Source organism: Eurytemora carolleeae, unplaced genomic scaffold (genome assembly GCF_000591075.1).
Source record: "Eurytemora carolleeae unplaced genomic scaffold, Eaff_2.0 scaffold234, whole genome shotgun sequence".
Taxonomy (NCBI): Eukaryota; Metazoa; Arthropoda; class Copepoda; order Calanoida; family Temoridae; genus Eurytemora; species Eurytemora carolleeae.
The window spans coordinates 2,694-74,782 of NW_019396124.1; the positions used below are offsets into that span (position 1 = coordinate 2,694).

Consider the following 72,089-nt stretch of genomic DNA (forward strand, 5'->3'; position numbering starts at 1 on the left):
TTTCTAATAATGGAATGTTGCAGATATTTATAGTTTTTTAATTAAATGATTATATGGAACTCTTTAAAACTGTTCCCGCATCTTCATGGCTATTTATTTATTTTCGCAAATACTGAAATTTACGAAAAATAGTATAAAACTCATTAAAAATTTTCAAGACGACATTTGATAAATTCCTCCGATGTATTCGTTATTAAGGGTTTCACTGTATGAGCGAATAGCTTTATTATATAGATAAATAAATGATTATTCTAAAATACGGATAAAATAATTAATCGCTTAATATCAAGTTGACAATTCCTTTAATTTTAAATCCAAAAAAAATTATTTGCTTTTTACGGCTGAGTTTAATATAAGAAGGATTGTTGGAACTATGTTCTTTATGCCATGGTCATATAAAATGTGAAGTTTCCCAGATATATTGCCTGCTCGGGAACATAAAAAAGATTTCTGGTTTCATTTAGTACTACATTTATACCTTTTATTAGGATTGTTTAGGGGGCCACGTACAGGGCCGTATACACTGTACACTGTACATGGTGTTTATGGGGGTTTATCAGAAATTTCTTAATATTAAACATTTTTTGTATTTAGGTTTCTCTAACTTTCCCAACCTTACTGATTCCTAAACTAGGAAGCTTCACCTTCCTTCCCTTCGCAGTCCTGCTCTTCCTCTTCTTTATCTTCGTGTTCCTTTTCCTACCGGAGACTAAAGGAAGACAGGTCGGAGAAACAACAGCTTTACTCCAGACCAAAGGATGGAAGGCTGGTCAAGCAAGAAGATCATAGTACAGAACCAGATTTTTTTACATTTTTTACAGCGAGAAATTGCAACAAAATAGTGATAAATGATGCCATGTACAGGTAGTCCCATTAAACATTGGAATAAAGGACTATTCTTTACTGAACAATGGAGATATGTTTTTAATATACATTGAAGAAATTTATCTCCAGAGTAGATACTATAAACGAAAATTGATAATATTTAAAATCCATAATTTATATGTCAGGAAATTTTTCATTGGTAAGTTTTATTTTGTAAATGTTATTATGTTACACTTAGCTCAATGTTTTTGTTAATTTTTATTTGTTTTCCAAAATATTTAATAGTGTCTTTTTTAGACTACTCGTTTAAATAAATAAAGAAGATTGATCATTTTTTACGATGTCATAGATTTCTTTTAATTAGCGTTGCATTCAATAGAATATATTTATATTGTCATGTTATGTTTCCTGTATAGGGAATCCTGTATCCATCGGGAAACAAAAAAGATTCAAAATAAATTTTCTTTTTTTACACTAAAGTGCAACATGTACGATGTTAGGTATTTTCCTCAAGGGTGACTTCCCAAGTGAACTTTGCAAAGGTAAGGAAAGGAAAGCTGAGAAGCCAAAGGCTGTAATGGAGGTCGAGCGCTTCGCCTAGGATGAGCTAGGATAAAAACGCGAGGCAAGCCACATTGTGGTTTCTGATTTCATGATCTAATATTTTAAATGCACCAGAACATGAGATTTTTGTTTGGTTTCGACTTAGATCAAGTAATTTTTAAATTAGAGAGGTCAATTTATCCAACTAACAGATTTTCTATCAAGCTGTGTTTTCTTTAAAGGCAGCTGAATATCTAAGGAGACTTGAGCAGTAGTGAATGGTTTATTCTTGCTGGTTTCTGCTGAGATATCTGGAAGAACTCGTTAAAGGAACTCTAAGCATAACCTCAAGGGACCCTCTTGAAACCTTAATTTGATCAATAATGTGGAAGATATTGTCGTTTTTCGAGATTAAGTGTTTAAATCTGATAATTACTAAATCTTTTCCTGCAGCAGTAACTTTTGTAGAGAAACCAAAATTGAAAAAAATCAGTTTTCTAAAATATAAACATTGATGTCAAACTCGAACTTACTTGGACAAAGTTGTGAATTATACATTTTCGCTTTGCGTACAGGGTTTCTTGAAATTAAGCTTCGAGTAAGGGAGGTGGTGCAGGGGTGCCATGAGCCCCACGTAATGACCTCCCGAGCCTCCTCGTGCAAAGAATGACCTCCAAGCCCACGAAACCGTCTCTACGTCTCCAAGCCTCCGCATATCCGTCTCCACGCCCCGCATTTTGGTTTCAAGACATTTGTTCTACTCTTTAAATAATCTTAAGATGGTAAAACAGTTTTAATGATACATTAACAAGTAGTATTGAAAAGTTTTAACTACTGCAGTTTTATATTAAGATAGAGAAATATTTTTCTGCTTATTATGTGAATATTAAGATATTTTAGTTTGGTTGTTTAAGCCATGAAAGGCAAATAAAAATTAAATACAGCACGCGGAGATTAAAATACAGGGCGCAGAGATATGGTGACGCAGCGATATGCGGGAGACGGTTATAGGGGGCTTGAAGGTGATTCTGCAACCCCTCACTCTTACAGTCCTTTTAAAGTTTTTTTTTGCAAAACTCAAAAAAAGCTCTGTTTAAAATGTTAAAAAATTCAATCTTGCATTTTCATCTTGAAAATTAAATTGAAATTATTTGTAAAAAATAAGAAATTCAATATAATGATTACAAAGAAATAATTAATTCTAGCATTGGTTTATTGACAAATTTTTAGTAAGTTTACTGTAGAATTTCTGATTCATTTTTCGTCTTCTTTGTTTGATAATTTAAAAAAATCGATTCTCAAAACGTAAACACTCAAATGGATGATTTTGAGCATCTACTTTCGTGCTAAAATTCAGTAATTATACATCATTAAAACGTTTACTATGTCTCAAATCAATACTAAAATATTTCTCCACAAAACTATATTCTTAGTTCAAATACAATACAATGTCGGTCACTCCCTTTAATATTTAGTTAGTTATATATTTCAAGATTGACATGCCCGCATCACAACTGTACTGTTAGAAAAACTGATTAAAAACCTTTTTAAGAGTAAGGTAAAATAATACGGTTGCTTTACTTTATAAAAGATAACATTCTGCCAATTCCATTGTTACTTATTTAGAAACCACAACAAATGGGTTAGATACTTAAATATTCATAATTTCAGATGAGACAAGGGAATACTTTAGTGAATCAGGCATGCAACTTTAAAATAAAGGTCACTTGAAATTACATCGACGATGATCCCTTTCGAAGAGCCCATACTTTAACAAACATCATTTAAATTCTTATAGTATCTATACATAAATTTGGCTTGTCTGTCTGTTTGTTTGTTTGTTTGTATCCAATAAACGTCAAAACGGCTGAACCGCTCGGGCCCAATTTTTTTGTGCGACATCACGTGACCACAAGGAAGGTTTATGAATGATAAAAAAATGTGTTTAAGGTTTTTAATTTGTAAAAAAATTTAAATTCTTGAAAATCCGCAAATTTTTTTTAAAATCCGCAAAATTTTTTCTTCTTTGTTTTGAAATGTAAACAAAAAGAATATGTTCAGAATTTATATAGAAGATGGACGCGAAGCGCCCTAAAAGCCTAGAAAGAAGAGCGCGAAGCGCCTTGAATTTCTGGTATTGTATACTTATTGTACCTATTGTACTTATTTCTTGCATAAAAAAAAGAAAAGAAAGTGCTTTAATTATTTATATTTTAAGTCAGATTACAAAAACTGAGTAGAAATACAATGGTCCATCTTTAGAAAAGAAATTTTGATATTTATAATTTTTATCCGCCTAATAAATTCTAATATCACAGTTTATCAATAAGCCATAGAAAACAAAAACTTTTGACGGGGTTCATTTATTTTAGGAACAAAATTAATGAATCATTGAATCTAGTAATATCACTAAAAGAGTTCAGGTAGAAAATGTATTAGTGTTTAAAAAATATCATAATTCGGTTAATTTGTGTTATTTAAAATAAGGTGTTTTTGAATATAACAGATATAATTATAAGCGTGAATCTAATAGATAAATAATATTCTGTGTATGTAGTTAAAAGTTATACATCTAAACATGTTGAATATTTGAAGTCTCCATATTGTCCTGACTGGATTGGCTGGTCAACCGACGAATATGCATGGTTCTTCTGACAGATTTGAAGAATCCAGTTTTACTTGATTTCTTCGAGGATTTAAAGGTAGGTTTAGAAGTTAATTTACATAAACCTCTGCAAAAAAAAAAAAATATTTTAGTTTAAAAAAAAAGTAAAATAAGAGAAAGGAAAGAAACAAATTTCAAAATACAACCCTCTCTTAGTTATTACAAAATTGAATAATCTAAAACTTTAAAATTAAAGGTTCATTTATGAAATGCTTTGAAGAATGAAAAATTAAGTTTAGAAACACTTTTATGGCCTCATCGTTTAAATTTTTTAACTCATCTCAAAAACATTTTTAAATTGGAACTTTTTTTGGAAATCCTAGATAATGCAGTGATATAGAACTGAGCGATGACAGAAGGGAAAAAAACGAGGAAAGTATGTGAGTGAATTAAAACTTTAAGAAAATGTATCCCAATAGAGGCAAACTTCCTTTATTACCTACAGTTCCAGGATCGATTGTTAAGACGAGGATTCTTTCTTCTCCGATCCTCCAGGTTCTCCTCACATCGAAACACGGAGCAATGCAAATAAAACCTATACACTGAGAAGATAAAACCTGTACATGGATAGGAAAAAATATGTACATGTAGAAGATAAACCCTTTACAGTTACACGGAGGAAATCAAACATGTAGAGATAAACCCTGTACAAATAAGGTAAAACTTGTACACAGGGAAAATAAAACCTGTACACAGAGAAAATAAAACCTGTACACAGGGAAGATAAAACCTGTACACAGAGAAAATAGAACCTGTACACAGAGAAGATAAAACATTGACACGAAGAAATCAAAATAAAACCTGGACACGAAAAAAATCGAAATTTAACCTTGACGCTTAGAAATCAAGTAAAATCCTCTACACAGAGAAGATAAAACATACAGGGTGAGTCAAAAAAAAGTGTGATTTGCGGCGCAAGGTGCAAAAGTGATTCTGTGATTTAATCTTAATAATATTTTAGATTTAGGGAGAAATAATATGAATACACATTTTTGCTTTTCTGAACGTTTGATTTTGAGAGAAAAAAAGATTCGCGGATTTTCCTTTGGGCCATTAGAGTACCAAAAAAAATTACAAATTTTCAAAAAACATTGAAAAAACACCATGCAGGAGAGTTGCACAAAAAAAGGCACAATTTTGCACCAGGCGCCGCAAATTACACCTTTTTTTGACTCACCCTGTATACCTAGAGAAAATAAAACCTGTACACGGAAAAGATAAATGCTGTAAACAAAGAAGTTTAAACTTCACAGAGAAGATAAAACCTGTACACAGAGAAGATACAATCTGTACACAGAGAAGATAAAATCTGTACACAGAGAAGATAAAATCTGTACACAGAGCAGATAAAACCTTGACACACAAAAATCAAAATAAAACCTGGACACAAAGAAATCAAAATATAAGCTTTACACGGAGAACTGATTGCGGATAAATCAAAATAAAACCAATTAGGCTTTGAAAAATCATGTCTAAATAATTTCTTTGCGCTATAAACTCATAAATATAATTTGAAAAAGATAATCAAGTTACCTAGCAATTGATTCCAGGATAAATTTAGAATCCGTTTCTTCTTTCAAGAACAACCGATGTTTGTCTGAAAAAAGTTCCTGATCGTCCAGTAACTCGTCTGATTCATCATCATCCTCGTCCTCCTCTTCATCTTGATCCTGAATTAGATTAAAATTATGATAAATTTGTTAAATCTTTAGGCTGGTTCAGAAACAGACCAAGGCAATCTTTTCATGGAGAATTTACCAAGTTTTATATTCTATACCTAAATCACTATGACAAAAATAATGCAACATTAAAATTGTCTTATATCCCGCTTGGGTCTAGCAGTAATTCCACAGAAAGGAAATGCGTCTTTGTCAAAAACTCTAATTTTTTAATCCTTATATATTTGCAACATAATGTAGCAGACCTTATCTATTTCAAATTATTAATTATATTGGATCAGTTAAACTAAGTTTGAAATATCAAAGGTTTACACCATGAGGTTGCAAAGATACGGTAATAAGAAAATTTCGGTTTGTTATACAGGCTCAATTCTTTTCACTTTGTTTCTTATATCTAAAATGGAGTAGAAAAATGGGAATACATTTTTGAAAAATGTGCCAGTACCTGTATTCTGAGTAGGAGTAGAGGATAGAACCCAGACCAGTACTCACGTATATACGACATTACTCCCTCATCCTGGTAATATAGAAACTTGTTGCTACAGTGAGACCCAATAAACTGTGGAAAAGGAAGACGACGTTTAATTACTGTAAATTTAATATTGCAAATAATTTACCAGTAGATATAAAATAAATTTATTGAGTAAAACTGATCTGGGTATACATGTGCACTGTACAATTGCTTTGTTTCATAATCATTGTACAATCAAACTCACGACCTTCAGTCTAACAATCGTCTAACTAATGTATGGTTCTCACTGTAGTTTTATAAATAAATTAAAATGGTCAATCATATTTCCATGCAGATTTAGGTTATGTATGCGTAAATGGCCCATTATCATATTTTTGTGCAAAAGAATATATTCGCAAGAATCATAATGCAAGTTAATATTTAAACCATACCTTACTGATAATTGATTGTAGATCCTTTGGTTTACTGTACACAACAACAACAAGATGTATACTGGGAACATCAACTCTACAATAATTTAATGATAAATTATTACGGTGAGAACCAGAATACTGTGGAATTTTTATCGTCTTCAAATTTCCTATAAGAATTATTATATTTTTTTATTTTCACATATTTTTGGAACATCCAAAACTTTCATCACATTTTTATTACATGCATAAAATAGTCAAGATATTAGGTAAGCAAAACCAAATTTAACGTTATAAAAACTTTAAACCTTGTTTTAACATTCAAGATTTCTGTATTTATAGTCTTCAATAGAATATATTGAGGATATATGGAAGTTTGAAGATAGAGAAATAATATATTAGTTCAAAACTATCAAAAATATAGGTTTGATAAATTCAACCAAAAACCTTCAACCCAGATCATAAAAAAATATTTCTTGGTAGGAAAGTAGAACAAACATTTTCATATTTTACATGCTCAAAATGTTCAAAATGTAAAAAAAATCACGGTTTTTTCCTGCAGCATAGCTGTGGCGTATATAGGCATTTACTAAGGGGGATAAATCATGAAGGTGATTATTTCTTCACCCCCCCCCCTCCTCTACATAGATTTATTTTCTGAAAACTACCAACATTTTATTATGTTGTTGAACGGTGCCTACTTCTTGAATCGCAACAATTATTTGTAAAGGGATACAAGTTTTGGACAGAAACATTTCAAGATTTGACTTTTCATCCCTTTTCCAGTGCACGATAAGCATAGGTCACAATGTTTTCCCTTGTTTCTGTACATACCCTGCACGTAGTACAGACTCCATTCAAGACGAAAGGAAAAGGTGAAATTTTTGCCGAAAGTACTTGTGCGTCATTGTGATCTTTTATACCTTCTACTTTGGATTTTAGAACGAGAAAGCTAATTTTTTTGGTTGCTTATTAAAAATTCAGAACAAAATTATTCTTCTCAACACCCCTTCAATAAGCGAAGCTATAATGTTGAAAACATGTCAAGTTTCAATCTAAAATTATATTTTCTTTAATTTGACGTGTGCACTGTGCATAATATAAATAAATATTTACCCTGTTATTGATTTCAGCAGTTTCTTAGTTCCGCCAAGCTTTTTTTCCTGCTCCAAATATCAATATTTAAATTTTATTCAAAATATTTCTAATTTAGGAATTGAAGTTTAAAAATTCAAAATGAAATTGAATTCTTATAAAAAGAAAAGGCTTGACAAATTACATTACTGCAGAATACAGCTTAAAAACTGATTTTTCTAAACAAATATTTGATTTAATGATTATTTCCTTGTAAAAGTTTAACTGAAGGTTTTGTTCCTCAACCTAAATTACATAAATAAATTAGATTAACACCAACCATATTTTGTATTAAAGAATAAAATTATGCTTTATCTTGCTTTTTGTATAATACTTGGGGAGTCTAACGTAAGTGGATTTTACTTGCGCACAATACGAGAACAGTTGCGCTCAATTCCGCACAGTTGCGTGCAATTCCGCGCAACGGAATTCTAATTGGAAACCCAAATGATACTTTAATACTTATGATTTGCCTTTGATTAAAATATTCAAACAAACATCTTTTAAAATATTAAAATTTTCCATTTGTTTGTTCTTTCATAAAATAAGTACTTAAAAGAGTATCCGGGGAATTTTTCAAATAAATTAGAAATCCTGCAAACTCAAAACTTTTAACAAGTTTATTGAAGAAAATTTGAAAGAATTTTCCAAGATGAAGCAATCGGTATTCAATATTCAAGAAAAATACCATTATAATCCCATTTTTTAAACTTTTAAAACATAGCTTATATGCATTTATGATAGTATTTTTTAATTCATTGAAATGGATAAAATATTTAATATTTATCATGTTACGAAAGTGTAGTTGACCTTCACTTTAAGGTTTCCAGTTTTCCGAGGGAACCAGGTTGTATCGTAAGTATTCCTAAAATAGCTGGTTGATTGCTGCCATTACATTATATTATACAATTATTAGATAGTAAGACAACGGATATACAGTAAAAACTGCAATGATTAGGAGGCTGTCATACTTTTATTGCTTAACTAAAGAAATTTCTTTTATTAGCGTCTACATTCTTTTAACCTTTTTTCAAACCTTTGACCTATACAAAAAGGCCCAATAATCTGTTAAAATTTCACCAACATATAGTTTTTAATTTTAGAAGGGGTCATTTAATTAACATGTTGTTGTTCGATGCTTCCGTTTGGCGTAAAACTGTGTCGAATTTTCGAAAACCTTTCTGTTTACATTACTGTTTACTTTAAACAACTAATAATTTGTATTAATCTATACAAATCTATATTGCAGAGAGAAAACAACAATGCTTTGGAATTATAATAATGGATACTTAATAAGGTCACTTTAATGTTTTTATATCAATATTTTATAAAGAAGCCTCAATTTGATACCATGCAAAAAAATGCCTAATTCCAAGGTCCATCAAAGCTGTTCCAACCATGGCCTTGGGGGCAAGGATTGCTGCAACATCTCTTTTTTAGGTTATTCTTCATAAAGTTCTGGAATCTGGGTTTATAACTACGTATTTACCTTGGATTTCAGATAGCCCAGAAGAATAAGCTCAGGGGGTTCAGACATATTTAAACGATTTTTTTGTTTCTTAGACAATATTGGATAGTTAAATTTAAGAAAGAGATTTTCGGATATTTGACATAGTTTTACATCAAATGGAAGGATTGGACAACAAAAACCTACTTAAACAATCCCTTCTAAAATTAAAAAATAATTGATAGGGCACATTTTCGAGCATTTTTAACGATTAAGGGGGCTGAAAATCCTAATCCTTTATTTTGGGTCACCCTGTAGAGGTTTCGTTATTTTAATGGTGTTTTTTTTTGTACTGAAGACATCTTAAATGTTTAAATTTTTCGAAATAAAATAACATGCAGACAAGATGTAAAAAACAGTAAAAGTGTACTAAACGTTACTCCAATAACCATATATTTCATATTTAATTAAACAGACAAAAGTACACTACAGTCAAGGGCTTATTCAGGAAATTGTCCAAGGGGGGGGGGGGCTCAGCACATGTTGGGGCCTGAAAACCCCCTGAAATCAATAGATATCACTGGTCCAGAGGGGGCTTAGCCCTCATAGCCCCCTCCCCTGAATACGCCTCTGACTACAGTACACTCAAATGATATATTTGATAAAAAGACACAGAAGAGTGTAGAATGTAGATGATTATTGTACTCTTAAATTTTTCATCAATTAGCTATTTCGTTTTTTTTGTTATTTAAGATTTTAGAAGTTTCTGATTATACAATCCATACAGTGTCTTGAAGCGCAACAATCTATTTTTGAACTATTTCCACAAACTATTTAACAACAATTTTTTTTTACTTTTTTAAAGAATCAATGTTTTAAGAATATCCAACCTTAGAACCTTATCTCTATCACAGATCTGGAAATATTTCAAAAATCAAGTATTGAAGAAAAACAAACACAATATGTAATTATGAGTCGGTGCTCACAGGCACTGTTGATGTAATTTCAAGTAACCTTTCATATACAGAGTGACATGTACATTGTACAGTACACTTGAAGTCTTTGTGTGATTATCGACGACGATAAAAAAGCCGCATTTTCTTGCTAAATATTTACTAACAGAACTCAAGTGCACAGTGTGGAATAACGTTACAAATTTCCCGTTCTTAAATTCCTAAAATTCGGAATATTATTTGTACAATGCCGTTACCAAATTTTAATTCTCTGCAAATAAATAAAAAATAACTTTAAAAGATAGAACAGCGTGCATACAAAGATATCAACAATTTCAAGCGTTTCTGCGGATTAAATACCAATAAGAGTTTAAAGGGAACCGTCGTCAATTAGGTTATTAGGTTTTTAAGAGAAAAAAATAATTTCAGGCCCATGCATCAGACTAATTCAAAAGTAAAAAGATGTCATGGGTTACATCATTTTCAGGAAAACATTAAGTTAAAATAATACCGTCTGAAGTCAATCCATCAAAAATAAATGGATATTGCACATATTATAAATATAATCCCATCTTATTCAGAACTAATTTTTTAAAAGTTGTTCAATTTGAAATATTCCTGATTATTTTTGTTTCTGTCGCTCATCAAGGCAACTTCTACCTCCTTCTCTTCTTCTTTGTCCTCACCGTCGTCCTCGGGTTGGATTTCGCCGAACATATTGTTCATAAGACGACCAGAAACTCTACTCAAATCACAATTTTTTTTTTGAAAAATTGAAATAAGAATTAAAAAGTTGGCCATATCAAAGCTTAGATGAATCAATTAAAAAAGTTGTAATAACATACTTTTTCTTCGCGTTTTCCAGAGAACCTTTGAAAAGATAAGTTGAAAGAACTAATATTAGGTCATTTGTCGAAGTTTTATCGGCCATACGTTTTCATTTTTGAACCCATTTACGCACATTTGGGGTAGATTTGTCCTTTGTGTGTACTTGCATAAATACCTAATCATATTTAAACAATAAATAATAATAATAAATAATTAATGAATGATTTCCTCGAAGTTTGAAGAGACCAGTTTTTCAAAACGTTTCTCTAAAAAAAACCGTGTTATAAGATAAAAAAAATACTAAGCATGTCTGTTCATTCTCGAGTAAAGCCTGTAATTGGGAATATGTATTATAGGATTCAAATATTCATCTTTATTTAAAAGAAAAAAAATTGTAAAATCTGTTCACTGTGCCTTGAATAGAATTAAAAATCGTTAATTTCTTAAACTTTTTAAAGGCTTCATAATACTAATGATATTATGCCTTTGCTTGTTTGATTCTATAAATTTTTTTTTTAAATATTCGACAAATATTGTCAAGATTGAACAACATAGTATTATGGTGTATTTAATGAAAAGCATGCTACCGCATGAAAAGTTTAATAACGAAAAATACTAAATCAAGAATACTTTAAAATCTAAAATTACTTAGTTTAAAAATCAAATCAAAATGCCAATGTTAACACAAAATTTAAAATTCGCATTCCTGTAATTAAAAATGTATGCCTTATTGTTTTCTACCTGAGTTGATGCCTCTTTGGTGGTTTGGTTTGGAAGAGAATATTGAAAACCAGAACTAGTTTCGAGTTTAGAATCACATAGTTGAGTTTTAGAGTTGTCTTCAAATCCATCCACTTGATCCGTCCCTCCCAGTTCCAATCCTTCAGATTGAATACATTGGTCAACATCATGATCATTTATGCACGAACCGGAAATTCTATTATTATCTCCGGAAATATCACAGTTGAGAAAAGATACACCACATGTTGCATTCACTATCTCTGGTTTAACACGTGTCTCAATTTCAGAGTCGAGACTATCTGCAGCGCTGAAATATCGGGTTGAACCCGAAGTTAGACTTTCCGCAGCGCTCCAATAATTTTTTGAACCGGAACTCAGGCTTTCTTGCGCACTGAAGTATTTTCCGGAACCCGAAGTCAGACTTCCTGAATAAAAGCGTTGGAAGCATTACAATTAAACCTAAGAACGTAAAACTAATTCTAATTAGGGGGGTTGTTATTTATAAGTCGTTCTTCTATCTAAACTGAACTTGAACTTGAACTAATTGTAAAATGACGCGAAATCATTTTATTTTCTTAAATACCTGGGTTTGAAAGAAATCTTGTCGAACTGGAAGAAATACTACCACCAGCTGTATGGTAGGGTGGCTTCTCACCATCTAAAAAAATAAAAGATGATAAAAACTATATTGATTATTTTAGTATAATAAAAAGGCCTAATAAATAATAACTAAATCTTAGTCAGAAACCAAGCATTTAATTAAGAATAGCAAAAACAACTGTCACCGTAAATTATAACAAATTTAGAAGTTTATCTCTCTTTGAAGCCTGAGAGTGTAAATTTTTTATATTTCGTGCTTGAACGGTTTTATCTAGCAGAGTTTTGTTTAAATATTAAAGGTCTTTAACGTCTGATTATAAAGATAAAACTATAAGAAAATTAATAATTGAAGTCCCGCGGCACAAATTCCTGTAAACGCCCCTGCTGGTCGGAGATATTCTTTTTATAAATTAGAATAACGTTTTAATCCTAGAATTTAAATAGGACTGAATATTTTTTTTTTCGATTTATTTTTTATTTTGTCTCTTCATGTTCATCTAATCTTATTTGTTTTCTCTATAAACATGCCTATATAAATCTATTTTATTTGTTTTCTATACTGCAATTGAGTTTACATGAATATATCCATCACGACGCTGTACTTTCTGCAAACAAACATGAAACTGAGTGAGCTCCGAGCATCTTTTAAAGAGAATTTATCTAATTTTTAATCCCTTTTTAATTAGTCTATTTGAAAACTAAATTCGCGAACATCTTTTAGAATTACTTTAAATGGTTGATGCAAATGCTAATCTAGTATTAAGTAAGGCTATTTTAAAATCCATTTTATCCATTATTGTCGCTTATAATGTTAGGTGATCTTCCATTTAATGAATCGGATGTCCGATTCATTCAATGGTACCATTAATTAATCTTGTGGAAGATAACGTCGTTTTTCTAGCTTAACAAGCGTTAAATATAGTTTTTCTACATTGTTTCTGAAGGAAAAAATGCACTTTCATAGAAAAACCACGAATCCAAATAATCAGTTTTCAAAAACATGGATATCTAATTCACACTTATTCTGCAAACCTCTGCGCGTTCTCACCCCTTCACAAATTGTCGCATTGATATTAAGAAGGTTAAAGAGTGAAGGGTGCACATTTTCCTTATTATTGTAAGTTAGAATATAGATGAGACATTATCTATTTATTAGAAAATTAATCAGGGAAATTTTTACAAGTTCATCAAGATTAAATAATTTTGAATTTAAATGAAATCAAAAAAAAATTCCAGTTGCTTTGTAAAAAATATGTTTCTCTGAATACTCAGGGGAGACCCCAGAGTTGTCAATCTCAGCTGAAAGCTTTTACATTAGATTAATTTAGAATAGAAAGATCTTTTCAGACATCTGAATAGTCAGTTTTATCCTAGAAATCTAAAATTGTGCTAAGCTGCAACTTTTTAACAATTTTTGTAGAAGAACTGAACTCATTGAACACTCGCCAAAAATTTTTATTTTCTACTACAGTGAAACCCTTAATAACAAATACATCGGAAGATTTCATCAAATGTCGTATTCTTCACTTTCTGATAATGAAATGAAGCAGATATTTAGTTTTTTAATTAAATGATTATATGGAACTCTTTAAAACTGTTCCCGCATATTCATGGCTATTTATTTATTTTCGCAAATACTGAAATTTACGTAATATAGTATAAAACTCATTGAAAAATTGTCAAGACGACATTTGATAAATTCTTCCGATGTATTCGCTATTAAGGGTTTCACTGTACATCTTTTAAGCCGAATGTTGTAGACCTTAAATTCTTAAAAACCAGAGGTTTACAATTCAATTAGATTGCAAAGATTAGGGACTAGAAAATTTGAGTTTGTTGAAAGTGTTCAGTTCCTTTACATATAACAGTGTATAGTGTATGCATATTACTATATCTCAAAAATAATTATGCATAATATAAAAGAAGAACTTGACAGTTATTTATGAATTTTAAAGTCTACAAAGGAATTGAGTCTTTGCCACAAACTATGATTTTCTGATCCCAATATCTTTGCAACCCAATGTCGTAGACCCTTGATATTTCAAACTATGAATCATGTTAGACCAAACAATCCTAAGTTTGAAATATAAAAAGGTGTATACCTTTAGGTTGCAAATCTATAAAGACTAGAAAATTTTAACTTGTGGCAAAAACTCAATTTCTTTTTTCATGATGTTACAATTATCTATGTATTGTGTATATCTTTATATTTATATTTTTGTATACATACATATATGGTTGATACAATAATTAGGACTGCATAGACTGGAGTGTACTTTAAGTAAATGAATATCCTGGAAAGAATATAAGTAATATGTATGCATTGCATACTGTGTAGTCAGTAACTTTAATAGTGTCTATATTGGAATAGTAATGTACTAAACATATTTGATGTTTATTTTAAATTATATTTTTACCAATCATTAGTGCACAATTTGGTATGTAAACTTTGATCTTTATTTTGTATTTCATTATTAAATGTATTCAGTATTTGATATTTCTAAGATTTTATTTTTCAGTGTATAAAAAACAGAATCAATCATTGGTTCCAGCGCATCTGTGAGATTAGACTATGATTCCTACATATGATTTTTGGGGTTTACCCCCAATTATTGTTTCGAAAGATATGTTTTGTTTCTAGCTTAAATTACATATGATATTTTTAGGCTATAACAAGTGTCTTTATGTTTTTCTATCCCCTATTAATCCAAATATTTGAAAATCAGTTTTATTGACTTTTAAATCTATATTTTTTTTGCTACGGCAATAAGTTTGTATCTATCTAACAAAATTAGTATTTCGGGATTTTGAAAAATTCCCAAACTTCCTTTAAAACTCCAAATCAACCCAAAAAGCTTCGCCTCACCTTTTACCTTACTTGTAATGTTTGATGTTGGTAAACTGTAGAACCGGATCTCTGAGGCAAGATCACGATCTCCGTTAGTTAGAGGAGATCCAGGGACTGACGCAGCCAAGGATTCTAATAAATCATCTTTTTTTTCTGTTGTATTTTAGCAATTTCTTCAAATATATTGATCTTTTTCTTTTTCCAGGCTTTGAATAAAAGTTTCAAGTTTTATACAATGAAAAATAAAAACTGCACAATATAAACTTGCAAATTTCAAAAAATGTCATGGAGAAAAGTTGAGAGCAAGTAGAAATGTGATATTTTTCCAGGAAACAATATTAGATTCAAGAGTGGAGAATTTTCAGTGCCTGAGTATAAAATTTGGAAATAGAGAATTCCCTTAAATTATAGATTTTTAAATTTCACTAAATGGTACAAGTGAATAAAGCATAGATAAATAAATAAACATAGATAGCTTATGTACGCAAAATCACCAAGAATTGTACAGTCCGCGAACTCATACTTCTAGGGGTCAACGTGTACTTCAATGATAAGCGGGGTGGTTTGGTGTTTTAATAGATTTCATAATAGAGTGTAAAATAACTCCGAGAATGGAACTATTTGAAAAACAATATTTCATTAAGCAATATATCATATTGACAAGAACTGAAGAAGGACATGAGAAGGACTAAACTAACTTAAATTTCTCTCTACAGAACTCATGTACACCACAAATACTCAATGCCATAAGAACAGCCAATGTTCACAACCGACCTAGTTAATCTATATAATAGGAATATCTTTAAAACATCTCTGTACATTTATATCTTTCAAGATGAAAACTGTCGTCCTATGCGCAATCTATCTTTATCTATGGAATAAAGTGGAAGTGAGTTAAATATCTAGATGAAGTGAATTAAGTGAGGGAATTGGATAACATTAATTAGATGAACGAAAATAAGTATAGTCGATGAAGTGATTAACGATGCGAAAAAAGTGAATAAAGACGAAAAGAATAAATTGATTAAAATGATAGAAAATGATTCCCTGAGCTGAAGAATGTATCACTCTCTCTATCACTGATAACAAATATTTATAGTTTCATTCAATAAATAACAATAAAATGGACTTAAGTTGTCATTTTAAGTGACTCCCCAAAAAAGATGGCATACCGAATTCACAACGGTACCCTTAAAAGCTTTGTCTGATCAAGAAAGAATTCTTTTTTTATCTCTTTAATTCGTTGTTTTTAATTGCGATTTCTCTAAATAGGTAAATTGCGCATATCAAAAAAAATGGGAAGAAATTATCAGAATTAAATACTTTGAAGATAGAAAAACGACACTGTCTTTTACATTATTGATCAAAAAAGCTTTAAGTGTACCGCCGTAAATCAGTAATTCCCCTTGCTAAAAACTAATGACTAAAAATATTCCTAAGCGGGAGATTCAGCTGTGATGGAATATTTTGAGGTTTGCTTTCTCGTCGTAGCACCACAGGGGAATCCTGAAAATGGTTTTCATTAACAAACAAAAAAGTTTGTGTTCTTTGTGATTCCTTAAAATAAAGTAAGACAGAACTACGAATTCCATATTTTTCGATAAATGTATTGGCCTAGGCCTAGGTTGGTTTAACAAATATTTAGATACTGAGTGTACAGTGTTTATTTTAATTTCCAAGTTTCTCTTGACTAAGGAATTGAGTCTTTGTCCCAAACTCTGATTAATTCTGTTAGAGCAAATAATCTAAGTTTGAATTATCAAAGGCTTACACCATATCAGGCTGCAAAGATATAGGGATTATGAAAATTGGGTTTGTGGCCAAGACTCCACTCCTTTAAGGCCAAAAAAATATGAAGTTTATAACCGAAGTAAGTTATGTTTTTATTTCAGTTCAGGACGCTTTTTTAAACCATTTGTTTGAGTTTATACAAACTAAAGTTCCAATTCAAAATTGTGTTAATACAAAATTCAGATATCAAAATCTGATTGGTTCTTTTCGACAACTTTGATCTATTTTGAACAAAAAAGACAAGTAAATTCTTGGATGAATTTCGTTTAGAGCGTGTGAATTTCTGTAAAAGAAACGTAGGCAACATTAAATAAAAATCCATTTCGTGGAAAGAAATTTATTGAAAAATATATCAGAAATAGGTGGGTTAAACAAAAAGAGGTAATTTCCTAGTATACGATTTTTGGACTCCCCCCCTCCTATCAATTCTTAAGTGTAAGTCATGTGGCCGCAGCGCTCGGCCCTCTAGCCTGTCCTAGCCACAGCGCTCGGCCCAGAAAGTGTCTTAACCTAACCTAGCCCTAAATAATAAAATAATAATAAATTTGCTGAAAAATAAGTGGTCATGTACAAAATTGATAGGAGGGGGGGGGGGGTCCAAAAATCGTATACTAGGACGGACCCCAAAAAGAAACTAATCAGATCCTAGAAAATCTGAATTGACAGCAAGCAAGGGATATTTTTTACATAAATCCTGCTGTCTACCCTAAAAGATACGTACTGTTTCTGAATCACAGATACTCTGATATTCCTCGGTGATGGCGGACAAAATGGCGGAGGTCCTTTGTGGAACATCTCCCTGTGCGCTAACAGCTAGGGATGCCGCAACCCGTTGCATAGTCTCTCGGTTTTGAATTCTTCTGGGATTTGGTGCAACATCTAGGTAATAATTTATTTACAAACAGTGCCTCGAATGATGACAAGTTTGTTGCAAAATAACAATAATATTTCCACTCAAATTAAATTACTTGCAATTAATGAAAATTGTTATGATTTTTTTCTACCTTTGCTTCCTGAGCAGGGATGAAAACCAGGAGCTCTTTCAATCTCGTCTAAAACCTTAATAAATTTACGTTTATCGTGGGCATTCACATTTGGATCTTTCGTACAGATACCATGTTTTTCGGAGTCTTTTCATTGCTTAATATTGTTGTACAATGTGCAATGTACAATGTACAATGTACAATGTACAATGTACAATGTACAATGTACAATGGACAATGTACATGGTATGAAAATAGAAAAAACGGGTCAAAAGGAACTGTGAAGTGAAAACTTTCCTCATGACTGTAATATCTATGGTAACCGGATTCAGTAGATTAAATATCATTGGTTTACACCATCAGGTTGCTATGATAATTGGATTTAAAAATTTGAGTTTGAGACGAGTAAACAGTTCCTTATAAAATTGGGATTGATCGAGTGAATGAGAAGGCTTTGATAATGCGAATAAAATACATAAACTCTATTACTTGTAATGCGTTCATAATGGTAGATTTGACAAGATTTTTCTTTTTTCAATTCAAATGTAACTGATTTGATCCTAGTTAGTAAGAAACGCAGAATATAGTTTTGGATGAATAGATTAAATCTAATTAAAAATTTTGTTTTAGATTTTCATCAAAATTAACTCACGAAAAGGAACAGACATAATTTTTAAAATTTATAAAACTGGGGAAAAAAATTTGAGGTGCAGCAGCCAGTACTAGTCAATGTCCTCAACAGATAAAGCTTTGAAGACTGAATTCTGATAAATTTTGCAAGCAATTTTTTGCCAGCCGTTTATGAGCAATCAATATAATTTGGCTAATAGGTAGCTACAAAATAATCTATATTTTCATACATTACTAGCTAAAGTGCCCGGCGTTGAACGTTAAAAAAAAAAAAAAAATTTTAATTTTGATTTTGAAAAGAAAAATTTTTGAAATTTTTTAGCCTATGTCAGATAACCATGGGTTCCCTAAAAACACTGAGGAAAAAATCCAAACTTTGAACCAAAAGAAATTTTGATTTTTTAAACCTAAGTTACACACGTGGGTTTCTTTAAAAATTCACCCAATTTGGTTCAGCCGTTTGGCCAGCAATAACTGTATACATATATTAGCTTTATCATTTAGATAAAATTTAAATTTATAATATTTTAAATATAAATATATTATAAATTTATAAAGTGTGCTCCGCAAAGTGTTTACTCTGACGGAAATTATACGACTGAATAAAATATTAAATAGTTAGGTAACGAACAAGATTCATGGGTGGCTTCGTTCAGACTTAATTTTGTATCTAAGGCAAATATTAACATTTAATAAATATACTTTTAGACCATATACAATTAGAGTAAAGAAGCTGGTCTTCCTGAAAGTCAAAATATCTTTAAATATCTATAAATACTTTTTTTAAATGCCAAATATAACCAATTCTTTAGGATAACAGAGATTTAATGCAACTGTACGAAAGCAAAAAAATAGTTAAAATAAAATTCATTAAAACATTCAAAGCCAAAAATCGAACTTTTTAATGCTAATAATTCATAAGAAACAAATGCATATAAAAAATATTTAATGTTAGGTTCGTTTAGGTTTCTTGTTCTTATATTTCACCCCCTTTTTTCTATTAAACGTAAGTTGTGCATTTTCAATGTAGTATTCTATTTATTTTATGATATATGAATATGGATATTGTTATAGTAGGCTACTGGGAATAATATTATGGTAATTTAAGGCTACCTTAGAAAAACTCAAAACAGTGATTAATAGCTATTCTTCCAACATTTAAGTATAAAGGTATTGCATCATACTGCGTCAAAATGAAAAAAGTACATAAAATTCAGAAATAGAAAAATTATAATCAGCCCTCCGAAAATTTGTTCTATTACAGAGTTATGTAAAAACAATCCTACTCTGATTTTAAAAAAAACGTTAGGTTCTAGTCGATGTGATGTGGATAGGAAATGATAGAGACGTAGAACAGAGTAATTTTTATTTGTATCGATTATTTTACCCACAAAAGAAATGTTTGGTTTTTCTTCAAAATTTAGCTTGTGTTAATAACTATTGCAGTAAATGTGTTTCGTTGCTTAAAGATTTCCTAATAAAATATTGAAACAAAAAGGTTTTTGTGAGGGACGAGGAGAATCTTCAAGGAAATATGAACCATTGGGGGAAAAATGTCCAAATGAAACTTGACATAGGATGATGGGAATTTTGATCCTATGAAACGAAAGTAATATTTACCCTCTGTGCCAGCTGAGTATGTAAAAAGACGACATCCACATCCTCAACAACCTCACGGCTATCTTCAACCTTCCTAAATACAAATAAAGTTTGAGACTTCCAAGACACAAGAGGAACAGGTAGCTAGTACTGGATAATACTTATGATGCGAACCGAGTGCAAAATTTGTATTTCTTATTTTGTCATGCCCCACCACCCCTGTCAAACTTAAATCTTTCAATTCAAAAGATTACACTTACACTATAGATGGCGAGTGCAGTCAAGAAAACAAAGTGCTGTTCCAACAAAAGTTTCGCCATCCTTAAACTACTAACATTTCGTAATTTTTTTTATTTAAGATACTCCTCAAAAAATATGAGAAGTTTAACAAATTTCAAAATTGCATGTTTTAAAACTTAGCTTTTATTACACTAAAAAAAATATTAACTAAGACAGAGAACCATTGCACAGTTTAAAAAGAAAGTGAAAGTTTTTTTTTGCTTTATATCTTCTGTCAAACTAAAAATTTTACATAATATAAGTTAAGAAGATAACTATAATGATTGCTATAATATTTGATAATAATCTTATAATGTATTATCAAATGTTAAAATTTAATTAAGATGAAAATTTGAATTATTATTGATAAAAACTGTGGACGCAAAAAAACTTTGATGATGAAAATGTTGAAGAAATATCTATATCTTGATACACAAGAAGAACAAAAGATAACAAACTGTTATAAAAACAGAACAATTTGAAAAGATAAATAAAATCTAAAAAATAACTTTTGAAACTATAATATACCCAAATGTAGCCTTCTATCTCAGAAATCTATGATACAAAAGTTTTGTGCATTTATAAACTGTATTAAGTTCGGAAAAATAGGTAAAATTGATCTAAAACTGTCGGAGATAAATGTTGGATAAAAGATAAAACGAAGAAATCGTTGTAGAATTTTGATAGATTTGACAGTCGATTACTCAATATTGAAGGTGGTACAATATCTAAACCAGAAAGCCCAGACTATATATAGTAATCTATATATAAATTTGGCTTGTCTGTCTGTTTGTCTGTCTGTCTGTTTGTATCCAATAAACGTCAAAACGGCTGAACCGATCGGGCCCAAATTTTTTGTGGGACATCTAGGGACCCCAGGGAAGGTTTATGAATGATCAAAATTTCAAATATTTGTCTCCATCAAAATTCGATCTACATTAAATTTTTTAAAATTTTGAAAATCCACGAAATTTTTTGTGAAAATCCGCGATTATTTTTGTTTTGTTTTACGATGTACACAAAGAGAACATGTTCACAATTAATTTAGAAGATGGGCGCGAAGCGCCCTCCAAGGCTAGTAATAATATAAATAATATGGATGAATAAATTCATCAAAAAAGGCGCTGAAGGTAAAATTTGTTCTGGTTGACAATACATGAAAAAGTGTGCAAAAATGCTGCAATAAGAGAAAAAAAATAAGAATCAATCCAATTCAATAGAAACTGGAGATGTTTTGAAAAGGTTTCCTACAACTGGATGTAAATATAAAATAAAAAATAAATTATATTCTCTAACAAGGATTGCAGAATACTGTGTGAACAACCCACTTGTTAACTTCAGAAAATGTAATTTAGACTATTTAATTCGAATTAGGATTCCGAATTAGATGTTCAAATTTCGTCAATTTCACTTTAGGGTTGCACATATTTTTGTGTTTCCAGTTTTTCATATACTATATACCAACTACAGGTATGGACGATAGGAAAACTAGCTCCCAGCAGTCCAAATACGTCACAAAAACTAGCTAATATATATACTATAATTCATAATGAATATTTATTTATGTAAATATATACAGAATATAATATCAAGCAGTTCCTCTTTCATAATAACTCTATTGGTTTTCTTATTCCTGTGATACTGATTTTCGCCATTCTTTCTTTCTTTTCATTCTGCAGGGGGGGGGCGCGCCACCCCCTCTCAGGTTCTAGGGGAGGGCGCAAGCCCGGCCGCCCCCCCCCCTAGTTGCGCCTCTGCCCCCATAATCACTTCTGCACCTTCTGACTATACTCCTTTCTCATTTTCACCAGAATTCTAGAAAAATGCTCTCTCCCCAAAATGGAAACTAAAATTTTTTTCTTGCATTAGACTTATTTTTGACAAACACTTTCTGTTCTATCTTTTTCATTTGATGATATTATCTCTATTTAGAACTCTGCTATTTGATTGGATGATACGATAAATATTTCCTGATCTAAAGCTGACCAAGGTTTATAAAGGCTTCATTTATTTTTATTGGAGCAATTTCTTTAAAATAGTTTTTCATCCCAAGATATCATTCTTTATTTTGGGTTCATTCTTCCCGATCTTATAGCCTACCTGCAGGCATGGTGCATTGTGCACAAAATAAGAGGGAGGCTTAAAATAAGTATCTCAATATATAAGAGGGGCCTCTCTATATATTGCGCCTAAATTTATACAAGGGGAGGGACTTACCCCATTCTTTTAGGCATTCCCTCTCTTCAAATCCGCCAATGAGTCAAATATTTTAAAATCATAATGAAGATATCATCGATCGTTTTTACAAGTACAACTCTTAGATTTTTAAATATTTAGATTTTTCTCCTACAATCTTACTTTCTGCGTCTTTTTCTGTGGAAAGGGCGCTAAAAGCCTAATACTAATCCATACTTCAATATGAAAAAAGAAACACAGCTGTACAGTGTACACTGTACATATATAAAAAGAAAGATATTTTTCAGATTCAGAAAATCCTAACATTTTCCCATTCCCCAGATATTTATTGTATGTCCGGTCTTATATTTTGTTTACAAATTGAACAGAAGTGCAGTGTGCAGGGCTATCCATAGAAAATGAGACTTTTAAAATAATAGTATCATATCGTGCAAATGTACACTGTACCAGTCCCCAGTGTACAATCTTGGTTGGATCAGTGGTCTTAGTTCTATGCCAGATCATTGTGTAGATTTTAAGGCGTTACATTTGTAACAAACTATAACTTAATTTTCAATTAAAACAAGCATTACCACGTCATTTTTGCTTGAACAAAGATGGGAATACCATAGCAAATCAAGCATACAACTCTAAAAATCAAGCATACAACTCTAAAAATCAAGCATGCAACTCTAAAAATCAAGCATGCAACTCTAAAAGTCAAAGGTAACTTGAAACTACGCTTTTATAATCTTTATTTACGCATACGAACACTTTTAAATCCCCATTTAACCTCATAATATATCTCTTTCTTACCTTGGGGATGAAGGTCTTGAAGCTTGTGAGGACAGAACGTTCTAAAAATAAGTAAAATTAAAATGGCTTAAATATCTTATATTTATTACAGCGAGTAAATTGTACTCCATAAACATAAACACGAACAAGGATGTAATGCAAAGAAAGTTATTTCAGAGGTGTACGCATCTTTTGTACTGCAGTGTACTGTCTCTGGGCGGTAATGTAAACACAAAACGGGTGTCGAAGCCTGATTAGGGATCCATCTTTCACATAAAAAATCAATGTAATATTCTGGTCATATGAAAATATTATGTGAATTATCAAAATTATCAAAATTATCAAAATTTAATGCTTTTAACCCCCTCGGATACTAAACGAACAATGATGCATCTATTCTTGTTTACAAATTCCGCTCAGAGAAAACTGGTTTCAATATGTACGCAGAGTGTACGCAACTGCAATAAACTTTCCTTGCATTACATCCTAGATCACGAATATGTATTTTCTAACTTTCTGTATTGAGTCCTAATCCCTTAAAATTGACCAGTTCCTGTCTTTCTTGAGGTCATGATTTAAAAGTCGCTTTTAATCTGAATCCTTAGTCTCAACTCTAAGGTTAAAAGTAAGTTTTAACATGTCTCAAGGTTTGAGCATTATTTTAGTTTCAACGGCACTCAGTAGCAGCTTAGTAGTCAGACAAATTTATCCTGAATTATTTAATTTAAATCGTAGCCTCTGTTTTTATCCTATACCTGTGCTCTAGAAATAAGGTTTCCATGATTTCCAGCTTCAAGATTTCTCCGCTCGATATCATGGCGCTTTTGATTCCTTCGCCTTAAAAAAAATTGAATTTTCAATTCCTTTGTCATAAAAAAACACTGATTTTTTCCAGCTTAAAAATCAAATATTTTTGTTAACATTGTTGAACAAATCTAATTTTTCAAGTCTAAACTTTGTAAGCAAAATCTAAACTTTGTCTTTTGTGGAGAATTTTCTCATTTCATGGCTACATAAAAAGAATTCAAAGAGAATTAAAATTCGTGTATCACTACTTTTTAAACATAAATGTAATCTTTTGACCTTGCACACAGAAGTAAAACAGGCTAGTTCAATCGGTAAAAATAAAAATCTAAATTCATTTTCATAAAAAATTGTGCTGATAACGAAAAAACAAGAAAAGCTTTTGATTTCTTGAAACCAGACAAAATGTAATCTTCGAAAAACAAGTAAATAAATAGTATATTCAAATGAATGATTGTGAAGTGTAAATTTTAAGCATATTTGTGCTGAGTAAGCATTCACAGATTTTGAACGATGAAGTGCTTTATGTAAAAAAATCTGTTACTTTAATTTCTTAATTAGGGGGGGGGACATTTCCATAATTGACAACCCCAAGTTTAACGGAAGTAAATTATATATGTACAAGAGGATGAAGTTTAATCAGTTTAAATTGTCAATTTAATATTCATTCTGTAGTTAGTTTGGCAGAGATAAGTTAAAAGGGAGTGTTCGCGAAAAATGAAGGGGGTGCTAACGTCGAATCGAATTCGATGGAGATCGCAACTAATCTTACTTCTATCTGACAAGGAGAACATACGACTCTTACGGAAGAACATAGCGTCCATACAAATCCACAAAATTTCAATATTTCACACATATCGTAAATAATTCAATTAAATTTAAAATTAAACATTTAGATATTACAACCTATAATCATCGAATTCAATTCAATGCAGTCGCAATTAGTTATAATATTTAATAATATTTGTTTAATATACAATATAATTTAAACGAGGATTATTTAGTTTCTAGGTGTCTCTGCTCTCAATGCTTCAGGGGTTCCACGTGGGAGAGACACCTAGCGACAAAAAAATCATCGTTTGTCTGTATTTTTTTACTTCTAACAGTCAAATATTTACAACTAACGGTTAGAAGTTTATCACCCCTTCCCCCTTTTTCCTAACCATCTAGTGTTAATTTTATGCTCAGCTCTAGGTAAACAATGAGAAAATCGCCTTATCTGTATTTTTTCATGTCTTTCGTCTAATTCATGTTTTTACTGAAAATAAATTGTTTTTACTTCTTAAGTATTCTTTTGCATGAGACAATGATTTTAGAGAATTCTGTGGTTGTAAAACTAAAAATGCATTTCATTCATGTTATTTTATATTTTTCCTTTGCAAATGGACAAGGAGTTGAAGAGGACTAATAGACATATATTAGACATTCTTGAAATTTGTGTTCTTCCTAAGTTTTACTTGGGAGAAAGAGAATTAATTACAACCAGAGTAAATAAAATGGGTTCAAAGTAAAATTTAAATTTAAGATAAAACAAAAATAAAAGCTGTAGATAAATATAAACCAGAGCAAATTATTTATCAGACGAAGATATCTTTATTTTCTCTCAATACTTCCTTTCTAGTATCCATTAATAAATCTTCCATGTTTAGTTGCTCAACACTCGGATTTTATTCTTGGGATGATTTACGAGTATACTTACAATAAAAGGAGCAAACCAGACCAGAGCAAGCCTCAAGGAGGGAGAGAGAGGGGGGGGAATAGTGTCATAGAATTTTGGCGAATTCATAAGTTCATTAGATATATTTACAAACCGCAACGATTGAATTTCTTAATTTATAATTACAAAAATTGGTTTTCTTTCTGAGATTGACGTCTAAATTCTTTTAGTTTATGAGTCGAACAATGATGACCTGCAAAGGTTCAGCCGGTTTCATCAATTTTAAAAACATGGTCTTAGGCTTTGATTTTACGACTCTAACTCACTTATGCTTTTCTTCTAGCGTGTTACATGTACATTTGAGCATTATAAAGCAGATGTTGTTAGTTGTGGGTTTTTAGAAATCATTGGCAAAATTATCATCGATTTTTCCTTGTGAGCTTGCAACCTTTAAATCCAAGTGCACCATAACGGTTCATTCTCTTCGTAAAGGGAATTTCCTGTTCATTAAAAAAACATTTGTTCGTCAACGGAATTTTCAGTATTAAAAAAACATCTGTCTGTTAATGGAAGTTCCCGTTTACTTAAAAATAAAAAATAAATTTGTTCGTTAACGGAACTTGTGACGTCGTCTATCTGGGATCTTTTAAATGCTGGGGCCGGATTAACACTGCGTTCATTTAAGAGTTCTAATTCTTTATTGGTGCAATGTCAGAACGTTGACCAATGAGTGAGGTTCATATTACACTCCCCGGATAAATCTTTAAAAGTTTGACTTTAAATCATGTTATGCATTAATGAAAGTCATAGTCATCGATTATTTTTCGACGCATTCGTAAATAGTTGATATTTCATAATATTTTGTATTTTTCATGATCTGAGAGTTACTTTTGAAAACATTTATTCCTGTTCCGAGGATTTTTGATAATGAAGACGACATTTTCATATTTTCCAGGAATGTTCGAAAAACCAACTCCAGCAAAAATTATTTTAAAAGAACAAAATCAAAAAAATTATGAAATATTAACTATTTACGAATGCGTCGAAATATAATCGATGACAACTGTTTGTAATATCTGAATGATTTGTTTGGAATTAAATTGATTTGTTTACGATCCGAGTTGAATGTTGCATCTTTCCGAATTTGTATGAACATTACGTTCTTCGGTATTCGTCGTTTTTAACAATTTTCTCCTTATAGACGCAACAGATAGAAGTAAGATTAGTAGCGATCAAAAGCGCTTTTTTATAGCATTAAGACTATACCCCCTTTCATCTTTCGCGAACACTCCTTTTAAATTTGAGGATTCATTTCCCCCTTTCATACCTGATTGTTCTTGATAGATAACATGGGTAACAGCCAGGCAAACACAAACAGAAGAAACACATTTTCCAGGTAAATGTTTCACATTGCCTGATTCAAATATTCTTCAATAATTTCATATTTCTCAGTTTGATACGGCTAGTGTAATTTTAGAAGGCTCTCAAATTAAAATTTAGTATATTAAAAGAGAGAGTTAATAAAGTTTTAGATGACAAAAATTAAAAGCTGTGAGGTCATTAATTTTTTACAACAGTACACTTAGTATAGTATGCAAAACATAGTACTAGCTGTGTTTTTATTTCTGATATAGGATTATTTTGGCACTTTTTTTTCTTATCTGAAAAGACCAGAAGTATTTAAGAAAAACCGCAATTAGAATATAGATATATAGAACATTGTTTTCTAAATGATGATTGTCAATGTAAGCCGTATGGGTACCATTGCAAATATTTAATGCACTGCAGTATTCTCAAAATTAATCATGAATGCTATAAATGTTCCAATTTAATTGAAAACCGTTATCAAAAATTGCGATATACCAAATAAAATTGAAAAGTACATTTAATAATTTTTACCTTTCCCGTGGACAGGAGAACCAGGTTCCAGGACAAATATAATCTTCTTCAGCTCCTTTCTTTCCTTCCTTTCTAACCTGAATATTAACAAGCTTTTGTATTGCTGCCTTTCTAGAAATTATGTAATCCTTTCATTTCTTCAATTCCTATGATTAATTATTGTATTTTTTTAATAAGGAATTTTCAATATAATATTAAGAACCCCTCCTTGAAATGCCATTATCTAATCACCAAGAACTGTCATTTAATCATTAATCTAAGAAATGATGATCGAGATTTTCTTGATTTTGATATATTTCTCAAAAAAAAACTCTATAAATTTAAGCCTAGGCCCCTGCTGAAAACTAAAGTAAATGACATTAAATCTAGTTATCAAATAATTTTCTTAAAAATATTGGATAGTATTTAATCGCTTCCCCATAAAACTTTGGTCTAACACATAAATATATGTTTAGCTGGAGTGCCCGGCAATGCCCAGGTCACTCATATTTACTTCTGCCGTTTACCCGCGCTTGGTAGTTATTCATGATTTTAGCAGTGCCCGGGGTTGCCCGTGGAATTTTTAAAAAATCCATATGTTTTTAGCCCATGTTTTCCCCCGGGGTAGACACAGGTTCAATACAAAATGTCAGCCAATATGTTTCACATTGCATAATTCAAATAATCGTCAATACTTATATTCTTCAGTATTCTTCAATTTGGTGAACATGAGCGAAGAGCTTTATTATAAAGACCCCAAACATATATCTATACCTAACGATTTTAATATCTTATCTCGTTTATGTATAATGTATTGAGTAATGAATAATGAATGTGTTTATTGGAGGATATGTATAAAGGAAGATGGTAATAAATAATTGCTGAGTCCAGTATATAAACAACATAATTCTAAATACTAGTTTTGTTTATGTTTGTACAGCTAAGCACTGTAAACATACATAGATATAAAACTCTTTTAATCAATTAGATGAAATGCATAGATATATATTTTGTGGAGTATTGCAATATTATTCATAATAATTCAAATTCAAGATAAAGAGTGCATTGCAAACTGCACAGAACATCGAGGTTCAAGAAATTCAAAGTTTTTAAAACTAATTAAGAAACAGATCAGATTCCTACATTGTTCAAATATGTATTGTGTATATCAGGTATGTGAGTTGAATGGTTGGTCTGTAACCAACAAATACAAAACAGTTAAACCGATCTGGTCCAAATTTGTTTGAAGGAACTCGCATGAACCCTGGAAAGATTTATAGCCTCCCAGAGTTTAAAAGTTTGGCAAAGTTTTCTAAAACCTTCAATGAATAAAGAAAAATCTCTGAAATTATAGTTTCATGATGTAAAAAGAAAAAGTGGTGTTTAGTGCCCCAAAAGCCTAGAACATTAAACTGGACTAAAGAGCTTTTTAAAAATTAAATAACAGGTTTCAAAAGCAACTTTTGAAAATTTAAGGATGGATGCAATTTATTTTGCAATAATATCTTCGAGAAGTTTAAATATAAGATTATTGATTAGGCAATGAATCCGTCTAAAACCTGATTATGGAATGCAATATGTATGTATAATATAATTTTTAAAAATCATAACTCAATGTTATTTCACATGTAAAACACATTTTTGACAAAGTAAAGAAAAAACTTTCTTTCTTTCAATAAAAACTAAAAAAGTTTTAGATAAAAGAATAATGACATAATTTTCTTTAGAAATTAAGAAAATGATTGTAGAAACTTATTCGGAATAGTTTCTATTGAAACTTGATATAGAAATAGATAATGATCTTGATAAAAAGCAAAAATATATTATCGTTCCAATTCTTTTTTACCCAAATTATTCTTTAGCCCCCCCCCCTCCCCCCATAAACCTCCATTTACGCCTTTAAAGGAAATATAAGCGTGATTTTAAGTGAACATTCATCCTTGATTAACAACGATAAACTTTAAACCTTTAACTCATCACCAAGACAGAGAACTCAGTGTGTTAATTTCCTAAATGGTGTTTAAATTGACTAAAAGCTGGAGTGTGCACTAGCGCACAATGTTAACTACATAGAAAGGAAATATTAATATTTCTAAAATATAAAACAGCTCGGAAACAAACCATTCAAAAATTATAAGCGTTTCTGGAGATACACAAGAATAAGGCATACATGATCAGTCAAAGGTTTAACGGGCACTGTGGTGAATCGTACACACCAGTCTGCAAATGGAGGCTAGCTTGAAATTATGCCTGAAGTGCTTTTAACCCCTGTTATAAATATATCATTATAACTTTAGTTAATGTTCAAGTTAGGAATAAAATTATACGTACATTTCATTTCAAGAAAACATTTAAATTAGTTTTAAGATGTTTCAGAAGGGGAGGCTATGCATTTTAACATATATCTGGTAAGACAAAGCTTCTTAAACTGAAAGTAATAAATACACGTTACAAATATATTTGAAATAGGATACCTACATGCCCGTGCTTTAATAGAATATTTTTGTAAAGAAACCTAACTTTTAAACAAAATTTAGAGAACGCAAAAAGAAATATGGCGACTATAATCTAATTTCATAAATAACCCCGGCAAAAAAAACTTAAGTGGACACAATAAGTGTCCGATAAAATTTATCAAAAAAGGGGTTAAAATTAAGGCATCTTAAAATATCTTTTAATAATGCGAGACACAGTTAGAGGGCTTGGGGCACGCTGAATTTAAGTTGTTTTCGTTTGTTTTTAATAATCTATAGAAGTATAAAAGTTTGTAAAATAAAAAATAAAACTTCAAACTATAAATTTAATCTCAAGAAAATGTCAAATTCAACTTTATAACAGTTTCACATGGCATACTGCATAGAATAAGAAAACAGTTTCAAAACAAGTGAAAATCAGATATTCAAAAACTTCAACAGATTTTATAGCAAAATTTTGATTTCCGGTTTTGTACTAAGAAAATAGTAAATACCTTGTTAGACCAGAGTACACTGTTATACTGAAACACAAGGAATAGGGTTTAAGAAAGTGTAATTAACTTTATAAATGTTTAACGTAAAAACATTTTTACAATCATTACTGTAACTAAATGCTTTTACTGTATTATTAATATATAGACTGGAAAACATAAATATATATCCCTGCATGTTCCATAATATCAAATTCTAGTATTAAACTTGAAACATATGATATTTTAGTTTACAGACCGACAGATTATGAGTAATGCAACGCAGTTCAAAAATACTACACTTTTCATTAACATATATAAACCTTCTCATACGACTGAACCAATCAGGCTAAAAAACTGTACCGTGGGATGGTCAATGGAAATCCACAAACAAGATCAAAAAAATCTGCGAAATCTGAAATTGTTACTTTTTATTGATGTGATCTAAAGTAAGTAACAGTAAAAATAAGAACCCGTATAGCACGTCCTTAAATCCTAGTATTACCAAAACAAAATTCATCAAAGAGGAAAAGTATAAGATGAAGAAAAGTCAAAACTGTTTTATTTTCTGTTCAAACAATTATTTCAACAAACTGAAAATATTTAGAAACCAGCTGAAGTGCAAGAATATTAAGTTAAGCTGCAAAATAATCACGAAATATTTTTACTAATTTGTCAAAATATTGTTTTTGTGTGTATTTCTTGTTCATTACTGACAAAATTAACTAAAATCATTATTTTGAATCTTACGTATTAAAATTGGAATAAAACAGGTTATGTTCAGCGAAAAGTGCTTTGACATATCAATTGTATTTTTTTAAGCAAACTCTAAATGTCAACGAAACAATAAATTTTAAATTCATAAAAAGATGTATGAAGGAAAACTGTAAATAAAAGATGAACACTAGAATAAACGTTTAAATCCTAAATCTGACGAATTTGTTTTTGAAAGCTTTGTCAGATCAGATATGAATTAGATATCTATGTTTTTAAACTTTTTTTTAAACAGATCAGGACAAAATCGGGTTGTTATGATCAAATCTCGGAATTTTTCTATTACGAAAATTTGGTGTTGTCTGGGTTTATATTGATCTACCAGGGGTTGTAATCTGGCAGCACATTCATCCATCCAAGCTTCATTCAAACTGAGAAGAGGGTTGACTAAATCCAGCTGCCTAAGAGCTTCGTAGGCCTGAGAAAAGTGAGTGCAGGAATTCTTCTGATATACTGGAATGAGGCCCGGGTGCCTAACAGATAGGAAACATTGCTTCCAATCATTTGTAGGCCTGGATTGGATACCTCCAGGTACCTATAGCCGGCAACCATGGACTGTCCCTGCTTGTCCACCTTTCCTCTCTTCATCATCATTCACTTGTATCAATCCACTTAAATCTTCTTTCTTGGCAAGTAGAAAGCACGCACCAATTCGCTGAGGTTTGTGTGGAGTACGGGAATCGAACCCGTGAACACCAGTCTGGACACCAATCCAGTTACTGGCTGTGGACAAATGTGCTTAACTTCCGTGAACAAGAACTGGTGTAACACACTCTCCACCCTACTCCTTTATTTGCATTGGTGGATTCTCTGCAAAACTGACTTGCGCATTTGTTGCTTCAGAACCAATAAAGAAGTTATCAGAATTAAACTGTTCAAGTCAGTAAAACAACATTATCTTCCATATCTTTAATCAGATTGAGGTTTCAGGGGTAATTTTTTTAATAAAGCATGCCCCCTTTTTTAAAAGAAGTGCCACCTAAAATTACGACGACCGAAGCTTTAAAGAAAAAAGACAATAGATGGTTGAATAAATATTGTTCTGTATATGTAAACCTATTGTCTAAAAAATACAGAATAGCCTAGATTATGTAAGATAGAGTGAATCAATATTCAAGTAGATCCTAGAAACTTGAGAGAGAATAATAAAGGTTGGATTCTTTGCAGTTAAAAAAGATGAACTGAACCTTGGTATATTTATCCGCTTTAAATGTTCTGAGGCCACGATTTCAAAGCTTAGTGTATAATCTTAATATCTTAGTCTCAACTCTAACATTCAAAGTAAGTCTCGACTTTAGCAAGTTTTTTAGAAGTGATGTAATAGTTTATAAATCGGACTTAGGCCTTATAAAAATTATTCCCAACATTTTGCAAGGCTTGACTCTTGAGTCGTATTTAAGTCTCAATGGCAGTTTAGTCTTCAGACTAATTTATGTATTTAAATCTGCGGCGTCTGATTACATAAAAAGAATAAATCAAGGATGGGATAAATGATAAATGATAAATGAAAACAATGATTTTTAAATTGGTATCTTACAACTCACCCTTGTAAACTTTCATTAAAAACAACTCGACACTTGCCACAAAATATAAAATTCTTTTCCACCTGATGGTGAAAACTTTTTATAATTCGTGTTTTAACTTTTTAATATTTGAAATAGTAAAAATTTACAACAACAGGTTGCAAATGTATAAGGATTTTAAAATTAGAGTTTGAGGCAAATGTTCGGTTTCTTAAAAAAAAATCAAGGAAAAAAATCGTTTTAAGAGTCTTATTACGTTTGAACAACCCCCAAGTATACTTTAATAAATTGTTATTATAAAATCATTTTCATTATTATTATTTGTAATACTATTCTAATAACATACATAGCTGAATTCCTTGAATGCTATATGATTAAATGCAGTAATAAACATTATATTGTGAAAATGAAAGAAAAAAATATGTAGAAATTTAAGAGCGCATTTATATAATATACTTTCCCTTAACTTTTTTAAAAAATAAAAGGAAAAAAATAACTGAGACTTTCTTAAAATTTTACGAAACTAAGATTGTTAACTTTAAGAACGAAAACAAACGTTCACTGAACGGATGTTCAACGTTCAGTTTTTAGCTAAGAAATAACGAATACCTGAGGCCGAATTTAAAGAATTTGAGCGGCGGCTAAAATTTGATTGGTTCCACTTAAAATTGTTTCAAAAATGTTTCAAGATTAAAGCCGACACTCAATTGAAACCGGTTTTTGGCGGATTTGAGATGTGGCACAAATTAATTAAATTCGAACTTTAGTCAGTTTAATTAAATATCTACATAAAAAATGTTTGCTTTTGATCCAAACCTATAAATAAGTACGAGATTCAAATATGTGGATATATTAAATACCTTGGTTGGTAGAGATTCATTGTGAAGAGATTTTGGGTTGAATTTTTCATCATAAATATCATTCTCCCCCTTAGAAATAGCAAAATAATAATCAAATCATTTTAGAAACAAAATCTCATAATTTGTCTTAAAACTTAAAATAGCTTAAATATATTATTCCAACTATAATTTGTCGTTAAACAAAACTAAACCGAGGATACCGATTTTCTCTTCATTTCTCGGCAAAATTGTGAAAATTTAGGAATACTAGAAATTCAAGGCGCTTCGCGCCCTTCTTTCTAGCCTTAGAGGGCGCTTCGCGCCCATCTTCTAAATTAGTTGTAAACATGTTCTCTTTGTGTACATCGTAAAACTAAACAAAAATAATTCGCGGATTTTCACCAAAAATTTCGCGGATTTTCAAAATTTTAAATAATTTAATGACGATCGAATTTTGATGGAGACAAATATTTGAAATTTTGATGATTCATAAACCTTCCCTGGGCTCCCTAGATGTCCCACAAAAAATTTGGGCCCGATCGGTTCAGTCGTTTTGACGTTTATTGGATACAAACATGACAGACAGACAGACAGACAGACAAACAAGCCAAATTTATATATAGATTAAAAAAAGATTTATTTATGATAAAAATTGTCAAACTAATCAGAACTTTAAATCTTTTAAATTAAGAAGAAAAATGTAAAAGAAGAAGAGCCATTAACGTTAAAGTTTAAAATTCTTGAGACAGAAGAGACTATAAATTCTTTGTTCTCAATCCAGAAGCTTGAAACTTTTGTGATAAGAATTTAAGCATTGTTTCACCTTTTTTGATGTTCCAGTTATGATTGAAGTGGCGTTTAAAAGCAAGCTCGAAGATCCCTAACATTTTATTTATTTTTGACTAAATTATATTTATTATTAAAACCAATAACATTTTAACAAAATACAAAGAAAAAGCTGAGCTCATTATCATTTGATTATTATTTTTACATATTTCTATCTTTGAACTATCAAAAATACGGTACAAATATACAACAAACATATTAAAAAATGTAAATCATTATTGGGAAAGAAAACTGAAAGTGAGGCAAAAACTTAAGAGCTTAATCAAATTTGCCCAGAAAGTTTTTTTTAAACTTTCGGAAACAGAAAAATTCGCAACATTTTTTGATTAAAGAAATACAAAGAAATACATATATATAATTCGATAAATGGAATTCTTGAACTAGTTTCTAGACTCCTTTGTCCTACACCTCTAGACCTTTGCCAAATAAATCTCAACCACACATTCTTGTTTCTAGCCAGATTTATCTTACTTGTCAAAAGAGAGTGGGTGGGGGGTGTTGAATGCAAATTTTCTGAATTCTGCGATTTTATGAAAAGGAATCCGCTAAAAAGCTGTATTCTCTTGTATAAACAATTTTTGTGATATTTACATAAGCTTATTCAAATAATCAATTAAAATTAATATCTTTTATCTTCATCTTCAAAAATCTCACAAATATAAAAAATAGAAGAGTTCTATATTTTAAATGAAAAAAAAAATAAAGTTCCTTATTGTAACTTCCTCCCCGAACTTTTCCTTCAGAATCTGAAATTTTTTAATTAATATTATTTGCAAAATATTATCTTTTTTTAAAAGTGATCAGGAATCCATGGATTCGTCCTGCGAATAATCGTTTTCAAATACGGAACTTGAAGTTTTAAGTTTTCGTATTTTTTTCTTTATTATTCAAAAATAGAAAAAATCCCGGAGACATTTTCAAACATTAACATTTAAATTAACAGTTTGTTGACTGTAAAAATAAAAATGAAAAAACATGACAAAAATTTTGACATTCAACATTCAAATAAAATTTAGAACAAACCATTTACGAATTTCGAACTCTTACACTTATAGTAAGCATAAGACAGAATGCGAAGACATTTTTGAATTTCAAATATTTTACGCTTGTAGTAAAACATATAAGAATAGGACGAATACAAATAGAAAGTGAAGAAATTTGTTACTTAATATAATATTTTAAAAAGGCAAATAAAAAAGATAATAGTTGTGACATAGGTATAAGAACCAAATATTCCGAATTCCAAAGTTTTTTTTAGAATTTGGAATACAATTTTAGGTTGAATAGTAAAAGCTACAGTGAATCCCAGATATATAAATACATGGCAAGTGTTTTTATAATGTCGTATTACATATTTAATATCAAATGCCGCGGAAAAATGAGTTTAATATTAATATATTAAATGCATTCATATTTCAGGGCAAATAATTTACCTTGAATTAAAAATAAAAAGAAGTTTCTTAAGAATTATTAAAAAAACTTATGAAGGTCTATGTATCTGGGATTCACTGTAAATTTTTTTTAATTATTTCTTTTTTGTATAGTTTTATATTTTTAACCTTGAGGATTGATTACCTATAGTATCCGTTGTATCCTCAAGCAGCCTCAAAATATCATCATCACCATCATTGTACTCCTTACTCTTATCCAGGCTCTTTGTCATGATATCCAGGTTACTCTCCGTCTTCTCCAGGACCGCCTTCGTCTCAGGACTCACTTCCGACAGTAACGTTAGTTTAGAACCGTTAGAACTATTGTGATTCACTTCACTGCCGCCTGTTTTAACACTACTTCCGTTAGCTTTAGCTATCACTATGTTAGTTTTACCGAAACTTCCGTTTGTTTGGGACAACTTCGCTCGTTTTCCATTAGATTTTGTATTACGAGGTTTGCTTGTTCTACTCATCGGCTTAGTTGTGACAATAACTCCGTTTTCATGAACCTGGAGTTTCTTATCTTTCAGGGGTAACAATTATACACGACTTTCTTTGTTTACAAGCAGAAAAAAAATAATTGTAAAGGTTAAAAAAATTCTAAAAGTCGGTTAAAAATAATTTTTTTTAAACCGCTTTTACTCTTTTTTTCTAATTTAGATTTTAAGACGACCTTGAATATTTAAAAAAGAAAAACCAATATTCAAATAAATACAACCGAATACAACCAACTTCCAAATCCAATTTCGTTTTTAACAAAGGGTGTTTTCAGTAGATTCAATAGTAGAGAAATTAAATCTTTTTAAATTAGGTTCTAATCTATTTCATCACGAAGTTCTGGAAGATTATTTGAATTTTAGAAGACTTGAAACAAAAAAACGATTAATTTTCATTTATTCAGATAACAATTGATATTTAAGTTTCGGAGGGAAATGAAGGCTAAACGGATAAGAAACCTCCCTGTTCTTCTTTTATTTCAACTTTCTTCTTTGATTTAGATTTAGAAACAATTTTTTTCCGGACGAATTTCGAATCATGTTGGATGAATTGGTCTGATTCGGGTCCCCTGCTATCCTCTGCCATGCTAAAAAAAAAACAATAAAAAATATTTATCTAAATTTCTTTGATTCAGGATTCGATAAAAAAGTAGTTAAACAATAATTTTAACAATTACCAAACAATTCTGCACTGAATTGTCATACTAAATCGGCTCGAACTATTTTTTAAGTTAACGATTTTTATTTTTATCGCCACTTGACATCAAAATCGTTTCCTAATAGTTCAATATGTTCACACAAATTATTCTTAAAACGTTTTGAGTCATAATTATAACTAAACGACATAAGCATTTAAAACCTACTAATTATTTTTATTATTTTATAAACATGTGTTTTTAATACGAATCATTGTTTTGCTATAAATGTATGTAATTTAACATCGATTATATATTAATACTGGATCCAATGTCCAATAATACATTACTTAGTTCGTGTAGGAACAGTGTCAAATAATATCGATAAATATATTCCATTCAGGGTTAATAAATATTGAAAATAGAGATTCCGGGATATAAAGATATAATGAAGTAAAGAAGGGGAGGAGGTGGGGGGGGGGGGGCGAAGATTGGAACTTGTAAGATCTAAAAGTATTTTTTATTAAATCGATTGTTTTGTTTTCTTATTATTTCTTATGTTGTTGACTAAACACTGCAAAGAAACGGATCTAAATTAGCCAAATATCGTAAAAACTACATTATACTGTTAATTGACTTTTAAACTTAAAGTACTTCGAGTGCAATTCCGAGGTTGTATTGTTCAATGCAGTTTAAAGATGCAATTCTGACAATATCCCCTCGGGATATTTATATTTAAACTATATTTTACAATAATTGTAATATTATTGTATATGAATAAAAATCAATAAAGCAATGCACTGAGTTTCTCAAATATTCAACGAGTCGGTTTTTCTTACAATATATTTATATACAAAAGTTACAAAAATACAAACTTTAAATCGAACGATACTTATACAAACTAAATATTATGAATAAAATCAGTTTCATCAAATAGGGGAATTCTTCAAGGGAACCTCAGTTTAAGGGAGCTGACGATCAACTGCCTTTTTTCCCTCTATTTCGCTCCACCCTTAGTTCGCATTCTACCCCACGCCCCGTGAGCTGGCCGGCCAGCTCACCAGCTCCCGGGTTCGGGGATAACGGATTTCTCCGCGTGGCTTGGGTTAAATATAGAAACCAAACATAAACAAGAAAACCCGTTAAACATCAGTAAAAGGTGGGGGGGGAGGCAAAATGGGGTTGAGTGCGAACGAAGGGTAAAAATAATGACAAACAAAATGCTATTTACAGTCGCAGGAAAGATCAAAACATCATTTTCCTGCTACAATATTTCAAGAATCAAACATGTTAACCATACAAATATGGATTAATTAATTAATATTATGGTAAAAAGAAACTTTTTTTAATTTTTGAAAAAGGGCAGAAAACGTCTTTATTATTTTGCTCTGAATTTCAACTCTCAGAAGTCTAATTTTTTAGTTCTTTCACAAAACAGCTGACTCGATTAGGTTTAATTTTCTTTTGTGAAATATAAACGGTTTTAGTGATCCAACTTAAAAAATATTTACAAAAACATTGAATTTAATAAAATGTTAAATGGTAAAATGCTAGAGGTGCAAACTTTCGTGAATTTCTAGAATTCAAATATAAATATAAATTCAATATTAAATACATATTGTAGGCATTAAGGGAAAATTTCTGTATTTGAAGTTCAGGGGTCGAAACTTTTAATAGAGTTAGTGCTGAGCTTACCCTGATATCCATACCGAGCATGTTTGATTTAATAGGAATTGAAATCTAGGAAATGACTAGACCTTTTAATTTATTCAGTGCTGTTTGAAGTTTCAATTTTAATTGTTGAACCTTTTTGACCTTTGATTGATGAGAAACGAGTATTTCACATTCAAAGAAGTGTAAAAATATGTAAATTAAATCCTTTTTTTTTAAAAAAATTGTGCTAAGTTAAAAACGGATACAAAACTTTCCGGCTTCCGATCTCTGTTTATTCACACATCCACACTCTGCAGTTCTTGCTGGTATAAACTTTTAACATACTGTCAGGGGGCCCAGGGGGGACTAAGCTAAATCTTTTAATTCAATCATTTTAATTCAATAAAGAGCGACGTGTATCAGCTTTATTTCTGTTTATTGTTCGGTGTTCTCGTCATTTAAATGAGTTTTAGCATTAAAAAAACGTTGTCTTAATTTAAATAAAAAAAAATCTTTTGAATTGAATTAAATTAAAAAAGGAAATTACAGCGGGAAACAATATTTTTGGTCTGTTTTTCATAGAAGCCAACTTGGTGGAATTATCTTGAGATTTTATATATTATTTTTACAATCTTCTAGCAAATTTTTGTTCTTTTACAGTTTTACTTTAAGAATAGATAATGGGTTAAAGATTTAAAAATAAATGAAAAAAATTTGTAATATTCCAGCAATAAAAAACGATATGCAGTCCTTCCAAGATTAAGAATTTAATGGTACTATTGTGAATCGTTTACAGTGCTCTTAAATTAATAACTTACATAAAACTACTTTTATATTTCCGTTAGATTATATTGAATGCCAATTGGCCTGATCTTACTTACCTCAGCTTTTTCGTTAAAAAGACCTCAAATTTTCACCACAAAACGATTCTTTTTCTTCTTATTTCTTTTCCATTTTCTCCTCAACATTTTGGCATCTTTCACTTGTATTTGTTGTGTTATCTGAAAATAAACATTTGTATCTATATAGCTTCATTTCATTCTTACGCAATTGTATAATAGTTAAATTTGAGCCTCCAAAAAAAATACGATTTAGAGTGGAGGATGGACGTTAAGGATTGCTTTAGACACTGGCGTAGTTGAAATGCTCAGGAGCATGTTTAGTAAAATAAGTCGAGGTTTTCCAACTGAAGTTTAGTTGGGTGAAAAAAAAATATAATCCAAACAAATTTATGCTGATTAAATCAACTCGACATCTAATTTTAAAAAGCTGAATTTTTATATGAATATCTTATTCTAATGAAAGTATACATCAACTTTGTAGTAAGCGAAACCGTAAAAGGATTCAATAGGATTCAATAATTTTCACAAATGCAAGAATGTATAACAGGGTGAGAGCTTTGAAAGGTTTTATAAATTTTATTTATATGTGTTAAAGAGAACGTCAGAATATATATGTGTGTAATTATGTTTTTTTCCGAAGAGAGATTCGAGAGACGTGACAAATAAATTTAAAAAATTACATTAGTAAGTTTGGGTTTCATGATTTCATCCCTAAATCATGACTCGATTTGAGTACAAAATATCGGATTCAGCTAATACATTGGACATTTTAAAATATCACGGACAGTTTAGTCGAGTTATCTATATATAGATATAAACACATTTGATTCAAAAACTTGAGATACAGAGGAGGAAAAGAAGATTGTTGAGCAGTATGGGATACATCGAACAGAAACATCAAGAAGTTTCAGGCTTCAGATTCAGATTCATCCCAGCAAGAGAACATTTGCCAAAATAAATATGTTCACTAAAACTTGAAGTTGGGATACATGTAATTATGAATTAAAAACTGTTTTAGTTTGGATGAAAACCGGATCCGGATCCAGATTCCAGGCCAAGATTTACATATATTTTAAACAGAAAAAAATGTTCAACTTTTTTCTTCTTTTTTTTTCGCTGAAATTCATAAACCATTCAGAGATTATGAAGTTTTAATAACCGCTCCTTAGTTGCAGATAAAATTTATGTTATGTTTTAAGAGCAAAAAGTAAATTTTAGCATGTTTTGGTTGGTATTTTGCCCCTTGGATCCGCATATTACATACTATCCAGGAAGACAAAATGTTGAGGATCCAACGGATCCAGATCCTAAGCAATGAAAATGTCTAACTTATTTACATTACCACCTTAAAAAAGATGTTTACAAATGCAAAAGTAAAAATTAAAATCAAATCCCTGATCTTCCTTCCTTTTATGTTAAAAGTTCCTGTGTAAGTTGTATCGAGTCGGAATTGCATTTTTGCTAGAGCCTAGAATACCTCAAATTACATTAAATTAAATAAAACCGGTTTTTATCCATTTGCGGATTTTATGGGCAGAAAACCTACACACAGCTGTATTTACATTTATACACAGTGCACAGTGCACATTACACATTTTACATCATACTCCTTACACAACACAAATCGGTACCAAAACATTTTTCCTCTGTGACCTTGAGCTCTAATGGCGCCATAATTTTCATTTAAAAACACAAAATGCTATTTTCTAGGTCATCTTTTCTTGGTCCTAAAGATTTTAGAAAATAACAATAGACAATAAAAGATTAGACTCCAATTGAAATCGAAAAAAAGATTTATCTGAAATATTTCGTCTTATTCAACAATTATGCAAATATAAAAAACGGTCTTTTTCCCGAATCAATATTCATCAAAAATAACTTTTATGAATATAATTAATGGAATAAAGTGGTAAAATTATCGAACAAAAAGTGCATCAAAAGGTATTGATGTTATTCATGAAGGACGAGAGTTAAGGAAAACCTTCACATATATGATAAAATATATCGATATATCGATTTTCTCGAATTTTACGGTTCTTTAGACTTTAAAAGGTGCCACACAAATACTGTCAACTCAAATAGATTATCAAGTACAATTGGTGGCAACAGAGAAATGAACCAATTATACAAAACGTCACAAGTGTCAAATACAACAAGGAAAAAATTTTTTTTTACACATTAGTTGACATGTTTTCCAAGATGAAATAAAAAAGTGTAAAATTAGAAAATAAAGAACACATAAAATTGCACTTTATTCTAAAATTATCACTAGTATTAATAATTTTGTCGGGCACAAAAACTAAGTTGACACTTGTGACGTCAGAATACAGCTGTTCTGAAAGTGTACGAATTCTACGTTGCCTCATTGTACTAGAATCTATTTGTGTGAACTTGTAAAAGGTTTCAACATTTAAAACTATATTCTGTAAAAAAAAATTTAAAACTATGGAAATAAAATGAAAGGGAAAAATTAACCAGAAAACGATTGATTTAAAACGATCGTTTTTGGTTAATTTTTTCTCTCAGGGTTAATATTTGGCATAGTGAAAGAAAAGCTAATGAATAGAGTCCAAAAACCTAGGTTTTGAGAAAACTATCTACAAATCCTATAATTTGTATTAGCTACCGGTATTAAATAAAGGTATTTTATTTGAGAAATTAAGCTTACCATCACATTTAAAACTTGCTAAAGCCTTAAACAAATTTAAATCGAACAATAAATGAAGCTCTTTACGATAAATAAATATAAACAAATTAACTGTTAAAAAAATAATAATATATAAGTAAAATAGTAAAATTTTTTCGAATATGTAGATATGAAGATACATATATATTGAGGTCATAGAGGATCATTGATTTATGTATTGGCAATCTTAAAATTTATCGAGTTTTATTTACCTTCTATATTCTAATAATAGATTTTTAGACGTGAAATTTTTGTATTTTCAATTTACAATGAGCAAACTGAAAAATAACTTAATAATTTTCATATCTTTATGTTTTTAGAAATACAGGCCGAAAATTTTGAACTCCCCAAGAATCTTATTTTGTCTGTGCTCTGTGAAGTGTGTCAGTATAACTCAAAGTGTCAATTCCCTGCGCATTTTATTGAGTTTTATTAAATTTCTAAATTCCCCTCCTAAATACTTTAAGATAAAACTTTAAAACTAACTCTGACAATTTTAGGTCAAATTGTAAACAACAATAACATGGAATATGAATATTATTGAGGACTAATTTTTCCTATATTATTAGGGAAAAAAAGATAAGCTGCATTTATATTGATTCTTAATAACAATTACATCTCATATCTTATACATAAAGCAGTAATCTCTGTTTGTTGGTCTGTTATCCGTTTGTCCGATCATGACTTAGGAACCCATTGATCGATTTGCCTCAAATTTAGATTTGGGAATTCGTTAGAAGCTAGAAAATAGTCTTAGCTTGGTTTAAAAGTTTTAAGTGGGCTGACTTTTACTGTGAATGCTTAGTGTTCATGCAAAGCTGGGTTATCAAGCTATAGGAACACTATAAATCACTGTTAATGCTTTGTCACTATTTCAAGTTCACAACACTGAAAAGAAAATCCTGTTGACATTTCAATTAAGCCTGTTGGAGTGATTAAATACAAAAGTTATTTTCAAATTAAAAAATACGATTCTTACATATTGACCTAGCCCCCCCCCCCCCTCTATCAAAGGACTAGCTTGGTGGCCGTCGCGTTGCCACCCGGTACATTAATTATTAAGTGAACTAGAAATCTATCACATTGGACTGCGAGTGCGTATGTTATTGACTATTACTTCAATTATCTAGATAAATCTAGATTTAACCATTTTACACCATTTTACGCGCAGTTCTAAAGCAAACCTTGGTATTCTTGGAATATTCATTATTAGTAGCTATATATAAATCTTATCTGCAGATTACTCATAGTTACTCAAATTAACTTAGACTCTCAAAACCAAGCTAAGTTCCCCAGTCAAAATATGAGGCAAATCGGTCCAGGGGTTCATGAGCTGTGATCGGACATACAAACAGAGATTACAACTTAATATCTATAGATGCTGAGAGGGCGTTATTAGATCTCCCCTTGACGAGCGATTTACGGCGAGCTTAGCACAAAATTCTTAATATACTTGTTATGCCCCTCCTCACACTAAAAATGCTGTAGCGCCTGCGCTAATAAAGTAAAACTATGTAAATACATTCTCAGAATACATTCTCCACTCCTTTTTCCATTTTTATAAATACTTTCTATAAAATCCACACTATAAGGGAAAGTTGGGACTCATGGGACGAATTAGATATATTAGATATATCTTAATCTAACATTATCCAATTGAGAACTTGGTATGCGTGTTTTAAACAATTAATAAAAACTGCATCTCTAGATAAAAAAATTGCTTCATCTTCAAATGAAGAATATGAATGTATTCTTGCACGATTTTCCAATTTAAAGTTGATATTTTTTCTATTTTGTAGATCCTGATTATATTGTCACTGTCAGCTGAGTTTTCTATGTTTATTTACAGCTGATCGATTCATTTTACAAGGCTTCATCACGGAGACGTCAAGAACAGCGGACAAATTTTTACTAAGCTATAAGTGATACAGTTTCTCTTCAGAGTACACTACAGCTGATCGGGGCCCTCTGTAGTCTGTAGTCTGCACGGGCCCTCTACGCAAAACTACAGGAACAGGGAGTTATACGCATTTAAACAGTACGCAAAGGGCCAACAGGGATAAGAATGGATTGCGCAAAATATTATGACATTATGATTTTTGTTCAAGTCATCAGAGATTTTATTCAATTCACAGTTTAGCTACAATCTTTCTTTTTAGGAAACCTCTCAAAAGCATAGTTTTTTTTAGTTGTTTCAGGAGGGGGGAGTCCAGAAGGGTAATGTTGATCCGCTCTACTGCCCATCCGTCCTATTGCCCATCCGCTATACTGCCCATCCGACCTACTGCAACATCTGACCTATTCAGCAGCTTTTGTCATGCCTATGCGCAGTAGGGTAGAAATAATTAATTGTAACTGTCGGACGGCCACTCAATTGCAAGGTCAGTGCATGGGCACTTTTTGTAGGTCGGATGGGCATTTTTCGTAGGCCGGATGGGCATTTTTCGTAGGTCGGATGGGCATTTTTCGTAGGTCGGATGGGCATTTTTCGTAGGTACAGGATGGGCACTTTTGTAGGTCGGATGGGCATTTTTCGTAGGTCGGATGGGCATTTTTCGTAGGTCGGATGGGCACTTTTCGTAGGTCGGATGGGCATTTTTCGTAGGTACAGGATGGGCACACTTTTCGTAGGTCGGATGGGCATTTTTCGTAGGTCGGATGGGATGCATTATTTCGTAGGTTGGTGGGCACATTTCGTATGTCGGATGGGCACTTTTTGTAGGGGGGCCGAGCGCTGCGGCCATGAAAGACCTTTAATTCAACAATTTTTAATAAAATTAGTGTATAATAGGGTTAGATTAAGTTAAGCTCATTTCTGAGCGCTGCGGCTAGGACAGGCTCGGCCACATGTCTGGGCCGACCTACAAAAAATGCCCATCCGACCTACGAAAAGTGCCCATCCGACCTACGAAAAATGCCCATCCGACCTACGAAAAGTGTCCATCCGACCTACGAAGAATGCCGGCCAGTGCCATGTACCAGATGTAAATATGGTCTTATTTCTAAGAAATAAACGATTTAATGTTACCCTTTTTTGTCTGATTACCAATTGAGGTGGTGGAGATTACCAATTGAGGAGCGCATATACCGCAAAACACATTTGGGTGGCGCGGTGATTTCCAATTGAGGACTTCTGCACTCCCTAGCCCTCATACATTTCTCATACATTTTCTGCGGTTTTGAGGTAAAAAAAAAATTTCGCTCCTCCTTCATGGACCATACTGCACTTTTTTTTTATTTGTACCATACTAAATTCCTAGCTACGGCCCGCTTATACATGATATTATACCGATTGGCAAAACTAGTAGAAATGAAATAATACCAGGGGCGGAGACAGGAATTAACCAGGCCGGTGGATCAACTCGAGAGTTTTTTCTCCCCTTGATGCTTTGGGGGAGCAATTTTCCCAGCTGGTTAGCCATGGCTTCAATGTAGGGGTTTCAATCACAATAACATTGCCCGTAACGATGCCCGATGGTTGCTTTCTATTGCCCATTAGTGTTGCGCGCAATATTGACATTTTGGCGCATTGATACGCAATATATATTGCGGGAAAAGTTGACATTGCGATTACATGAATTTTGCGCTATTGCTTTATTGCTTGAGAAGGAACAAGTAAACATTGTACTTTAGAAAATAATCCTAGAAACTGCTATATATATATATATATGTGTGTGAAGGAGAAGGAAATACAATTATACAGAGAGGTAATATTGGCTATTGACAGAATGAAAAGAAATAAAAATGGAGTAGAATTTGAAAGGGGAAGGAAATGGAACAAGAATGTAATGAGTGCAGTAAATGGATATATAGTGTTATAAAATGCAAAGGTTAAAGAACTGCGTTTTTGCCACAAACTATGATTTTCTCATTTCTATATCTTTGCAATCCGATGTCGTAGACCCTTGCTAATTCAAACTATGAATTCTGTTCGATCATATACATAGTTTATGGTCTGAAATATCAAAGGTTCATACCATCAGGTTGCAAAAATGTGGAAATTAGAAAATTTGAGTTTGTTTTAAAAACTCAATTTCTTTAACAAATGGAATTATCTAGAGTTTTTATTTATTATTTATTGCACCTCAAAATCATGTCTTTGCGCAATATTGCGCTTGTTTTTTTTGCGTAAAACCGCACAATCTTGTTAATTACAATAAACGCAATGATAAGCAAAACAAAATTGTTGTTTTTGCGTGCACTTGTTTTATTGCGCAATCTTTATTGCGAATTGTTTTACGCCATGCATGCGCAACAAAAAAAAATCATTTCGCGAAATTCAACGCAATGAATCGCAATGAAAAATGCCATTGCCTGGAAACTCTACTGCAAGGGCCGCCCTTGTATTCGCCCCTGAATAAAAAAATAGAACTGTAGTTTTAAGAGAGATATTGTAAATTAAACGATTAATGAATTTTTGGAATTACAAAAACTTATTTGCTAAGCAGAGGGATCCATAATAATAACTAAGAGTAAATATATTCCGTACAGTCATCTCTAAAGTCTCATCTTTTGTGGGTAACTCTGTTACGTAACAGCCCAGGGGCGTATAATGTATAGGAATTTTTTCAAGGGGGGGGACCGGGGGCAGGGGGCTGAACACCTACGTACCTTGGAACCATAGTTTTAGTGAGTGGCTTAACCCCAATAGCCCCCCCCCCCCGCACCACTTAATGAATAGGCCTCCATAACTATCCTGATCCCAAGGAACAGGTGTGCAAATATCATGCAACCGCAAACCTTAAAAATATAATAAAAAGAAAGGGTAAGGTTAATTTTTTGTCAGATTCGGCAATAATGCATATTTCCTAAAACAAGTGAAAAACATTTTCCTTCAAACATCTTGTATCATCATCATGTATGATATAAATTATATTATTTGTAGATATTTTGTTAGATTTTGTGAACAGAAATTCACAGGGTAAAAACAGTAACACAATGTTTAAATTGTCATGATTTTCTCGGTTTTTTACAATTCGCTTTGCCTACGCTTCGCCACATCTATAATTTTTTCTTATCTTTAATTTTACTCCAAAAGCCTATTACATGCCTAATAGCACAATATACAGATTACATCTATATAAGCTTCATAATTAGAAAATCCTCTTAACGCAACATAAAAAAAGAAATGAAAAATTCTAACCATACCAAACTGTCTATAGTTGGTAGTCTGGAATATAAAACTGAAAATTATTTTAATAAAACAGTTTTTTTGTCCTCGACATGGAACATGCTGGGATCTGTAAGTTTGTAACGATAAAAATTTTTTTTATTGAAAAAGTTTAGTGCTGTCTGGTGTTTTATTAATCTGCAGAACATTTATTCATCCTTATATATATATATATATATATATATATATATATATATTGCATACACGGTTTAAAATCAAATATACAGGGGATTGGGATGACATTAAATAGCTTAATACAGTGGCAACTGGAAAAAACAATAAATTTATTATCGTGTTTGCTCTTTGCTTAAATTTAAGAGATTGTTTACATACAGTGAGAACCAGAAAACTTTGAAATTTAAAGACGTCTTTAATAGACTTAAGTTATGACTTTTAATAGTTGTTCATGTAAAACTAAAAGATTTATCTTAAAAATAATTATTGATTGCAAAATTTAACCCATCTGTAAAATTCTAATTAAAATGTATTGTGTCAGATTCTCCGACTATAGTTTAAGATCAGATTTCAGAAAACAGGAAAATAACGCCCATAATAATTTTACTGCTTTCCGTTTTCGGAAACTATTAATTTAGAGATAATTGACTTTGTCTGTAAGTCTTGTAAGTATTTATGCTAAGATCTGTGTAATTTTTGGCCTAATTTATAATAAGTTATATACAGTGAGAACCAGAAAATATGAAGACCACTTTTAGACTCAAGTTATGACTTTAAATAGTCCAATATGAGCATGAGTAAAGCAATTGTGCAGTATACAATATACAGACCCATGTTTCACTCAATTAGTGATTTAATAATTTACTAGTAAAACTATTTGCTTCGTAACAACATCAAATACACTATAATTATTGCTTTAATGTCGTCTTCTAATTGGGCGGTTTTCTGATTCTTCTTCTATATATAAATTTGGCTTGTCTGTTTGTCTGGGTGTCTGTCTGTTTGTTTGTATCAAATAAACGTCAAAACGGCTGAACCGATCGGACCCAAAGTTTTTGTGGGACATCACGTGCCCAGAGGGAAAGTTTATGAATGATCAAAATTTTAAATATTTGTCTCCATCAAAATTCGATCTTCATTAAATTTTTGAAAATTTTAAAAATCCACGAAATTTTTTGTAAAAATCCGCGAATTATTTTTGTTTTGTTTTACGATGTATACAAAGAGAACATGTTCACAATTAATTTAGAAGATGGGCGCGAAGCGCCCTATAAGGCTAGTACTTTATACTATAACAGATAGGTGATGAACCAAACTTTAAAGGATTCTTAAGAGACTCAGCTGTATCGATAAAGTAAATGTACATTTTGCATCCTTTGTACCAACATAAAATTTCCTACTTAAATATTCTTATGGATTAAATCCTCGTTTATAAACTTATAACACTGATCACTGGATTAGGTTCAAACTCCGTTAGGTTAGGAGATGGATAAGTTCTATCAGGACGGATTGGAAAGATGAGAAGTTTGTGTGTACAAGGTTGGAGAAAAACTGAGATTAAGATCCTCGGTGTATAGTGTAGAGAGGGGTGTAGGTTCGGACTCCAACTATTTATATTCTCCGATGTATAGAAAACTGTTTTATTTCCTACATATCCTGGGAGTCCTCAGGGCACTTTCTCCGCAGATAAACCAAATTCAAGACAAAATATGATCAATTCATATTTAACGAAATAGGGGGAATCTTTTTTGTTTGAATTGAGAGGAGAAAACTTGGTATTATTGCTTTCAGAGGCCGAATTTGAGCATCGTCTCAAATTCGGCACTGCTCAAAACATGGTTGGTTCCACTTTAAATTGTATTCATAGATTCAAGATTTGAGCCGACGCTCAATTGGAACTGGGTTTTGGCGGTTCAATGAATTTTTAAAGATTTTCTTACAAATTATTTTGTGGTTTAAAATTAAACATTTAAAATTTGTTATTAGCTAACATACATAAATAACGATTCCCATGGGGTACAGTATAGCTTTTGGTTTGAATTTTAACCACATCGACTGAACTCCGTATTGCATAGGATAAACTTTGCAATTAAAGGATTTAAGTTTAATTGCAGGGATTTTACAGGAACTTAACAAAGAGATAATTAAAATCTAATTCTAAGAAAGGACTAGCTGTGTCCGCGACTGCAAAATAAATCAGTTTGCTTTTTTTAAAAGTATAGATAATATTTTTTAATAACATAGTTCATAAATTAAAACAAAAATTTTCAAATTTCCTTATTGAAATGTTTAAATTACGAGAAAAAAGTCTTTGAGAGAACGCACATCAGATAAAAACTCATCCTTAAATGAAAAAAACAGTAACTTCCACCACATAAGAACTGAGCACTTACATTAGACTTTAATTTTCTAATCCTTATATCTTTGCAACCAGATTTTCTAAACCTTTGATATTTGAAATTATAAATTCTACAAGATCAAATACCAAACCGACAGGTTGCATAAATATAGGGATTAGAAAAATAGAGTTTAAACGAAGCATTAATTTATTTTGATCTATTCGGTTCAGACGTTTAGACGTTTATTCGGAACAGACAGAACGATGATTAATTGTTTTTATTCAGTGAATATATTTATAGATAGATTGATGTATGACATGTAAGATTTACGTCCAGAGCTCAAAGACAGTTATCCAGTTATCTTTTGCTGCAGTAGGAAATATAATCCTTTCTTACACCGCAGTCCTTAAAAGACATTGCTCTCCTTTCTGCGCATGCGCTTAATATTCCTGCTGCAGGGTTTCCATGAAAACAAGATTGTTAATTTAACAATAAGTAGAAAATATAATCCTTAAGCGATAGAAGTGGAATTGTTGTGACACTAATTTTTAAAATTGGCATATTCTTAAACAAGTGAACAGTTTCTTTACTTGTTTAGTAGATTATCAGACTTTTAGGTCGGTTCGTTATTTTTATTACTGATTTATTTCACTATTTTTTGTAAACATTGACTTTAAAATTTGTTAACATATTTTCTGGGCAAAATTTAAGGTCCTTGAGGTTTTGGATACAAACAGAGTTTTGTTAGCTGGGAAAAATCTAAAGTGACCCAGATCTAGAAATTGCTTTCTTTTAAATAGGCGTATTAGTCAAAACTTTTGGTGCTATAAACAAGTTCGAAATTAAAGCTTCTGCATGCACTTCAGCCAATACTCTGTCTGTTTTAAATTTTTCCGGAGACCCAATGAAAACTATAGGTGTTCTATGTAAAAAACATATAATAATTTTTGCATATTTTTCTCTGGAATCCCGTGTTTTATCTGAAGGTTTACACTTTTGACAAATATCTACATGATGCAAAAATGAGAAAGAAATATGATAAGACACGAATCTTTATCTCGGTAAATGCAAAAGTAAGACAAAAAAGAAAACTAGAAAGTCTTTGAAAATATGAGAAAAATAACAGAAAATGGGATAAAACCGTTCAAAATTCTAAAAATAGCTCGCATCGTTTTCGTCGATATCTCCATATATTTTAGAAGCTAAGGTTAAGGCCATGCATATGTTTATTTAGTTCATCGTTAACAGGAACCTCCAAACCTTTCAATGTTTGCTTTTAAGAACTTAGGAGGTGTTTCCTTTATGAAAAGAGCTTAAGGGGTGGAACTAGTGTATAGAATATATCTAACCTTCAACACTTGATCTTGAAACCCAATGTGGGCAATTTAAAATTTGAGGATCAATGCAATTGATCTCTGAGCTAAAGTTTTCTCTGCAGGATATGACCAGCACAATTATCTAGGGGAAATCAAATTAATCCTCAGGTTTGCATAAGAAGAAGTTCAATGCTGGAAAGTTGTATTACTTACGACTTTTGAAAAAAAAATGTTAGAAGAAATTTTAACTAAAAAACTTAAACAAAGATAATTTATTCATTGTCACAGACGCAATTTATGTAATTGCACATTCACTATAAGGGATTAGAAAATATCTGTCTTGGGCCTTTTAAAGAAGAAATGGATTGAAGTTTAAATTCAAAGCAGCTAGATATAACATATAATATATAATTTTATTTGATCTATACAATAATAAAATCTAATCTTGTTTTATAATAATCTATACTGGATGTGTTGCTAGAAATCCCCATGGAGTAAAGTTTTCATCCTCTCTGTCTGCACCTCGATACACCTTGATTTTAACCTTAAACATCAAACAAAATTTAGACAACTATTCGAACAAATATGGCGAACTATATCTAACGGGCTCACAAAATCTTTGTAATTATCAATTTCCGAATTAAAGCTACTTTACTCAGAACAAAAATGCGCAAAGAACGGGACAACTTTTAAAGTAGGAAATTAAAAAATGTCAATAAAAGTCTTGACGATTATTTCTACGAATCCAAAATAAATAATGTTGTGTGACAACTTAGAGCTTTGTTTTGTATAATCGTTAAGATTTTTTTTTTGACCGGCAACAAAAAATGAAGATTTCCTAAACTTTAAAAGTTGTTCTGTTCTTACCGTAAAAACGTTTTTTTTCCCCTGGGAATCTTGGTTTTTCTGGAAAGATCATAATTTCCGCAGACAGACAGAAGAAAAGCACAATTTCACCTTGCCAACACTGTCCGCAGTTGTATCTGATACTCGTTCATTTCCGTTTCTCATAAACCCTTTCTTTCTTTTCCGTCGTCTTCGCCCTGGCAGTCGTTTTCTTTCTTCCGTTTCTCTCTGTTTATTATGATTATGGTTTAAAAAGCTTGATGAAATGGAAGATAGGAANAATCAACGTTCTTTAGAAGTTAAAATGAACATAACCGAAAAAGACGTGTGGAATTTTGGTAATTTCTAAAAAGTTTGTATATTTCTAAATGTATAAGAAACTGAAAAGTAGAAAAACACGTTTAATGTACTTGAAAGCATTTTAAAATTTCCAAAAATACCATAAAAAGTCACCGGTCTAGGACAACTTTTGTAATAAAAAAACGATTTAAAAAGAACTTTCTTTGAATCTCCTGTTAGCCCAAAGAGTATTTAAAGTATTTAATTAAGAGTGTCGTATGAAAAAAATAATCATTCCTTTGGTTGTAAGGTAAGCGGTGTTATGTCAAAATTTGCCTCTCTTGCTTTAACAAATTCATTTTCCATTTCGTGAACACGGCCTTCTTCTAGATCTTTGTTAAACTCTTCTACATTTCTTTGGTCGTCATGAACTCCATCGTTGATGTTATCTTTATTTGGAATATATTTCCTTGGCCAGATACTCCGATCATCAGAATTAACTTGATTCAACTCATGTTCTCCATAAACTTGTTGTTCAGGAGAATCATTGTAGATTTGTTCATTTTGATCAGTCATGGAATCGTTCTCTCTCCTAACAACATCATCAATCTTGATAAATTATTTCAAGAATGTTGAAAATTAGGGCATGGCCTTGTTTAAATTTAATTTTTTTTTATTCCTTCAATGTTTAGAGTCCTTGACACAAACTCTATATCTTTGCAACCCAATGTTGTAGACCTTTAACACTTCAAAATATTATGCTAGATCATATAGTTCAAGTTTGAAATATCAAAAGTTTACACCAACAGGTTGTAAATATATCTGTGGCCGAATTTAAAGAATTTGAGCGGCGGTTTAAATTTAAGCCACGGTTTAAATATGGTTGGTTCCACTTAAAATTGTATCAAATGTTTCAATATTTACACCGGCGCTTAATTTAAACCGGGTTTTGGCGGATTTAAACCACGGCTCAAATTCTTTAAATTCCATCTCTGGATTACTAAATTTGAGTTTGTGACGAAATTTTAAGCAACCTCCTGTTCCAGGAGTGGCATCAACCATGATTAACCCAAAACTTAATTACGCATATGTATAACACTGTGCATTATACAGTGGTAATTGCGTTTATATAAATACAATGAAGACGACTTTTTTGATTAAGTTTTGATTTCTAACAAGCCTTTTCCAAATTACAACATAGATAGAGAATCTGTTAATTGACATGTGTCCATGTTTATGTTGATTTATGCTTGGCAGAAATTAAAATTGAATTCGAATATCGTCTTTATTGTATTGATAAATACGACGACGATTGTAGTTAACATGAAATTTTACCTGTATAAATATTCTCGAAATTCAGCTCGACCTTCTTCGTTCCTTACTCGGTGTCGTGCTCTCATATTAGGTGTTTTGGAAAAATGTCTATTTGATGGAAGTACATTTTTATTTTCTAGTCTTTTAGGTTGAACACGTTTAGTTTGTTGAGTAGGTTCAATATCATCGACTCCTACATCAAATGAGTTCCAATCTTGAAAACTTTTTAACTCTCGTGTTCCAGTTCGAGTTTCAATGTTCGATGCTGGGTTTTCAAGATCTTCTTGAGTTCCCAGAACAGCTTTTTCAGTTCCAAGATAGGTTTCAGTTGTTCCAATATCAGTTTCTTGGGTTCCCAGAGCAGCTTTTTTAGCTGCAAGGTTAGATTCAGTTGTTCCAGTATCAATTTCTTTGGTTCCAATATCCGCTCTACTCTGCATATAATTATGAACAACCTTGGCATCAAAATTCGTGCCTGTAAACTCTGCTTTTCCAACGTTTACATTAGGAATTTTGGGATTCGAAAATCCTTTGTTAGAAACGGTGACTGGAATCTCAAAATTAGAATTATAGTTTGGTCTTGCAGTTCCATAGTTTGGGGGATGACTAGGAATTTGATTATTGGGTCTCCGATACCTTATGTTTTGTCTTCGAGTCCCATAGTTGGGGCCACGACTATTATAGTTTGGGCCAGGATTCCTAGAATTGGGACCAAGAGTATGATAGTTTGGTCCGGGTACTCCATAGTTTGGTCTAGGAATTAAGTTGTTGGGTCTAGAAAGGAATTGAGTCTTTGCCACAAACTTCGTTTTCTAATCCATACAGTTTTACAACCCAATGTGGTAGACCTTTGATATTTCAAACTCAGAATTCTTTTAGACCAAATAATCTTAGTTTGAAATATCAAAGGTTTACACCATCAAGTCGCAAAAATTCAGTGATAAGAAAATTTTAATTTGTGGCAAAGACTCAATTCCTTTGATTGATGAGCTTAGGAGTTTCAAATTTATTCCCAGAAGTTTTATATTTGGCTCCGGGAATGTGAGGTTTTGGACTGTTAAAGTTGGCTCCAGGATTGGCATGAATAGGAATATCAAAGATGGCTCCAGGTGTTTCATAATTTGGTCTAGGAATTGGAATCCAATCGTTAGTATCAAGCTCAAACTTTGGCTTCATCTTTTCATTCCTGAAAAGTGATTTGTTATATTTTTTGAAATAATTTTGTATTTTATCTTTTTCTCTGAAAAATATTTAAAACAAGACGTGGACTTATTGTCCGCTTGATTTAAAGAAAATTGAATATTCAATTTTAATTTATGTTCTTTGTCATGAATACTTTGAATTCTGTATGATAGTAAAATTTTAAAATATCAAAGGTTTAAACAAGAGGGTTCGAAAATTTTAGTTTAAGTTTATATCCTTTCTCAACATTTAAGTGGTCTTCATTTATGTGAACAATTACGCCCACACAATTTAAACTTGTTAAATTTGAAATTTGAAATTTGTGTGGGAGTAAAGATAAAATTTTCAAATTTCTAATATTTAAAATATATAGATCTAAAAGACCAAAATTCTTTGATAAGTTAAAAATCAACTTTAAAATTAACATTTAGCCTTTTAGTCTTTATATTTTTACTTCTTCTTATCAAGTATTTGTTAGACTTTCTTTACATCAGAGAAATAAATATTCTAATCCCTATTTCTTTTCAACCTGATGGTTTAAACCTTTGCATTTTAACAAAGATAATTTGATCTAACATAACTCATAGTTTAAAATATGAAAATATGAAAGGTCTACAACATAGGGCTGCAAGGAGGGATTATAAAATCAGAGTTTGCGGCAAAAACTCAATTCCCTTCACGGTTTGATCTTTTAAAATGATTATTTTCAACAAAAAAATGTAATCGACATTTATTCTCGGCAAAATATTTTCGTTTCGACCGACATGAATCTCTAAAATGTTTTATCTAAGAGTTGCTGCTACCTGTAATAATCATTGGTTTCGTATATATTCAAGTTTTCTTCCGCGTAATTTCTGTCTTCTAAGTTATCACTTCCAACTTCTTCCTTGTTATTCCCACTTTCCCACTTGTTTGTCTCACTTTCCATTTTTTTATTCCCACTTTCCAACTTGTTATTCCCACTTTCCAACTTGCTAGTCTTACTTTCCAGTTTGTTATTCCCACTTTCCAAATTGTTATCCCCAATTTCCAACTTGTTATTCCCACTTTTCAGCTTTTTATTCCCATTGTCCATCAAATGACTGACAATGTTAACCTTATAATTCCCACTTCTACGATTGTTATTTAAACCTTCCAGATTTTTTTCTTTCAAGTGATGAATTTTCTTCTTTTCGCTGTCAATGATATCATTTTTCTCTTCTTTATAGTTATACACCGCGTTACTGCTAAAGTTCAAGTAAAACAATTTATTATTGCATATTTTATTCATCAAATCTCTAGAGTTCTCTCCGGGGAACCAATAAAACCAAGGAATAGGAGCATTCTTCTTTATTTTTGATGCTGTTATAAAGCAAATAAGACCAAGGAACAGGAGCATTCTTCTTTGTTTTTGATGCTGTTATAAAGCAAATAAAACCAAGGAACAGGAGCATTCTTCTGTGTATTCGATGCTGTTAAAAATAAATAGTTTTACCAGTAGATTAAATATAAATCAAATAAGTCTGTGTAAACATTTCACAATAATTGTGTTTCATGTTCATTGGTCTATTTAAAATCATAACCTGAGTCGAGAAATAGCTTCATATTCCATCGTTTTATGGGTACCACTGTAGCATTATCTAAACCTCTAATTTTCTCCAAGTTAACACAAATTTTACTAACGCTTGAGGTGGGTTATAGAGAAAGACCGGCTAAACATGGTAGTTGAGCTGAAAGTGAAGTATTGGAGAGAAAACTTTAGGATTCATTTGATACCAGTGAGACATTTTAACGTTGTACAATTTTTAAAAAAGAGCGTAAAGTTGTTTATTAGTATTGTTTCAAAATATAATGACGTTTTCTTTCTATGTTTTTACCTTAAATATTGTAAAATATTCATGTTGACATCACTTTCTTTATCTTTCCTACAAAATGAATATTCAAGCATTATTTGTATTTCACAAAACTTTTATTGTGAACTCTTATCAACAAAATAAGAGTTTTTTTATGCTTTGATTTTTTAATTTGTGATTCAATCACAAATTGTCTTATCAAGTTTTATTAGAATTAGATATGAATGTTCCCAATTTGGAAAACTGATTATTTTGTTTTGTGGTTTCTGAAATGTGTCTGTTATATTTTGGCTTACATCGCTTACATGTCATGAATATGTTTACATGTCATGTCATGTCATGAATATGTTTACATGTCATGTTTATGTTTACTCCGACAGCCACAATATGTTTTTGATGTATTCCGACGTGAAAAAGTTTTATTTTGCCCGACAATGTAAATGGAATTCTTTACTCTGACTTGAAAAAGGTTTGGATTACTCCGACGTCAAATGAAATGGGTTGGAAATACTCAGACCGTGAAATGGTTTGGATTACTTCGACCTCAAATGAAATGGTTTGGATTTATTACGACTGAGATATAGTTTGCGTTTACTCCGAACTCATATGAAAAGGTTTGGATTTACTCCAACCGTGAAATGGTTTGGATTTACTCCGAGTTTAAATATTGAATTGGTTTGGATTACTCCGACCTTAAATGAAAAGGCTTGGATTTACTCCGAGTTTAAATATTGAATTGGTTTGGATTACTCCGACCTTAAATGAAATGGTTTGGATTTACTCCGACATCAAAATTTGAAATGGTTTAGATTTACTCCGACAGTGAAAAAGTTTGCGTTTTCTCCGACCTCATATGAAATGGTTTGGATTTACTCCAACCATGAAATGGTTTATCTTTACTCAGACTGTGAATAGGTTTGAATTCAGTTTTTGACTCTACAATGGGATGAGTTTACTCCGTCCGTGAACTGACTTGAGTTCAATTTATTCTGATCGTAAAATGATGTTGAATAACTTTACTCCTTAAATGGGTTGGGTAAGGGTTTACTCACTAGGTTAAAAGTTTCACATAAATTTTACTCCGACCATGAAATGGTTTCGGTTTACTCCGACCATGAAATGGTTTCGGTTTACTCCGACCATGAAATGGTTTCGGTTTACTCCGACCATGAAATAGTTTAATAAGTTGACACCTACAGTGTTTATTCCGACAGCGTAATGGTTTGGGTTTACTGTGACCATGAAATGATGAGGATTTACTCAAACCGTAAAAATATTTACTCCGACGATGAAATTGTTTGGGGTTGCTTTGTTTACTAAACTATATAGTTTCACTAAGTTACAGTGGCATATTTGGGGTTTACCCCGAACATAAAATGGATTGGGTTTACTCCGACCATGAAATAGTTTTGGTTTAGTCAGATCATAAAATAAATTAATTAAGCTAACCTAACACCTACAGTGGACTATTCTGAATTTACTCGGACCATACAATGGATTGGGATTACTGAAGCCATGACATTGTTTGGATTTAAACCTACCTTGACAAAGTTTGTATACTGTGACCATGAACTAGTGAAATGAGTTGGGTTTACTCCGACCAAGAAATGATTTGGTTCTCTCCGACCTTGAAATAGTTTGGGTTTACTCCTACAATGAACTAGTTTGGGTTTACTCCGACCTTGAACTAGTTTGGGTTTACTCCGACCATGACATAGTTTGGGTTTACTCCTACAATGAACTAGTTTGGGTTTACTCCTACCATGAAATAGTTTGGGTTTACTCCGACCTTGAACTAGTTTGGGTTTACTCTGACCATGAAATAGTTTGGGTTTACTCCGACCTTGAAATTGTTCGGGTTTACTCCGACCATGAAATAGTTTGGATTTACTCCGACCATGAAATAGTTTGGATTTACTCCGACCTTGAAATAGTCTGGGTTTACTCCAAATATGAATTAGTTTGGGTTTACTCCGACCATGAAATAGTTTGGGTTTACTCCGACCATAAAATAGTTTGGGTTTACTCCTAACATGAAATAGTTTTGGTTCACTTCGACCATGAACTAGTCTGGGTTTACTCCAAATATTAACTAGTTTAGGTTTACTCCGACCATGAAATAGTTTGGGTTTTCTCCGACCATAAAATAGTTTGGGTTTACTCTGACCATAAAAATAGTTTGAGTATACTCAGACCATAAATAGTTTGGTTTTACTCCGACCAAGACATGATTTAGATTATTCCGACCTTGAAATAGTTTGGGTTTACTCCGACCATGAAATGATTTAGTATACTCCGACCATGACATAGTTTGTGTTTACTCCGACCAAGAAATGATCTGGTTCACCCCAACCGTATGAAATAGTTATGTTTACTCCGACCAAGAAATGATCTGGTTCACCCCAACCGTATGAAATAGTTTAGGTTTACTCCGACCAAGAAATGATCTGGTTCACCCCAACCATGAAATAGTTTAGGTTTACTCCGACCATGAACTAGTCTGGGTTTCCACCTTCAATGAAGTTTGGTTAACTCTGATCATGAAATGGGTCCTACCGTAAAATGGTTTGGGTTTATCCCGAACGTAAAATGATTATGAAATCCATAGTTTTGGGTTGCTCCGACTGCTGAATGTTCTAGCATGGTTTATGTTTACTCCCATCGTAAAGTCAAGAAAGAACTTTGTATTCAAAGTGATAAATGTAAACTTTAGCATTTAAATATCTCTAAAACATAAACTTTATACAACTTGGTTTGTAAAACATTTTACATTTTCTTTCTCTAATAAAGTTTATAAAAAAAATCAGTATTATCAAATTATAATTTTTGAAATAGATACAAACCTGATGAGTCGATAATGAAAACGTTTTGTCAATCTTTGACAAATTTTACATTTATCTTAATGTTGAATTTGTAAATAGTTGCTTTTTTTGTATTTAGTCTGAGTACAAACAAAATATTTACAACAAGAACTAATAAACATTTTTTTAGAAAAATTATGTTCAGTGTATCTTTTATTCAGAGAATGATGGCTCCAGGTACAACAGCCAGCATTATCTTTGCAGCGTTGAAATCAAAGAGAATAGAATATATATTAGAGGGGAATTTAGCCAATCCCACTTTATGAATTTTGTCAGTCCCTTTCAGTCTGAAAGGGAGTTCAAAGTGTACAAATTATGTAAATGTTCACAAATTATATGCAGTAGAGTACATTAATACAGTATGTTCCCTAGACTATACCATTTCAATTTCGAATTTTTTAAAGCTGTTAAATAAACTTTATAAAATGAATTAGGTGAATGAAAAACATCATTTGATTTATAGTTTTAACGGAAAATCATCGTTTGTAAAGTGAACGGCATAGAGTCTATGTGAAATGATCATTGGTCAATTTTGAAACCAACCTATTTCTTAATTTGGTTTTCTTTCAATATTAATTTTAAATTTTCTATAAAATGATGTTCCACGGCCCAAAAGGTTATATAGCACAAATATGTGAAGTACACCTGCAATATGGAGACTACAACAAAATGGCCGTTTTACTCTTTTTTTTAGTAAATTCCACTCTAATATATATTCTATTCTCTTTGGTTGAAAATCGTTATATCCAAGATACAAAAGTATACGTGAACTTTTAAGGTAACACCAAGGGCTAAGCCTGGCGACATCGAAAAGTCAACTCAGTCTCAGTTAGTTTTTCAATAATTTGTGTAGCTGTATTTACGTACTTGCGTGGAATATAAATTAAATAAGAAGATCAAACTGGATGTCCCAAAAAACTTATTCTTACTTCCAATATCCACCTTTTTGGTATGACGTGAAAATCTTTTATAGAAGGAAAGATAAAGAAAGGTGTGAGGGGAAGTAAATGAGAATTTCAAGAAAATAAAATAAATTATGATATCTCGTGTTTTATCCCGATGTTTTACCTGTATATAGTTGGAGTTGTATCATTATAGTTTTCATAATCATACATCACATAATCAACAACAAACTCATTCGGGTCTAAATAAAACAATATATATTATAAAGTATATAAACCTGTAGAAAATTTGACAACGTCATCATAAAAAATTAAAGCCGTACACAACAAAAAGAATGGAAAAATGTTTATAGCTGAATCGGAGGAAGATTTTTTTAAAAATACTTTGCATACCAACCAGACAGAGAAATATATATTACTTTATCAGCGGTCCTGTATTCAGAACTGCTTATTAGCCTTTCAGGGGGTATGCAGATAATGTAGCATAGTAAAATAAAGTTAAGAAGTGGACAGAGTGGTCAGAAAAGAATATCTATCTGTACAGGGTGTAGATAAGTCGGATTCGGATAAGGATAAATATCTATCTGTACAGGGTGTAGATAAGTCGGATTCGGACAAGGATAAATATCTATCTGTAGAGGGTGTAGATAAGTCGGATTCGGATAAGGATAAATATCTATCTGTACAGGGTGTAGATAAGTCGGATTCGGACAAGGATAAATATCTATCTGTAGAGGGTGTAGATAATTCGGACAAGGATAAATATCTACCTGTAGAGGGTGTAGATAATTCGGACAAGGATGAATATCTACCTGTAGAGGGTGTAGATAATGCGGACAAGGATGAATATCTACCTGTAGAGGGTGTAGATAATTCGGACAAGGATGAATATCTAATTGTAGAGGGTGTAGATATTTCGGATACGGATGAATATCTACCTGTAGAGGGTGTAGATAATTCGGATAAGGATGAATATCTACCTGTAGAGGGTGTAGATAATTCTGATAAAGATGAATATCTACCTGTTGAAGGTGTAGATAATTCGGATAAAGATGAATATCTACAAGGATACAGGGAAGAACTCACGCTGCTCTTCGGAACATCTTTAGTCACGGACGTTTATGTATACATCGTTCAGAATTTGAAGGAGGGGGGGGGGAGTATTAATCGACTTTATTTGTATCAGGTAAAAATATCCTATCCTGTAAAAAGAAAGGCTTTTGTTTGTTTCAATATAGTCACAGCTGCTTTCTTTAAGACTTTTAACGCGAAGAATAGTGGCTTGATTTTTACAAATTGAAAATTTCTGCATTAGTATCTTATTTATCACAAGTTCAATGAATAAATACATAAACTGCACCTTCAGATAATATTAGATTTTGAAAGGATGGATCAGATCTACTCATCATGGACGGGTTTACTCCATCAGGAAATCTCAAGTATGGTTGAATATCATAAATATATTTAACAGTAGGTTTAATACTGTTGTCAATATATCTGAGAGAAGGGTTGTCTAGAACAACTCTGGAGCTAGGAACGTCTTCGTATCTGATCCATGTCGGTTCCTCGTTAAAAATATTTTCCGAGATGCCATCTTCCGTTGAAATTGAAGAAAAGATGTTCTGTAGCTCGGATGGTTTTTCATTCGTGCCCATTTCGCTCGGCAAACTAAAATTTAGACATTTAAAAAAATCCAGATTTAGATTAAGTATTCGTATAGCTCTCTACATTCCGGTGTCTTTGAAAAAGTTTTTTTTTGTCTACTAAACGTAATATTTTACACCTTTCTGTTTAAATCATTAAACTTTCTATTGTTTTGAAATATTTTATCGTCGTAAAACTATCATAATTTTCAGGCGATAATTCCTAAAAGTTTAAATTGCACCCCGCGACCGACGGGTTTCCCGACGCTCTTGCACCCTCGTACGTAAAGCGATCCGACTGGAACAGCAGAGAGCCTGCCTAAACGCGCATTTTCACAAGGATAGATACATTGTGCAGACAAACTTTGAATAAAATATGAAGCTTAAAGATATCCAATAAATATCTCATACGATAAAGAAATGAGTCTTTAATGTATACAAACTCTGAATTTCTAATCTCTATATCTTTTCCATCCGATGCCGTAGAACTTAGTTTGAAATATCAAAGGCTTGCAACATCAGGCTGCCAAGATAAAGAGATTAGAAAATTTGAGTTCTAGGCAAAATTCATTTCCTTCGATACATGAGTGGCTGGCTGATCTTTGTAATAAAAATAAAAAATAATATATGTTCCCTCTTGCCGGTTAAACGGCTGGACCGAATAGAGTGACATTTTTTTGTAGGCACTCATGGGTAGCCTTGGGGTGACAAAGGCTAAAAAAATCGATTAAAAAAAGCTTCAATTTTTTTCGTCAAATTTTTTTTCCACGCGCAACGCTGGGCAATTAAGCTGGTTTCAAATAAAATTCTTGCAAAAATCTATACATATTTACATTCCTTTCGTGTTAAGCATAAGCTTTAAAAATCTATAGTATACACTATCACATGTAAAATTCTTTGTAGTTTTCCATTATAATTATATTATTTGTCACTTTTGCGCCCTAAAAGTGTGCCCAAAACGTGGGTCCTTAATGTGCGTCTCCTCAATGAGTGTCTTTAAAGTACGTCCTCTTTTTGTTACAGTATGTTAGTATTTTGTTAAATATTGCCAGCTAATATAATGATTGACACATTTTAGTTTTTAGAAATATTGTTAAAGTTAATAACCTGTTTTCATGACTAGAAGAAGGCAGTAAGGTTGATTTTAAACTTTGAATTGTTTCCAAATCTTGTATTTCTGGCTGAATCATGGGATCATAAACCTTGTCATTCTCAACAATAGATCCATTGATACTAATACCCTAGACAGAAGAAATCATTAAAAATAAAAAAAATTATGAGTTAAAAGAGGAAAAATACAAGAAATAAAACTAATTTTTTGGAGTGTTATAAAGGGGAATGCAGTTGCACACATTTTCAGACAAATGGTGGGGGGGGGGCGCTTCGTGTTAATAGATTTCTCTCTGTTTTTTTTGCATGCAGGCCTGAATTGTGATCTATTTTTTTAATCAAAAACCAAAAGAGGAGAAAAATAAGTTTTACCCTAATTTTTTCCCGCATTTTTCGGACATTTTTTCAAAAGCTTTGTGTAAGGTCCATGTGGGGTGTCGAAAGTCATCAACATTGGGTCGGGAAACTCAATTCTCGGCTCTATATAATGCATTTCCCCCTGTCCTAATACCATTCCCCCCCTCTTTCCCGCATTTCCCCCCTCTAAAAAGTCGATGAAGCCATCTGAGTTCTGACTTTATTACAAAAGATTTCTCTCTGATTTTTTGCATGCAGGCCAAAATTGAGATCTAGTTTATTTAATAAAATACCAAAAAAGGGGGAAATAAATTGTCCCCCTCATTTTCCCCGCATTTATAGGTCATTTATCAAAAACTTTGTGTTAGGTCCATATAGGGTGTCAAAAGTTATCTACTTTAGGGCGGGAAACTCAATACTGATTTTTGACATGCAAGCCTAATTTGGAATCTAGTTTTTGAAAAACAAACTGGGAAAAAAAATCCCCCCCTTATTTTTCCCGCAAACTGGATTGATCAAAATATTTTGTAGCAAATAACTCTTATTATGGACTATAATATTAATAATTTTTAAAAGTTTACAAATGTTTATATTATAATCTCAATGATTTAAGCAACAGAACTGCAAATCCGCCCAACCTTTCTGAGGAAATCTATTTAATTACAAATCCACTGAGAATCTGACCAAGGAATACAAGAAGAAAAAGGTAAAATTACAACTTGTGAGCAACAAATACAGGTAAATCGTACAAAGAACTAGAGTGCAATGAAATATTGTCAATAAAATGCCTTCTGGGAATTACAAGTTCTCTTCATAATCATATCCAGGACTTTTATAATATTAACAACTTATATAACTACTAACATATCCAGGACTTTATATATAATATTAAAAACTTATAACTAGTCTACTAACATATCCAGTTCTACTAGGAAAATAAATGATTGAAGTCTATAAATTAAGTTGATATAATTACATCAAACATTATAAATAGTCCAAAATAAGAGTTATTTGCAACAAAATAGTTTGAGCAATCCAGTTGTTATCAGAATATTTGGCGAGATAACTAAGCGCTGTAGTATTTACAACAAAGGGAAATGTTTTTGAAAAAATGCGGTAATAATAAAAGGGGAATTTTTTTCCCCAAGTTTGGTTTCCAAAAACTAGTAATAAAGTCAGAAGGCTTAATCGACATTTTAGAGGAAGAAAATGCGGGAAGGGGGGGGGAATGTTATTAGGACAAGAGGAAATGCATTTTAGAGTCCAGAATAGAGTTTCCCGACCCATTTTGATTTTTTGATTAAAAAAATCACAATTCATGCCTGCATGCAAAAAATCAGAGATAAATCTTTAAAAACGAAGTCAGAAGCCCCCCCCCCCTCCGCCTTTGTATGGAAATGTGGACTTTCCTCTTTTTTAAAAAGAAAAACAGTTACTTATAGGGGATTGAAAATAAAAACAAAAACAAGTAGTATCCTATTAATTATTAAATTCCGCAGGATTTATAAATATTTTTAAATTTATTTAATTATGTACATCAAGGTGACAAATCCAGAATATCAAGGAAAACAGAAATACATTTTTCTCCTAAAGGAATGAGTCTTTGCAAGCACACTCTGATTTCCTAATCCCTATTTCTTAATTAATATTAATACTGTTGGATTAAATAACTTCAGTAAAAATATCAAAAATTCAAACATCAGGTTGCAAAATGTAGGAATTTAAAAATTTGAGTTTGTAGCAAAAACTCAGTTCCTTTCACCATTGTTTTCAAAAACTTTACAAAGGAAATGAGTCTTTGCAACAAAATCATATTTTCTAATTTGTATATCTACTTAAATGAATGGTGTAGACCTTAGATATTTCAAACTATGAATTCTGTTAGATCAAATAGTCTAAGTTTGAAATATCAAAGGATTTCCCTATTAGGTTGAAAAGATATAGAGGTTTGAAAATTTTAGTTTGTGGTAAAGACTCAATTCCTTTAAAGAAAACAGTTGATAATGATAATAATTTGTTTAAAAAAATAATTCTTTTACCGATATTATTGTGAAGCAGCAAATATATTCTCGTCCAATAAACATTTTTCACTCATTAAATATTGATCATTGATCACAACTGACTGATTATATTTGACCTATTAGTGAATAACATGATCCAGAAAATTGATCAGATGTATTGTCAGAGATTCTGATTGATCGAATAAATTTGATTATTGATTAATTGATCAGGGTGGTTGAATGTGAACAATGTGAATAGTTGAATGAAACTAATCAAGTTCAATTCTAAACCAATTTCCCAAAAATGTCGACTCATTCGGGGGAAAATTGAAAATAGGTGATTCTGGATAGAGAGATAGATAGATAGATTGAAAAGTACTTAACCACTGATTCATTTAACTTTACAATTAAAGAAATAAAGGACATTTATATCCAGGGTTATTCATTAAACATTAGATTGGTCAGGGGACATTTATATCCAGGGTTATTCATTAAACATTAGATTGGTCAGGGGATTACAAGGATAGATCTATACTAGACAATAGATTACAAGGATAGATCTATTCTTGACAATAGATTTCAAGGATAGATCTATACTAGACAATAGATTACAACGATATATATACACTAGACAGTAGATTACAAGGATAGATCTATTCTAGACAATAGATTACAAGGATAGATATACACTAGACAATAGATTACAAGGATAGATCTATTCTAGATAATAGACTACAAGAATAAATCTACACTAGACATTAGATTAAAAGGATAGATCTATTATACACAGTAGATTGCAAGAATATATCTATACTAGACAATTAACATAGGCAGATTTTCCAGGAATAAATCTGACGTCATCAGCTTTAAATTCACACAGTACGCTAGGTCTGCAACATTAATCAAAATTTATAACGAAATGGTCTTTAATATTCGTTGACAACATATAAATTCTGATATTCACAAACCATTCCCTTATTTAATTTCAATGAAATCATAACAAGGTGTTTGTAATATTTCAAATTAAGAAATGTTCAAATCTTAAGATTAGTATCTATTCTTAACCAGTGTTTTTTTTCCATCACAACAAACAACCTTGTAATTCAAATTTTTAATGTCAAAATATTGCTCATTTATTAAAAAACAAACAAGTTCTCTAGTTTCATATTGTGAATAGTTTATACTTAACATGTTTAATTTGTCATGTAATCTGATAATAATATTTATATATTTATACAAAGAAACGTATGGTCAAAAGGTAAATATATAGTGATGTTTCTAGAAAATTATGTTGTTAATAAAAAGTTAATAATATTAAAATTTAAGTATAGAATTTACGATACAAGGTTGTTTAAACAGGAGGAGACTTTAATTACGACCTAATCTCTTTAAACCATATGACTGATTGTAGGTTGACTTGAAATACTTGTACTTTAATAAATGATCTTTCAAAGGGACTGTAAGCGTAATTTCAAGTGACCCTTCAATGCCAAGATGCTTGGCAATGCCCGATTTACAATTGGTACCTTTTAAAGCTTTGTCTGATCAAGTATGAACTAGATATTCATGTTTTTGTATCTTCAAACTGTTTTTTTTTTTCATTTGTTTCTCCGTGAAAGTGACTTAAGCGAGTTTCTTTCTTATTAGAAGTAATTGGGAAACTCATATTAAGGGTTTAAAAGTACCGTTGTAAATCGGGCATTGGCCTCCATGCATGGAGGCCGGAGGGGCACTTAAAATTACGCTTACAGTCCCTTTTGAGTATAAAGAAACAAATACATTGCTGCAGTGAATCATGAATTTAAAAAAATAATTTTAAAAATTTGTTCAGTCGTTTCTGAAGTCTCATCTTTGTGGGTTAATCCTGCAACATACAAAAATCAAGAAAAATAATAACTTGGGTTAATTATAGCTTATTTATGTAAAAAGCAGACCACATTTTAGTAAATCCTATATTTCATATTATTTCATTAAATTATACATAAAATCACAATTTTATAAAAATCAAGTTTTTAGCCAAATAAGTTGTGCAGTAAAGTTGAGAACAAAAGACTAAAATGTGAAGATAATCATGCTGAGTGCTGGGGACCCCCTCCTACATGTTTTTGTATGTAAGTAACCAATATTATATATAACGTTCTCAACGTGCTTACTTAAAAGTGCTTTCTTATTATTAGGTTCTCAATATAGCGTGTCGTCAATGTCCTTATTTTAAATGCATCCTTTTTTGAGACACGTAATTTTGTCAGCTAATACAGGGTGTCCCAATAAACGTGGGAGTTCAGTGAAGAATTCAATATCGTCTTTTTAAATAATTCTTTGATTTAGTATAGTGATACCTACACCTACTGAGAAAGCTGTAATCTGTAAGAGTTTCGTCTGCTATGTTCACATTTAGTTTGTTTATGTTTGACTTAGTAAAACAAGAAAATTACAGTATACAAACAGAGTAAACTTGTCCGTCTTCACTCTTCATCTTGTGGAGACATTATAGACACATCTTTGCAGTCTTTTACCCTTTACAAAAAATAAATTCAAGCAGACATAACATAATTATGGCTTTTGAAATTATGTATTAAAATACTAATACATAACAAAGACGATATCGAATTCGTCACTGAATTCCCATGTTTTTTGGGACACCCTGTATGTTAGAGAGTTCCTTATTTATATGGTCTTTTTTCTCCCCTTCTTTGGTCATAAAACACGTTTAATTAGATTTGATGATTTTAATAGCAGAAATATTAATTTTCTTAAATTCAGCTATGAAGGAACATATCCAGATTGCACCTCTCCTTCAAGTAGAGGTAAGCATATCAAACCAAATTTTTTGAATAGTGAGAAGTAGTTGAACTTAGTGTACTAATTTAAACTACTTCAATTAAAATAAGAGAAGTAGTTAACAACGTAGTTCTGGAAGTAAAGTTACGTCGCTATTCATTCAGGTTTTCTTTTACAGTGTGGCGGTTATGAAAGTCGTCTTCTACCAGAGAATCATCCGCAGCCAAATTTTTTTTTTTAATATTAAAACCGTAAAAAATCCAACTTCAAATGTTGACTTCATTGATGTTAAAAATTATATTTCATTTTGGAATAAACCTTTTCAGTTTTTACTATTAATTATTCTAGATAAATAACAACTATTGGCAATAATCATCGTTTATTAAAAGAAACTCTCGACCTAATTTTAAGTGACTTCCCATTTAAAGACTTGCAATTCCGATTTTATCCTTTTTATCGTTAAAAGTGTTAAGTTCTGACGATTTCATTCTTAGCCTCTGATGCAAAAATTCGCAAGTAACTTTTATGAACTTTAATTATAGTCGTTTAAAACCTTAATAATGGAATTGTAATTTTGCAACTATAATTTTAACAACAGTTAATCGTCAACTATGTTTGATCGTTAACGATGGTTAAATGGGGGTATTTAATATACAGGGTTACTAACACTCACAAAGGATGAGACTTTAATAGTGATCTGATTCTCATGATTTATTACGACTTTAGAAGATTTACTTAATTATTTTCCAAAGAAAGAATTAAGTTAAAGGTTACAGGGAACTAAGTTGCAAGGAAAATTTCATCAGTCGTCTTGAGAGTCTCATCCTTAGAAGGTACCCCTGTATTTTAGATAATGAGCCTGGGACCTGGGGAGAATGGACAAAATGTTCTAAATCTTGTGATGGTGGAGTACAAACTAGACGGAGAGAATGTGACTCCGGTCAGCCTTGTTCTGGAACCAACAATAAAAATAGGCAAAGGAAAAAATGTAACCAAGAGAAATGTGGTAAGAATTGAATTTGAATATCAAATACGAAGATTAACAACGGCACCCTTATAAGCTTTGTATGATAAAGAAAGAATTATAATTCGATTTTTTTGTTTTTTAATTCGTGGGTCAACCTTCATTATCATTCCTTTGCTTCTAAATCGTTTATATTGGATCTAATTTTATTGCATTATAACATACCAGCTTGGATACACTGCTTTTTCTGGAGTTTTCCCAGTAAAAGTCAACCTACTCAACATAGAATTTAAAAACCAAACAGAAGAGAACATTCCCGTGGTTCTCAAGAGTTCCCCAATTTGAGGAAAACAATTCGTTCAGAGGTTTTTGAGTTATGATCGGACATCCAAACAAATAAACTGAAAACAGATATTACTGCTGACCAACCAACTAGCTAACATATATATATATGTGTGAAAAGCTTTATTTTAGATATATAGATGTATGCCATTTATGTTATTATAATTATAAAGGGCCTCTCATTTAACAATAGCTATGGTTAGAGTAGTCCATTGCGAAATTAAATTATTGTGTAACTATAATTATTTACATACATCCTGTTATTGATACATTCATCTAAACAGCAAGCATTTAATTCCATATTTTAGCTGGAAGTTGGACAGAATGGGAGAGTTGGGGAAAATGCTCCAAAGAATGTGGAACTGGATTTCAAATGCGAGGAAGGACATGCAGCTCTGAGGGAAAATGTGATGAGCTGGATGGGGGGAGAGAAAAGAGAGAATGCAACACCCAGGATTGTGGTAAGGCTTGAATTGGGTTAAAGGCAATTTTTACAGTTGAACTACTTGTGAGATTCTTATAAGATTCTTGGCTAAACGTCAAACAAAATATTAATCAAAATTTATTAGAATATTTTCTCCTATTTATATCCAATAATTATTAAATCAAACTCCAGCATTTCAATGTCACAAAAAGAAATTACCACAAACTTTGATGTTCTCGTTACATTATATCTTTGTTATCCCATGTTGTTGACCTTAGATGTTTCAAATTATGTATTCTGTTATATCAAATAAACTAAGTTTGAAATTTCCCAGGGTTTCACCATCAGGTTGCTCAGATATAGTGATTCGAACATTTGAGTTGGTGGAAAAAACTTAGTTCCTTTCCTGAGGAAAGATAAAAGGGTTTTCTTTAACTTGTATAGTTATAAACTCTAGAAATCCTGGATAACCACTACAGCTACGTCACGGAATAAACTAAACCCGTTGGTTAGTTATTCTACGGGTTAAAAAATAGCATTTTACTGAAAAGTTGCCGCCTCAGAAATGAAAAAAAGTAATTTCCTTTACTTTGCGTCAAATCTCTTGCTCTGATATGAATTTTAAATGAAACCCCGCGCCGCGAGAAAAATTGTGAATAAGAAATAGGTCCGAGAATGAATTTAAGAAATTATCGTAAATCATGGACTAAAATTGTCAGTTGATAAATAGTATAAATACAATTTATAAATATTAGGCCTAGGGGAGTGTTATGTGCTTTTCATTGGGGCTTAGGGGGGCCTATAGGTGGGCATGTCTAGGGGGTTTACAAGGGTTTCAGGCCCCTGTATACCCACTTGTATTGTATAGAAGATGTAAACGAGCCAGAACCTTGCGGAGGTAAGCCCTGTCCTCCTCCCTGTGAACCAGGGGTGTGCCTAGAGCTTGCCAACTATTCGGGGGATCCAGGAAGGTAAACGAGACGACTTGAAGGTCGTTCTTTATACTTAATAGCTTTCAAGGAAAAAAACAAAGCTTTTCAGTAGACACAACCTAACCTAACCTAACCTAACCTAACCTAACCTAACACAACATCATGAAAAGCTAATAAAACGTGAATTTTTTCTTTGATCAATACTTTGTATTTCGATCTCAACTTTCAAGTTTAGTTATATGTACAACACTGATTTCTAATATTTTTTAGAGCGGGATATTATGATTAAATTTAAGGAAATTGCATTTTAAAACATCTCATTCTCTTCACAAAGTGTCGTTATTCATCTAAAAAAAAATGGTTTCCTCCATACTTAAAAATTATAAAATTCAACACTTTTTTGAGAACAAAATTCGGGTTATTTTATGGGTTTAATTTTACCGCCTGTTCAAATCTTGCATCTTGCAATTGACAGAAATTGTAAATAAGATTTTTAAAAAAATTCTAAAAGAGAATTTTTATTGCATTTAGGTTTGATAGACCCCTTCAGGAGATTCCAACAGTGGAAGCGTGTAGGCAAGAATGTGATAAAGAACCTAGGTGCTGTCATTTTACCCACTATGGACCTAATCATCCAAGTATGTTAATTTAGAAAAAATACAAAAATAGTTTTTTTAGTGCAACTGAATCACATACTTAGTTTATGTATTATAATCAAGACATAATGCATAATTTTTCTTTTCCAGATTATACCAGCATTTGTAAATTTTATTATACCATAAGATGAAAATATAGTACAATTTGATACAACTTATAATTACATTGTTTCTTCCTCATTCTCTTCAATTTCTTTATAGAGGACTTTTTTTCAGTGATTACAAAACGCTGCAGTTTTCTTATATAATCTAATACCGTATACGTACTGAAATGTATAGACAGTTAAAAGATTTAAAAACATCAGAGCTGTCTTGCAGTACGAATGCACGAGTTTAAAGTTCTGTAAATTATGAATTTTGGGATAATTTGAATTGAATTCCAAGTCATTTTACATCCCAAAAATGGCTTGTATTAAAACTCAGAGGAACTTGATGGTTTTATCTAGAAAATGCTGCAGAGATTATATGGATTTTAA

At 31.5% G+C, this 72,089-nt stretch overlaps 5 protein-coding genes across 6 annotated transcripts in view; 2 read left to right on the forward strand and 3 right to left on the reverse strand.

The window, feature by feature from the left end:
• LOC111695656 (glucose transporter type 1) overlaps positions 1-1,159 on the forward strand; it is a gene marked incomplete at its 5' end in the record, with an annotated part of 2,976 nt that extends 1,817 nt beyond the window's left edge. Inside the window, 1 exon segment of the mRNA XM_023465053.1 lies at positions 595-1,159. Within this exon segment, the coding sequence (XP_023320821.1) occupies positions 595-789 (195 nt within the window).
• A 2,627-nt stretch (positions 1,160-3,786) lies between these two features.
• LOC111695652 (uncharacterized) lies at positions 3,787-39,891 on the reverse strand. Of its 2 annotated transcripts, none has more exons than XM_023465046.1 (29): positions 39,762-39,891; positions 37,056-37,179; positions 36,238-36,604; positions 35,371-35,408; positions 34,640-34,696; positions 33,838-33,906; positions 27,758-27,834; positions 27,186-27,272; positions 24,153-24,234; positions 23,419-23,459; positions 20,170-20,242; positions 17,941-17,995; positions 17,658-17,815; positions 16,581-16,651; positions 16,193-16,224; positions 15,176-15,277; positions 12,281-12,355; positions 11,698-12,122; positions 11,185-11,222; positions 10,747-10,870; positions 10,066-10,091; positions 8,539-8,593; positions 7,939-7,974; positions 7,711-7,757; positions 6,616-6,691; positions 6,158-6,229; positions 5,567-5,703; positions 4,473-4,568; positions 3,787-4,100 (listed from the first exon to the last, which is right to left on the reverse strand). In XM_023465046.1, the coding sequence occupies exons 2-29, from the start codon at positions 37,176-37,178 to the stop codon at positions 3,941-3,943; spliced, it is 2,799 nt and encodes a 932-aa protein (XP_023320814.1). In that variant the 5' UTR covers position 37,179; positions 39,762-39,891; the 3' UTR covers positions 3,787-3,940. The 2 variants fall into 2 exon arrangements, with proteins under 2 accessions (XP_023320814.1, XP_023320813.1); XM_023465045.1 differs by having other exon boundaries at positions 15,164-15,277.
• A 12,713-nt stretch (positions 39,892-52,604) lies between these two features.
• Positions 52,605-54,457, reverse strand: LOC111695654 (uncharacterized). The gene is made up of 2 exons (XM_023465049.1): positions 53,649-54,457; positions 52,605-52,905 (listed from the first exon to the last, which is right to left on the reverse strand). Exons 1-2 carry the CDS (start codon positions 54,065-54,067, stop codon positions 52,605-52,607), a joined length of 720 nt encoding a protein of 239 aa, XP_023320817.1. The 5' UTR covers positions 54,068-54,457.
• A 139-nt stretch (positions 54,458-54,596) lies between these two features.
• Positions 54,597-66,022, reverse strand: LOC111695643 (uncharacterized). The gene is made up of 8 exons (XM_023465032.1): positions 65,554-66,022; positions 63,155-63,288; positions 61,765-62,072; positions 61,427-61,507; positions 60,571-60,646; positions 56,666-56,713; positions 55,613-56,035; positions 54,597-54,813 (listed from the first exon to the last, which is right to left on the reverse strand). The coding sequence occupies exons 1-8, from the start codon at positions 65,596-65,598 to the stop codon at positions 54,597-54,599; spliced, it is 1,332 nt and encodes a 443-aa protein (XP_023320800.1). The 5' UTR covers positions 65,599-66,022.
• Positions 66,023-66,675: 653 nt separating this feature from the next.
• Positions 66,676-72,089, forward strand: part of LOC111695665 (A disintegrin and metalloproteinase with thrombospondin motifs adt-2) — a 5,744-nt gene continuing 330 nt past the window's right edge. Inside the window, exons 1-7 of the mRNA XM_023465064.1 lie at positions 66,676-66,772; positions 67,531-67,625; positions 68,278-68,321; positions 69,146-69,301; positions 69,910-70,062; positions 70,894-70,996; positions 71,489-71,595. Coding sequence (XP_023320832.1) covers positions 66,704-66,772; positions 67,531-67,625; positions 68,278-68,321; positions 69,146-69,301; positions 69,910-70,062; positions 70,894-70,996; positions 71,489-71,595 — 727 coding nt within the window. The 5' untranslated portion in view covers positions 66,676-66,703. The remainder of the gene's footprint in view (positions 66,773-67,530; positions 67,626-68,277; positions 68,322-69,145; positions 69,302-69,909; positions 70,063-70,893; positions 70,997-71,488; positions 71,596-72,089) is intronic.

Coding starts and splice junctions, on each gene's coding strand:
- LOC111695652 (XM_023465045.1), bottom strand. CDS start 37,178: ATGGCAGAGGATAGCAGGGGACCCGAATCAGACCAATTCATCCAACAT. Junction 33,907..34,639: donor TAACTGGAACATCAAAAAAG/GTGAAACAATGC, acceptor GCTATTTCTAAG/GGGGAGAATGATATTTATGA. Junction 20,243..23,418: donor TCAAGACCTTCATCCCCAAG/GTAAGAAAGAGA, acceptor ATTTGTATTTAG/GAAGGTTGAAGATAGCCGTG.
- LOC111695654 (XM_023465049.1), bottom strand. CDS start 54,067: ATGCAGAGTAGAGCGGATATTGGAACCAAAGAAATTGATACTGGAACA. Junction 52,906..53,648: donor TTTCGAGAATATTTATACAG/GTAAAATTTCAT, acceptor TGATGTTGTTAG/GAGAGAGAACGATTCCATGA.
- LOC111695643 (XM_023465032.1), bottom strand. CDS start 65,598: ATGTTTATTGGACGAGAATATATTTGCTGCTTCACAATAATATCG. Junction 62,073..63,154: donor TCTTCTAGTCATGAAAACAG/GTTATTAACTTT, acceptor TCTAAATTTTAG/TTTGCCGAGCGAAATGGGCA. Junction 56,036..56,665: donor AATATTTTACAATATTTAAG/GTAAAAACATAG, acceptor CTTGAACTTTAG/CAGTAACGCGGTGTATAACT.